This window comes from Hoplias malabaricus, chromosome 12 (assembly GCF_029633855.1).
Source record: "Hoplias malabaricus isolate fHopMal1 chromosome 12, fHopMal1.hap1, whole genome shotgun sequence".
Taxonomy (NCBI): Eukaryota; Metazoa; Chordata; class Actinopteri; order Characiformes; family Erythrinidae; genus Hoplias; species Hoplias malabaricus.
The window spans coordinates 28,647,920-28,705,795 of record NC_089811.1 but is presented as its reverse complement, the minus strand read 5'-3'; the positions used below and the strand labels follow the sequence as shown (position 1 = coordinate 28,705,795).

The 57,876-nt window shown below is 37.9% G+C and overlaps 2 protein-coding genes across 3 annotated transcripts; one reads left to right on the top strand and one right to left on the bottom strand.

The window, feature by feature from the left end:
- Positions 1 to 14,721: 14,721 nt before the first annotated feature.
- Positions 14,722 to 41,103, bottom strand: gdap2 (ganglioside induced differentiation associated protein 2). The gene is made up of 15 exons (XM_066686836.1): positions 41,021 to 41,103; positions 40,103 to 40,384; positions 38,178 to 38,404; positions 36,853 to 36,992; positions 36,564 to 36,717; positions 35,952 to 36,040; positions 35,065 to 35,141; positions 34,461 to 34,620; positions 31,201 to 31,351; positions 28,470 to 28,546; positions 27,539 to 27,615; positions 27,268 to 27,407; positions 23,791 to 23,845; positions 22,438 to 22,581; positions 14,722 to 16,015 (listed from the first exon to the last, which is right to left on the bottom strand). Exons 3-15 carry the CDS (start codon positions 38,375 to 38,377, stop codon positions 15,974 to 15,976), a joined length of 1,506 nt encoding a protein of 501 aa, XP_066542933.1. The 5' UTR covers positions 38,378 to 38,404; positions 40,103 to 40,384; positions 41,021 to 41,103; the 3' UTR covers positions 14,722 to 15,973.
- A 221-nt stretch (positions 41,104 to 41,324) lies between these two features.
- Positions 41,325 to 55,953, top strand: wdr3 (WD repeat domain 3). Of its 2 annotated transcripts, none has more exons than XM_066686557.1 (27): positions 41,325 to 41,431; positions 44,186 to 44,386; positions 44,877 to 45,086; positions 45,224 to 45,342; positions 45,493 to 45,571; positions 46,116 to 46,211; positions 46,300 to 46,404; positions 46,645 to 46,746; positions 46,841 to 46,938; positions 47,026 to 47,127; positions 47,254 to 47,484; positions 47,996 to 48,089; positions 48,271 to 48,372; positions 48,498 to 48,583; positions 49,919 to 50,057; positions 50,237 to 50,293; positions 50,399 to 50,499; positions 50,781 to 50,892; positions 51,166 to 51,300; positions 53,188 to 53,238; positions 53,332 to 53,397; positions 53,492 to 53,584; positions 54,033 to 54,083; positions 54,354 to 54,397; positions 54,619 to 54,747; positions 55,355 to 55,448; positions 55,527 to 55,952. In XM_066686557.1, the coding sequence occupies exons 2-27, from the start codon at positions 44,213 to 44,215 to the stop codon at positions 55,680 to 55,682; spliced, it is 2,826 nt and encodes a 941-aa protein (XP_066542654.1). In that variant the 5' UTR covers positions 41,325 to 41,431; positions 44,186 to 44,212; the 3' UTR covers positions 55,683 to 55,952. The 2 variants fall into 2 exon arrangements, with proteins under 2 accessions (XP_066542654.1, XP_066542655.1); XM_066686558.1 differs by having other exon boundaries at positions 41,430 to 41,497; positions 55,527 to 55,953.
- Positions 55,954 to 57,876: the final 1,923 nt, after the last annotated feature.

The window sequence follows — 57,876 nt, the reverse complement described above, 5'->3', positions numbered from 1 at the left end:
TTTTCTTTTGTGATTAGGGAGCATTTCTCAGGAATGTTACACATGATTTTCATCCTGAATTTGACTGTATAATTATTGAAGTGCCTCCTCTGTCTGCAGTTTACACGGTGGCTTCTATGAAGCTGTTTCATGGAAATATCAAAGTCAGAGGAGCTTGTGGATCGTTTGTAGCTCCTGTGTCATATCTTTCTAAGTATTTAATCCAGAATATATTTAACTGCACTGCTGCTTTTTTCTTTCATCTGCACATGACTTTCTGATCATTCTGGAGAATTCAAACATCCAGCTAGAAGCTCTCCCACATGTTTTATATGTTTATGTGAATGGCAGGTGTGTGGTGATCAGAGCACAGTCAAAACACAGCCAGGCCAGCGAGAGGACAACAATCAACCAACAAAGGCCTATTTCTGGAATATTGCTGAAAGACATGTGCAGAGAGACAATGAAAACCCTACATGGTAGAATGCTAGTGAGAGCCAGAGTCTCCTGAGTCTCCTCCCTCTCCATTCCATTCATTTGAACACCACATGCTTTTTCAGGTTTTGTTTCTCATAGTTCTAACTTTATAGAGGCTCATCGTCATAAATCACAGCAATCAATATCACAACAGCAATAACAAAATTTCGTTTGCATTCCCAAACCACCAGTGAAATAGTGAATAGAATCATCTGTTTGCTCTTTTTTCTCAAAACAAAATCAAACAAATGTCTAAATATTTCTTTGGAAACAATGTTGTTTTCTGTGGTTAATGGATTTTCAGACTCTTTGGTGTGCATTGTCAGGTAATGGAACTGTAATCATTCTGTGAGAACTTTGTGACTGAACATTGAGACATTTATAAGTTTCGGGTTTTCGAAGTAAGTCTGAACTGAAAATTTCACAACAGACCGACTGTTTGCATTATATTTAAATATGCAGAAGTGGAAAAACTGGTATAATTCTCATTTGACTCCCTGCTGCAGGTTTGAGCAGAATGAACTTGCTATATAGGGTTTAAAATAAAGATGAAGAATATATCAATGAAGAATCTCATTTCATCTGAACCCACCTTACATAATGACCAGATGCGCTACAGGACATTTGGGTTTCTGTATGCAAACATGGCAAGAGAAAATCTCTGCCTTTGCCTCAGTAAACACAAGACAAGAACCATGCGACCTGCCACTGGTTGTTTGTTTGAAATTCTCACTTGGTTCTGCTCTTGTCTTGGCACATCACTGTTACACAGGTCTAAACATGCTCACTGGCCTCACCTTTCTCCAAAGAAACAAACTTGCAGCAGAAATGTATTTTCTGGTTTTGTATTTCTTGTTTATGTCACATGTTGATTGCCAAACTGTTGTTGACTTGTTTGACAGAGTTCTCAATTTCATAACTATGCTTCAGTATCTTTTGCCTATTAACAAATGTGAATTTTCTCCATTTCTTTTTCCTCTTTTTGCTTTTCTTTTCAGCAAAACACAAGAGGAGGTGCCTGCCTGATGACCCCTGTAAGAGCTGGCAATGTGAATGATTTAAATACAGATGAAGGAAATGGGCTAGTCCCAGTAAGTAATTTTAGTTGTTAGGGGTAGCTGGTTGCTGATCCAATCATAAAATGCCACAGCGGTTATGCGTGGGATACTATCTCTTTTAAATGTTCAGTGATAGATGATAACTGAATTGTGGTTGCAGGTAGGAAGGTGTGGATTGGCATGTTCTGTGTACAACTACACTGTAGCTCCTTGTTCAGACAGGAGGCAATTCTCCTGCCAGTCGGAGCATTTAAAAGTCATTTTTATTACAAAATTATTTTATTAACTGTATTTCAGGATGTTTGTTACTTCAATAAATTACCACTAATGTAAACAAGTGGTCTCCTACCCTCAAGCGAAAATGACATAATGCAGTTTCTGCAGTGCTGATCCTGGAGCAGCAAAGATTCTGCTCTCCGTGTTAAAGGTCAGTGAAGCAACACAATCATATTTTATAGCTGCAATTTTAAGGTAATAAACCTACCCAGTGTTTTAGATCTGAAGAATCTTTTCGCCAGAACCCTCTGCAGTTATGTATGCGATTCCCTGCAATGAATACACTTTGAGAAAGGTGATCATATATAACCTAGTCAGTGCTAGAAGGCAGGGAATTAACTGTATGTGACTCAGTGGCTTTTAGAGGAAACTGTGGAACTTTAAAATTAAGACTATGGTTTGCACTCTCTTCGGCTGTCTTTAAGAATGCAAACACATTCGATTATGACCCTTTAGGCAAAGAGCCTTAGTAATCAACCTTGTTCCTCTGTTTCCAGTTGTTATCAAAATGTTAGTTATGTTTGTCTCCACCTGTTAGCTAAGGTGCCCAAATCACACAGTACAAGAAAGCCAGGTCGTGTAGTGCCCACTTCCTCTGAGACATGGGAAACCAGCCACCTCTTCTTTTCAAACTGTCTAAATCACAACTCCATTGCACACTTTGTGGAGAACAGGAAATGGCCAGCTTTTGTCTGTGAACTAACAGATCCACACTTTCGCCAGCGGTGTGCAGTGATGTGAGGGAGGTAGAGCAGTCTAGAGTGAGTGTGGCCAACTATGCTCTGACTGAGGCTTCATCACATGGGGCCAAGTTAAGGCAGGATCCCCATTATTTGTTTTTACCTAAGATGATATCCATGATATTGGATTGATTTCATATGGCTCCTTGTGTTGTGGTCTCAATTTACTGAAAATAATGAACAAAATGAAATATGTCTTCAAGCTGACCTGCAGTGGCTTATGAATCGTGTGTGAAAATCACGCATATATTACAGATGGCAGCTGCTGTTCTACAGAGCTCCAGGGGCTCAGTAATTTCTTCTGCTTAATGCAGCCAAACGCTAACAAGCTCCTCAACTCAATTTCATCCAAAGTCCAGGATGTCGACAGTAGGAGAGATAAGGGGAAGAGTCTGAGTCCAGTGTTTTCACAGGTAAGGTAGGTCATATTTCAAGTTTGTTTGTTTGATTGTTTTTTATTTTCCCCTTAGAACCCGTAGTCAGATATCCTGCTGTAAAATGGAGAGCAGTCAGTCAGCAGTGGAGTGCTGTTCTTAAATTACAGGACATTGGAGTTTGAGGTGAGATTTTTGTGGTGTAACAGGCACGGCGAGAAGCCAGCCTAAGCCCTGTACTTTAATAGTCTGAGAAAGCCAGCAGCTTAAGCAAACTGGCCTTCCTTGCCAGGAAATAGACAAGCTGCTCAAACAGTAACTGGCTGCATCTCTGAAGAGGTGCCATTTATAGGAGCTCAAGGTCCTGAGAAACAGGTGATGGGTGGAGGGGGAGGCAGATGTTCCTGTGGCTGAAACAGAGAAGGGGGAGGGGGGAGGGGGATTAGAGGGTTACGGGGGATGTGGATTATAAGAGTGTAGTGTGTTTCCTGTCAGCATTTGTTGTCATTTCTCAGAAGAACTCTTTTTTACCCACTCCCTCACTGTGTTCAGTTCTAAACATGTGCCCATCACACAGAGTGGAGTACAGCTCCTGCTGATTCTTAGTTTGGCAATGCCATTTTTACTGATTCGAGTTCTCCTGAGGATGGGCCAACATTTATAAAGGATGTTATTTATATCTGCCACATTCAAGTTTCTGCATGATTCTTCATCTCTTTTAAAACAACAAGATGTGTGCAGTGCCCCATTTTAGAGGAACATGCTCAGTCAGAACAAACGTCTGAAGTGTATCATGATTACAGGTATGTCGCCTGTTAGCAGCTGTTAGAAGAAATGGCTATGAAAGCAGGGCACTGTTTTTTTGCATATATATATCATAATCAAACCTATGCAAACAAAATTGTGCCCCGCTTCCATAGCCATTTCTTCTAACAGCTGCTAACAGGTGACATACCTGTAATCCTGTTACATTTCATGTGTGTATGCATGTATGGGCACATGTTTATAAAGTAACCTACACAAAATAATATTTACATGTTCAGATTTAATTCTGTTTTTACTGCAATCAAAAATAAAAAAAATCAGCAAAACTGAGGAGACGGGTGGAATGGGTATTTTGGGTAGTACATAAAATGGAATCTTTACAGTGCACCATTGTACATCAAAATACTGTGAATATTTATATCTCAATGATTGAATTAGGAGGGTGGCACGGTGGTGCAGCAGGTAGTATCGCAGTCACACAGCTCCAGGGACCTGTAGGTTGTGGGTTCAAGTCCTGCTCCGGGTGTCTGTCTGTGAGGAGTTTGGTGTGTTCTTTGCATGGGTTTCCTCTGGGTGCTCAGGTTTCCTCCCACGATCCAAAAACACACGTTGGTAGGGAGATTTGCAATTCCAAAGTGCCTGTAGTTTTGAGTGTGTGCCACTCTGTGAAGGAATGGCACTGTGCCCAATGATTCTGGGTAGGCTCCGGACCCACTGCGACCCTGAACTGGATAAGCGGTAGCAGACAATGAATGAATGAATGATTGAATTAGGCAGAAATTGTTCAAGTTTGGTGGATTTTTTTTAAACATCCATTAACCAGTCTTTATGGCTTTCATGTGGGACCTAGAGTATAGGCTCTACTGCATTTTCACATACTGCATCCATTACACACTTCAAATCCAATCAACAGTAAACAGTGTCTGATCGAAATCAACGGCTAAATTTAAGCAGAGGAAATCTGTGCTCTTATTCTGTATAATGTCACTGTGCTGTAGCCTTTAGATTAAATATTTCAAGCACCTCATCCACTTCAAATGACTGGAAACATTAGACTTCTTGGATTGTGTATGATCTGAGGTATAATTTACCTGTCAGTTGAATCTTCCCTCAGTTCATTTCCTTAAACTCTATCTTAGAAATGATACCGTGCTGTTGTGTGGAACATTACTTCCTCTAAGTGCACATTTTTACACAACACAAAACAACAGTGTCTAACACATCTTCAGAGTCACGGAAAGTGAGATTCTTGTAATATTTGAATACAAAGAACAGCTGCAGAAAACGGAACTCTTTCCTGCCCCTCACTGGACGCTCACACTAATAGCAGTGTGAACCCTGACTGCCCTTGCACAGTTCAGACTTAATTTGAGGGCTGTTTAGTGTTGATTCAGAGCTACAATAAGCAGATCAGCAGGAGCAGTGCTATGACTCCTGTATTGATCAAAGGTGGAGAGTGTATGCTGTGGTTACAGGTGCCTAAACAACCGAGGGAGAGCCTCAAGTTTAATAGGAGAGAAGAAAACAGATGTTTTTCTCTACTCTTTTCTTGAACTAATTTATTTAAAAAATATATGATTTTAAATTAATAACATGAACATTATTTACTTCCAGACTCTCAAACAGTTTCTTCCCTCTGCTAGTGAGACTGCTAAACTCCTCTGACTATACACTCGTCCTCATTTATGTACACTGTTGGGAGGGTTACTTTTAAAATGTATTCTGTTACAGAAATAAAACGGATTCTGTTTCATTTCTCAATGAGTAACGTATTAGTAATGCTTCAATATTTTCTTACACTTTAAAACAGTGTGAATGTGGCACTCACACACTGTTACCTAAGCAGAATATTCTACTGTAACCACTAGCTAAATGTATAATATGGAGAGAGATTAGTCTCAAAATACTTTACAAATGCCTAAATGTTAATCCACAAAGTAAACACAAGTAACAAATATGTTTCACTGTTCACAAATGAATACATCCCAATCTGTGTCTCACAGTCTGCAATTTGTACAGGTAACACTTTAAATTACAGCTCGCTAATTACTGGGTAAGTACAAAATAAGTAGCTGTTAAGTAAACCGTAAGATAAAATAAGTACTGAGTAAGTAAAAGGTATGATACTAGGAATGTGGTTATTACTGTGTATCTTACAAACATTTTACAAATAAGGCACGACCTAAGTACAGAGAGAGTACCTGTTAAGTAAGCTGTGAGATATATTAAGTACTGAGTAAATAAAGGGTATGATACTAGAAGTATGTGGTTATTACAGGTATCTTACAAACAAGGCACGTAACTACATTCTGAATCCATTGTACTTCTCAGCATTATTATAGATTATAAAATTGAGTTAAAAGTATGACCATTTAATTCAAGTTTTTTTTTAAACAATGCAGCTACTGTTTAGAATTCACTGTAGTTCTGAATGTAATTATAAATCCTTTAAAATGATTTACAGTGCAATACAAAGGACATGGTTGGCTACTTTCATTACAGGCGCTAGCAGAGTTTCATGGTGCTTTGTACTCATTAGGTTCTTGACGTGATTTACCACAATACTCATCATCACATACTTTGGAGATATTTTCCACTGCCTCTTGTGTGGCTTGTTCGCCTGCTGGCCACATTTGTGGATCAGACTGCATTTGTATTTGGATCGGGTGAAATGCGAAAGGAAAGTCTCAAAATCCAAAAACCCACGAGAGGAAATGAACAAATGCACGTCACGGAAAACACGCGAGTGACTTGATCCACAGATGCAGATTCTACAATTTATAAATACAATTTAAATTTGAGACAGTGACTTTACAAATATATGCAATGTAAGAGGCGGTCATGTAAGAAGCGCCGCACCTGGTTCACGTAGAATCACAGAGCCTTAAAAAAATAACTTTGCACTGAATCGAGTTCCTTCATTTTGATCATTTAAAATCTCTAAATTCTTGATCATTTATGTAGAGTCTAGTTTAAATCAATGCCAGGAATTGAACTTTGGCTGGGCCAGGGCAAAATTTCGTAGGCACAATTATTTTCCTAAAATAATAAACAAAAGCAAATTTTAGGGGTGCGGGGGAACTGGTTTCAGCGTGCCATTCGTGCGTTATGCAGCGTTTCCTGCTTATACCTTGTACGCTTATACGCAGCGTATACCTTGCGCTTTGATCATGTCTAGAGTTGTCAACTTTCTGAAATCGAATTACAGATTTCTGAACAGCAGTGCAGAATCTGTATTTTGCAAATACTGTATTACGGTGTACCTGCGGTACTATTTTAAAATTGTTAATTAATTACATTGAGATCTGAAGTGAAATCGATTCAAATCCAGAGCTTTCGGTCCCAGTGTTTCAGCACAACCGTTATCACTTAGCGCCGCCGCAAAAAATCCCTGTAGGCGGGGCTGAAACTACATTGGCTCCCGCAGTAAATGATCGACAGCTAACTCTGGCTGCGGATTGGCTAAAAAAAGTGACGACAAATAAAAAGAGCATTCTCTGTCTAAGAGCCGTGGAGTATTTGCCATCATCATTCGTCCAACTGACTGGATACGGCCCTGGTTTAAATCGATGTCCAGCAGTGTACACCAGTGCCAGTATCTCACGTTATAGCACTCCATCTCGTGTATTATTGCTTAAATACAAAATGATTGACTGTGACGAAAATCCACAGCAGTGATGCAGAACTTTAAACTGTGTAACTGTAAGGAAATACGGTTACGAATGTTTTGAATTTTAAATTCAAACGCCATTATCCCCAACACTGTTTACATTTATGTTTATGTAAGTCATTGAAGAGGTTAGGCAGTGTCAGCACTCTTCCATTTACGGTGACACTTTAACAATCAAACAGCACAGCTCTAAAAGCGTAAACATCTCATGATGAAGTACTACAATTTTTAAGTAAGTGGGCACATTTCCATGAGTAGTGTTTAGATTTCAATATTCTCATAACTAACATAATCCTTTACTATATTTTGAATTTTGAAAAACATATGGTTGATCTTTTCCTTTATAAATGAAAACATATATTATGCATGAGCTGTAGGCTCATGTTTGCAGTGATGTTTGTGAATTTACTCTTATAAAAGATGCTATACCTGTATTGTCCAGATGCAGAGAGCACGGATTTGCATTATAAACAAATGCAATTAGTTTTAGTCTATATTCAAGTACTTGCTTGTTGATGACTCAAGTGAAAAAATACCTTCCCAAATCAGCAAGTATAAATGCACACAAGAGTCACAGAATAATTTATAGAACTGCGATGGATAGCCAACACCTATCAGCACAGGAATTAAACATCCTTACATCTTACTCTTCAGTATATGAATCTAATATAATATTTATTATTTGTTTTTCGGTCTAAAGCACTTTCAGTGACATTTGTGTATGAAATCTTTTGTACAAATATTTATTGCTATTGCAAAACTAAAATGCTACACTCCAGACTCAGTGGAGTGACCACTCGTGGAGCAGCACACCAACAAAACAGGGAGACATAAATACAAAAATAGCTGTAACTAAATATGAACAGCTAAAAAAAAGTAGATCATTATCCTCAGTAAAGCACATGAACAGGAAAAGTATGATTTGAAAATACTTAGGAAAGAACAAGTGCTTGAATAAATGTAGAACTTACTTTCTATGCCAAGTGAAAGTGTAATTTAGCTGCTAGCTGAAAGAGAGATGTAATGCTAAGATGAACAAAAAAGAGCTATTAGAGTTTTAAAACAGGCATGATTGGAAAAAAAACTACCTCACTAGCTTAATATTCTAGAACAGTAAACTAACTAAACACCCCACCCCTACCCCCCAAGCAATCCTTTACACTCTACAGCCTTTACAACCATCCATTTTTTCCATCCATTATCCTAACCGCTTATCCAATTTAGGGTCGCGGGGTGTCCAGAGCCTACCTGGAATCATCGGGCGCAAGGCGGGAATACACCCTGGAGGGGACGCCAGTCCTTCACAGGGCAACACAGACACACTCACACATACACCTATGGACACTTTCGAGTCGCCAATCCACCTGCAACGTGTGTTTTTTGGACTGTGGGAGGAAACCGGAGCACCCGGAGGAAACCCACGCGGACACGGGGAGAACACACCAACTCCTCACGGACAGTCACCCGGAGCGGGAATCGAACCCACAACCTCCAGGTTCCTGGAGCTGTGTGACTGCGACACTACCTGCTGCGCCACCGTGCCGCCTTTACAACCAGTCTCTCTAAAATGACCAAGACTATGGACTAGTCCAGAACACATGGAGCATAGACAAATACACAGTGTACAGTTATGAAATGGTTCTGATTGAAGGCTCTGTCATCACTGTTGATATTAAAAAATGGAACACCAGTATGTAAATGTTTGAGCATGGAGGAGTGGTTTTAGTGCCGCTTGGAAAAAGAAATGTCTCCAAAACCAGAATGTCATGAAATTGATATGATTGCAAAATATAAGCACAGCAGTGGACTGACCTGATTAATTCACACAGCTCCAGGGGCCTGGAGGTTGTGGGTTTAAGCCCTGCTCCGGGTGACTGTCTGTGTATTCTCCCCGTGTCCAAATGGGTTTCCTCTGGGTGCTCCGGTGTCACCCTGTGAAGGACTTGTGACCCCTCTGTGGTGTGTTCCCGCCTTGCGCCCGATGATTCCAGGTAGGCTCTGGACCCCCCGCGACCCTAAATTGGATAAGCGGTTACAGATAATGAATGAATGAATGAATGAATAGTCAACGGACAAAAACTCATTCAACAAGCTGTTGTTTCCAAAAAAAAAACATTTGACAAAACAGCAGTAAACTTTAACATTTAAATGACAGGACACTTTTTCCCACTGACTTTTTTCCCACAGTTTGCCAGATCATAATATTTTTCAGTTAGAAGCGTGCCTTGTGATACAGAGGGTGTGTTGCAGAGCTCTGTCATAACTTCTAACAGCCCTACGGGAACCCTCCCAGCATAAACAAATAAGAGAACACGTTAAGTTGGTGTTCACAAGTTAAATTCCATATGGATGTGGGAGAACTTTAATCTTTCTGATGCCCCGATGCAAACCTGTAAGCTTGTATTTTTATTAATATTTATGCCTGTTTAAAATACATAAATGGGGATCAGCAGCAGCACAGCTGAGGTTTACATCCTGAGCCAAATTTGCAGCATGATCAAAAACAAACAAACAAAAAAAATCAGTCACCTTCAACACTTAAATGCTGTTAAAATGAAAAGTAATATAAACTTGTGCTATCCAGTCTTCCTTAGGACATTTTAAAGGTGTCTACTTTCGTCATGGGCACCTTGTGCCATTTATAGAAAGGACAGGGTGGTTATGTGAGGTCAGTGATGAATGTTTTCCACTGTAGGGAAATCAGTAATGTCCACTCTGTCTCTCCCCCTGTGCTAATGCCTGCTGTTTTGTTCATGGCTTTGATCCCTTGCTGCTTCCTCTGATTCACAGAAAGGCTGAACCGATTTTATCCAGCGGTTTTGAGATCGCTGTGGGTTCTCACCTCAACTAATATCTCTATTTATCTCTCTATCTCTATCTGTGTCTCTCTCTCACACACAGTGTGCAATTTGACAGAATTTTTTTAAATCTTTTAATTCACCAGCAGTCAAGGTTTTTTGACCTGCCCTTATTTTACCTTGCGTTTGAATCTATATTTCTGTGATTTTATGCAGTGGAACTGAGAGTACTTATGAAGTGTTATGCCTTTGGATACAGTAAGATGTAACAGGGACAGGGCTGACTCTGATTGTAATCAGGTTTGAGGTGCTGGCCATGCCTCATATATGTTGCATTTGAAAATAAAAATAATTAGGTCAATTAAGGTTTTGAGTTAATTAGCTGATTACAGCGTGGCACCAGGTGTCTTCAATATTGAACCTTTTCACAATATTCTAATTTTCTGAGATACTGAATTTGGGGTTTTCATTAGTTGTCAGTTATAATCATCAAATTAAAGAAATAGGGCGGGACGGTGGTGCAGCAGGTAGTGTCACACAGCTCCAGGGACCTAAAGGTTGTGGGTTCGATTCCCGCTCCGGGTGACTGTCTGTGAGGAGTTGGTGTGTTCTCCCCGTGTCCGCGTGGGTTTCCTCAGAGTGCTCCGGTTCCCTCCCACAGTCCAAAAACACACGTGGATGTAGGTGGATTGGCAACTCAAAAGTGTCTGTAGGTGCGAGTGTGTGAGTGAATGTGTGTGTGTCTGTGTTGCCCTGTGAAGGACTGGTGCCCCCTCCAGGGTGTATTCCCGCCTTGCGCCCAATGATTCCAGGTAGGCTCTGGACCCACTGCGACCCTGAATTGGATAAGCGGTTACAGATAATGAATGAAATTAAAGAAATAAACACTTGGAATATATTGGTCTGTGCATAATAAATGAGTATAATATACAAGTTTCACTTTTTGAACTGAATTACTGAAATAAATCTTTTAATAAAAGTAAAACGTTTTTGCTTTTTTTTTATGTTTTCACTGAACATTTTGACTGTTTTTTGTAAATATGAATATCTTTTCAATTTGATGCCTGCAACACTCTCAAAAACCAGATGGGACAGGTGCAAAATAAGAATGAAAAATTCACAGAACTTGCAGGTCGAGCTTGTTAATATAAAAGAGTATAAAAAGGCACATAGCACTCTGGAAATTCTCTCATGTCATTAGGCACAAACAGTTCAAGACTGCAAGTTTGAGATTGTTCACCATCTACTGAATGGGCAAGGCTGGATACCACTGTTGAATATGCATGACTTTCATGGCCTCAGATGGCTCTAAATATGGAACAGCCATGCTACTGTGGGCTTGGAAGCCTTTGGAAAAGTTTTGTGGCTTAGCACTATGCTGCCACATTTAAAAAATGCTACGTGAAACAATATTAAGCAAGGAGTGAGTCATTAATATATGATTCTATGTAGAAATTGCTGAGGAGTTCTCTGGAATGACAACTGTTGAAAACAGATGTTGAGTTCTCTGTGCCACACACAGAAAGGACCACTGTTATCAGTGGAAAGTGCATGGATAGGTGATGTAACACAGTGGTAAAGATACCCCTGTCCAAAGCTTTGGAACATGTTGCTGGCATCAAAAAAACTAAATAAAGTAACAGTTTCGACATTTAATGTTGCCTTTGCATTATTTTCAATTAAATATAATGTTTAGTGATCTGCAAATCATTCCATTTTGTTCTTAATTACATTTTGAACCGTGAAACAACTTTTACAGAAATGGGCTTCTATAATGCAGGCATCAAATAATACATTTGTTTATACACAAAATAAATTGGTCAAAGAAAACACTGGAAGCATTCGTTGGAAATTTGTCATAAAAAAAACAAACAAAAAAAAAAAACAGGTTTTCAGAGAGAAAAATATGTTGATTCTCCACTCTGAATGCCAGCCTGGTACAACATTTAATACATTACCTGGTTACTTCCAAGTACATGTTTGTTTCATCGTTTTAAAAAAGAAAGTGTATCAACATGGAGTTAGTCACCTATTTACTGCAGTACCAGCCACTAAGTTACCGCAACACTGCATTGAGAATTTGATAGCAATCAGGCACAAGAGCATTAGATTATTTTATCCTTAATCATAAATGTCAGTTCAAGAGTTGGAGTGAACTCTATCATTCCAGAGAACACAGTTCTACTACTCCACATTCCATTACTAAGGAAATGTTTTCCCACTCTCAGCTGTTTCTGCTTTAATCCAACACACTTACCCTAGTGTATTACTTCTCGTAACAGTTTTCCTCTCAGAAATGTAATTGAACACAATAGAGATGGGTCAAACCCAAATGTTGTGTTCCTTTGCCATATAAGATTATTCATTCATACATTTATTCATTCATTGTCTGTAACTGTTTATCCACACACACACACACACACCTATGGACACTTTTGAGTCACTAATCTACCTACCAACATGTGTTTTTGGACTATGGGAGGAAACCCACGTGGTCATGGGGAGAACACACCAACTCCTCAAAGACAGTCACCCGGAGCGGGAATCGAACCCACAACCTCCAGGTCCCTGTAGCTGTGTAACTGCGACACTATCTGCTGCACCACAATGCCACCCCATATAAGATTTTTTTTAAAAAAGATCAGGCCCTGTCCTAATCCCTGCTTTATGTCCTAAGCATTTTATTTAATTGCTCTTTTGTGTAATGTAAGGGTTAACAACAGGGACATAGGCATTCAAAGCATCAGAGACCTGGAGGGGAAAAGAAAAAAAACACACAGGTTTGCACTGAGCTCTCATTTCTTTTTTCAATACAATTAACATTGTTAAAAAAATAGATATATTGTTAAAATAGATATAGATTGATACATTTCTTCCCAAATTCAGGGTTTTCTCATCCATCAATCAAACTTAAAGAAGAAGATTAATGCTACCAGTGTATTCCAGAGTTTACTTTCCTCAGTTGTCTGAACAGTCCTAGTTTGGTTAGGTGTGAAACATCACAGCTTCACAGCGGGACCTGGGCAGTGGCTTTAATCAGTGTTGTCTGATGCTCACTTATGAACAATACTGTTGGGGGAAAATTAAAAGGAACAGAGACACTGCAGCCCCCCCAAAATTATGAGAAACTGAATGACTCTGAAGCACTTCAACATATAACATTTACACACTTTCAGTGTAGCAGTTTTCCACTCTCAATGAAATGGTACAGGAAATTTATCAATAAAAACATTTATTCTCTGCAATTCTGAGTATTATTGTAATTGATTAGCTGTTGCAGCTCTGCTCCAACACACATACACACAGATTTGTTGTGATGCAGCCTGTACGTCTGGCCTCTTACAAAATACACACACAAACATGGCTGGACAGGCAGATGGCCCTAACAGCAGGGGTATCCATTACATTCAGGAGAAGGCTGATCACTTCTTCAAATATTCTTATTTGAAATAAGAATTATTAGGTCAATTAAAGCACCCACTTTTAAACCCAAATCACAATTATTTATTTCCATTCATAACATTCATATACTTTTCTATTGCTTCTTGACATACACCTTTGAAATTAAAATGGCATGTTTTCTTTAGTGTTACTATGAAAGCTTTAAGTCATGACACTGGTTGCCAGAGCATATTGTATATTTATATACTATAGCTTTCTAGGCTCTCAAATTATATTACAACCCCAATTCAAATGAAGTTGGGACATTGTGTAAAACATAAATAAAAACAGAATATGATGATCTGAAAAAAGACAAGTTTGTCACAGACAGTTCGTCGCTCCATCTAGAAGTGCAAGTTAAAACTTTACCATGCAAAGTGAAAGCCATACATCAACAACACTTAGAAATGCAGCGGGCTTCTCTGGGCCCAAGCTCATCTGAGATTTGTGAGTGACACAAAGTGTAAAAGTGTCCTGTCGTCTGACGAGGACACATTTCAAATAGTTTTTGGAAATCAGGGACGTTGTGTCATCCGGTCCAAAGAGGAAAAGGACTGTCCGGATTGTTATGAGCGCAAAGTTCAAAAGCCAGCATTTCTGATGTGTTAGTGCACATAACATGGGTAACTTGCACATCTGTGAAGGCACCATTAATGCTGAAAGGTACATACAGCTTTTGGAGCAAAATATTTTTCAGGAATGTCCCCTCATTTCAGCAAGACAATGCAAAGCCACATTCTGCATGCCTTACAACAGTGTGGCTTCGTAGTAAAATATTGCGGCCTGCCTGCCTAAACTGGCCTGCCTGCACTCCGGACCCATCTCCCATTGAAAATGTGTGGCGCATTATGAAGTACAAAATATGACAACGAAGAACCTGGACTCTTGACCAACTGAAGCAAGAATGGGAAAGAATTCCACAAAGCTTCAACAATTTGTGTCGTCAGTTTCCAGTTGAGTGTTGTTAAAAGGAAAAGTGATGTAATACAGTGGTAAACATGCTCCTGTCCCAATTTTTTTGGAACGTGTTGCAGGCCTCAATTTCAAAATATAGGTTGAAAAGGATTTGCAAATCATTGTATTCTTTTTTTAATTTATGTTTTACAAAATGTCCCAACTTCATTGGAATTAGGTTGTAAATATCAAGGTTAATAAGGACTTCCAACGTGGTATTTTTTTATTCACAGTTTTTAATAAAGTATCCATTTCCATCTCATACAGATACAGCTCTCTTCTTCAAAACCGCACGGAATTCAGCTCAAAACAATGGCACCTGAAAACATGAGGAAATCCCGGAACAAACAGTCTGCATATTTATTATGCTCTATACATCACATACACAAACTCTCAGAAGTACCTTTTGGCCAACTGTGTAAATCCCAGTAAACAGGGGTTATAGAAGAGCAGGCTCATAGTAGAGTTGAATTTCGCATTTAAGACACCTGAAGAAATCTAAAATAAAGCAAAACAAACCAACAACAAAGATGTTTGTCAGAATACCCTAGAAAAGCTTAAAAAACCTGGGGAAAAAAAACAAAACAAAACACCCTAATCATCAAAAATGCTTTACTGAAATAAAGAAAAAAAAAACAAGTCAATGAAACCTCACAGTGCAATAAAATTTTAAAATATGGATTAAAACAGTGTATGAAATATATGACGATCATTTTATAATTTAGACTAAGCTGCTACAGTATGTATTGTGTAAAATATAAACATTCACTTACAGACATTAAATGATAGCAAATCTTAAGAATTAATATTATACTATATTTAAATTTGTGAGGCCATAAGGAAAATTAAGGCCAGTTGCAGCAATTTGTACACACTTACAAATGGGAAAGGCAGTGGAAGTATGTAAAGAAGTCTTCAACTCAAAGATAAAAACAGCTTACACAGTCATTTCAGCTAAGTGATATTTCAGAGGCTCCTTAGGTGAAAGAAAGTGAAGAAAAATAAAAGTAAAGAACTGTACAGACTTCACTGACCAAGCTGTTGTGCAACACTTACAGAAATTAACTGATAGTTGAGTGCATTTTTCAAAATGTAGTTCATTCTGCCTCTGTTGTTCAAATAACACAATAGGGGTGCTGAAGTCAAGCCTGCGATACATCCAACAGACCTATGAGCAGTGTTTAATTGTGGGAGCAGCACACGAGAAATGTCAGGAGGCTGAGGGCCCAGCTGAAGGAAGAGGAGAGTTTTCTGTGGTGGTCTCAGAGCCAAGAACACAGCAGTCTCTCACACAGTCCTGGACCTGGGAAAACAGGCTTTCCCTGCTCATGTGCACATACTGAATCCATTTAGCTCGAAATCAGGTCCATCAATGGTGAGCTTCCCAAGTACTGGGCATTTGCTGGTTCACTCAGAACCTTCAGCAGCAGCAGAGCTTACTTCATAAGCCTGAAGAGTGGGAGGTGTAGTAAGGGCCGTTCAGCTGAAAAAGAGCACAAGAGAAGATTATGTTCCAGCAGGTCTAACCATGTTAGGTGTCCACTGCTCATGATATTAAGAATGCAGTCAAGTAGCAACTGCATGGTAAGAAAATAAAGCACTGTACAGGTAAAGTATTGTTCACTAAAATGTGTCAATGCTGTAAATTTTACAAAAAGGTACACTATGGAATCAAAGCAACATAAACATCTACAATTAATACAGAGGGAAAAAAAGTACACAATTTTAATGAATCACTGACAAACCATTTTTCCAAAATTTTTTAATGCTAAAAAGAAATAAACAATTAAACCCCCTTAAACTGGCTTCTTACATTCACCTGTTTCAATGTAAATTCACTTGAATCTCCTTTTATTTTTAGATTTTAGAATCACTGTATGATTTCACAATTTTAACCATCAACAGAGAATTTAGTAAATATCAGATCATTGCACAGACAGGTAAGTAACATGCTGTGTAAGCAATACTGACATTTTATGGTCTACTGGATGCATGTATAAGGGCGTTGTGAACACAGCAGTAACAAGTGAATACAGTAGTATTCTAACTTGTTGTGTAGTAAGATTCAGGTGCACCACACGAGACATCTTGCTACACACCAAGCCCAAACACACATACAAATACACAAAAACAAGAAACAACACAACCTATATCCCTAAAATAAACCATTAAACAGTCTAAGGGGAAAACTGCTGTACATGCTGGGATACATACCCCCAACACTGTGTCCATGGCCCTGACCTGTGTTCAACATCCAACAGAACAGAAGTAGGGTTTCCTCATTCACTTAAGACTGGTTTTACAAGGGCTGGTAGTATGAGCAGCACTAGAGAGCATGGAAATTCACAGCTAGTTATACTCACCCTTGCACATGTCCATATGGGCTGCAGGACTGCATTAGATCTACACAACTCAACCTGCACCGAGTTAACTCTGCATTCAAGAATCAAGTTTGATGTGAGCAGTGACCTCAGGCCTGCTCTGCTTCCCCGACTGATGTAATTTACCATGGCTATGATAACAGTGTTGAGTAGGGTCCAGCAAAATAGTCTAAAACTAAAACAAAAGCAGATTATTCTGCTTTGTCCGTGACTAAATAATTGAGTTTAAGCTCTCTTTTTAAACAATCATAATGCTGGAAAAAAAAAACAAAAAACAAAGGTAGACTGACTACAAAACGTTCCTTTCAGTGCTTTGTGGAGTGCTAGGACAATTTTGGACGATTGTAGCTATACATTTTATGGGCATACGGTCTATTCATAGAAGAGAAAGCCACTATTTCCTCTCTTTATCAGCACCAAGCAATCAAACCCACAGGAAATGCTTCAGCAAGGTAATCATGAAGTGCAGCCACAGAGACCAGATGAACATACATGCATTCATACAGCAAGAGCTACTACAAAAGCAGGGTTGCCCAGACATATCGCCTTGGGGAATAAATATGTAATGTTGAGAGAGCCATGGCCTGAAATATAAAAATAAAACTGCAATTTGAAACGGTTTTACATATATCAATATCATTTTTAACCAAAATACCTCACAATCCCATTAAAAACAGCATTTACTAAGGTGCCTTTGCAAAGGAAGAACAAACCAGGCATTCAAACTGATGACAAGACATCTGCAGATTGAATTATACAAAAAGTAGTAAACTACAATAACGCCCAAGCCATGAAGAGAAAATCAGAGTTAAAAACTAATTTTGTGGAAACCAGGAAACCCAAAGGAAAGCCATGCAGGAATGGAGAGCAGTTTCTTATAGACAATGACCAGAGCAAGGATCGAACCCAGGACTCAGAGACACTGGAGCTGTGTACTGTGCACTACCTGTTGCGCAGCTGTAACACCCCAAACACCAATCTGGGATATGTTAATATTCCTGAACCTTTGCTTATCTAAAACAATAAAGAAAGATTCCAGAGTTTTCACTGAACATTTTGACTGTATTTTGTAAATATGAATATCTTTTCAACTTGATGCCTGCAACACTCTCAAAAACCAGACAGGTGCAAAAAAAAGAATGAAAAATTCACAGAACTTGCAGGTCGAGCTTGTTAATATAAAAGAGTATAAAAAGGCACATAGCACTCTGGAAATTCTCTCATGTCATTAGGCACAAACAGTTCAAGACTGCAAGTTTGAGATTGTTCACCATCTACTGAATGGGCAAGGCTGGATACCACTGTTGAATATGCATGACTTTCATGGCCTCAGATGGCTCTAAATATGGAACAGCCATGCTACTGTGGGCTTGGAAACATTTGGAAAAGTTCTGTTTAGCTATATGCTGCCACATTTTAAAAAATGCTACGTGAAACAATATTAAGCAAGGAGTGAGTCATTAATATATGATTCTATGTAGAAATTGCTGAGGAGTTCTCTGGAATGACAACTGTTGAAAACAGATGTTGAGTTGTCTGCGCCACACACAGAAAGGACCATTCAAGCTGTTATCAGTGGAAAGTGCAAAAGTCAGCATCTCTCATGGTAGGGGTGGCGTATCACTGCTCAGTGAATGGGTGACATGCACGTGTGTGAGACTACCAATGATGTGGAGGGGTATCTAGGATTTATAAAAGAGACACATATAGTGCAATCAAGACTGGTCTTTTCCAGCAAGTCAATGGTTATTTAAGAAACAAAACAGCCAATTCACATTCTGCATGGACTACAACAACAACATGGCTCATTAGAAAAAGACTGCGAGTGCTAAACTAGTCCAGACCTGTAACCCCCTGAAAAATGATTGGTGCATTATGAAACAAATTAAACACTATAAATAGAGACCTGGAGCATTTCAGCAGCTGAAATACAATATCAAACAGTTCCCAAATGCTTAGAGTGTGTTAAAAGGATAGGTGATGTAACACAGTGGTAAAGATACCCCTGTCCAAAGCTTTGGAACATGTTGCTGGCATCAAAAAAACTAAATAAAGTAACAGTTTCAACATTTAATGTTGCCTTTGTATTATTTTCAATTAAATATAATGTTTAGTGATCTGCAAATCGTTCCATTTTGTTCTTAATTACATTTTGAACAGTGAAACAACTTTTACAGAAATGGGCTTCTATAATGCAGGCATCAAATTGGTCAAAGAAAACACTGGAAGCATTCGTTAGAAAAAACAAAAACAAAAACGGGTTTTCAGAGAGAAAAATATGTTGATTCTCCACTCTGAATGCCAGCCTGGTACAACATTTAAGATATTACTTGGTTACTTCCAAATACATGTTTCTTTAAAAATAAAAGTGTATCCATGTGTATCAACATGGAGTTAGTGGCTGGTACTGCAGTAAATATGTGACTAAGTTACCGCAACACTGCATTGAGAATTTGATAGCAATCAGGCACAAGAGCATTAGATTATTTTATCCTTAATCATAAATGTCAGTTCAAGAGTTGGAGTGAACTCTATCATTCCAGAGAACACAGTTCTACTACTCCACATTCCATTACTAAGGAAATGTTTTCCCACTCTCAGCTGTTTCTGCTTTAATCCAACTCACTTACCCTAGTGTATTACTTCTCGTAACAGTTTTCCTCTCAGAAATGTAATTGAACACAATAGAGATGGGTCAAACCCAAATGTGTTCCTTTGCCATATAAGGCTAGTATTTTTTTTAAAAGATCAGACCCTGGCAAATTACCTGGCCAAAAGACATGAAATGTGTACATACAACAACAATACAACAAAAGATGAGGGAAAGTTGGAGACAGTACCAAAGACAACCATTTTTACTCAAAGGGTCAAAGAATATAAATAAAACAAGATGTTTACGGCACATGTTCTTTTTCAGTACAATGAAAAACCCATATAATCTAAATTTAGAAAAAAATATAATAAAACATATTCCCATGGGATGTTACAAAATAAACTACAAATTTTATGAGAGTAATTGCATGAACTGTGTAGGTGGTGTGAAATATTAGATATTTGTAATTTTTTCTGGTTACACCATTTGACAATTTAAAAGGCAAAATACAAAATGTACACTTTCACAAACCTCAGACATGTTTTGTTTTAAAGTTTTAAAAATATTTTTGAATTGATCATCTTGCAAAACTTTATGTCACTGACCCACAAATAAACATAATTTAAAAATTCTCAAATCCATCGACCAAACTTCTACTCAAACTTAAAGGAAAAGATTAATGCTACCAGTGTATTCCAGAATTTACTTTCCTCAGTTGTCTGAACAGTCCTAGTTTGGTTAGGTGTGAAACATCACAGCTTCACAGCGGGACCTGGGCAGTGGCCTTAATCAAAGTGTTGTCTGATGCTCACTTATGAACAATACTGTTGGGGGAAAATTAAAAGGAACAGAGACACTGCAGCCCCCCAAAATTATGAGAAACTGAATGACTCTGAAGCACTTCAACATATAACATTTACACACTTTCAGTGTAGCAGTTTTCCACTCTCAATGAAATGGTACAGGAAATTTATCAATAAACACATTTATTCTCTGCAATTCTGAGTATTATTGTAATTGATTAGCTGTTGCAGCTCTGCTCCAACACACGTACACACAGATTTGTTGTGATGCAGCCTGTGATGCGTCTGGCCTCTTACACAATAAACACACAAACATGGCTGGACAGGCAGATGGCTCTAACAGCAGGGGTATCCATTACATTCAGGAGAAGCCTGATCACTTCTACACAGCTGCCCTGATATTATGTTTTGTATCCCCCTCCCCTTCTTTCCCTCTGCCTACCCTCTCAGTCAGACTAATGGGGATTCGCAACTGCAGCTGCACTCATGCCCGGAATCAGCCTCAAGCCCTGGTCAGATAAGTGAAAAAGAAATAGAAGAATGTATACCCCCTCCCAGACCCAATCTACCAAATCCATGCCTTATGGCCAAAAGCAACTGCAACTGATGTCACAGAACATATCCATTTTTGTTACAGTAGAGGATATGAGTAATAAAGTAAATATATAATGCCTGCACCGCCAACTCTCACTTCTTGGAAAGTTTTATTATGCATATTTGATTAGAGCCACAGAGAAAAATTACAGTGTACAGGAAAACTTTGCCTCTCCCACTTGAGGCCAAGTACAATAGTTTTCTTGGAAAATTCTGCATGTGGTAATCGTATCATTGTTTCAACACCTTATTCCTCAGACACATCTATAGTCATTTTCCTTCACTAAGACTACTTCAAATGGCTGTCAGAGTGGATTCATGCTGGTATTTAATGAAGAGTTAAATCATTGATTTTTATTTCATGTCACTGGTTGGGAATCATGCACCACAATGCTGTTTTTGGACTGATTCTATTTGAAAACAGCAATCCGATATGCTACATCCAAAGTATAAAAATAACTAGAGGACACACTGGTCATGTAAATCTCATATTACATATATTAACCTAATAATGCTACTAGCTATGTAACCTAATAATGCTACTAGCTATTTAAGTATACTGCAAACTAATTTATCACTTAGATATTTCCAATTGTTAAATTCAGCATCCAACTAAAGAAAATACCTTGCAACATACACTCGCAGTGCATGCTGTCACATGCCTACCTTAGCCAAAACAAAACAACAACAACACTTGAATAAGCTTCAGTAGTTATACTTTTAGTATGTGACCAGTAGCTTATGAGCAACACTCACCAAAATTCTTTGTAGAAATGAGAATCACCCCATTTAGAGCCAGAAAATAGGATAAGAACACATTGCTTAGTAGTACCACCAAAAATAACAAACTGCACACAAACCATTTTTAGCTTTTAAGTGAATCCCATTAAGAAACACTAAAGGAAATGAACCTCAAAAAAATCTCTTAACAGTTATGTTTTCTGCAGGTATTTGCAGAAAATTACCCCAAACAATTATCTTAAGTGTTGCCTTAAAATGATGCTAAAAACGTCCCTTATGTTGTAGCAGTGATGAAATGTATGTTGCCAGTTCACAGAACACAGATATGGACAATGTGAAAACTACATTATGTCATTAAGTCATATTAAATATACTGTAAACAATGTGTGTTACACAGTCATGCATCACATATTAATTAGCAATCAGGTAAAACCTTTACACTATTCATTTACTCCTACTGTTATTTGTTGTCCATTTTTACTTTTAGAAAGTTATAACTTTGGCCCCTATAATGTCTATGACAATAACTGATTTGCTTGAGTACAAATCTAAGACCATAGCTCACCAAAGGACAGAATACATGTTTTGTCTTACTGAGACAATATTGAGAACACTTTTATATAAAGAGAAAGTGTGTAAGCACCTTGAAATTGTTAATTAATTCAAATATTGAATAATGAAGCACAGGACCAACCTTGGATTTAGGTGTTATGTTAAAGTAATATAGAGATTGTGAGCAGAGGGTCTGTACACTGGCATTAGTCAGTGAAGTGAGAACTGTGTGGATACTCACTCTCGCATCATACTCCAAAACAAAGGGAGGAATGTCAATTTGTTCTGGCAGGATGCAGGTAAAGAGCTGCTGGAGGTTTTCTATGTAATGAACCTTCTCCTTCATTCCAGATACACTAAACATAGTAAAGAACCATGAGGACACCTGAAACAGTGAAGCACAAAAGTGATGAATATATAGTATTATTGGTGAGAATAACATAGATCCTGGTCTGTTCTAAAAAAAAATCTGATGACTTTCATGGTACATTGAAGCTGTTGCTTAAATTACACCAATACAATTGCATCACAAACACCTTCTAAGATTTCCTAATTCCATCACATTCATTTTGACTTGATTAATGAAGATAAAGAAATATTAAAGATGCTTCAGCAGCACTAACCACAAGCTTCCTCTAAACAAGGTTAGGGTTGAACTCTTAGAGCAACAATTTGTAAAACTCATCCAAACTGCCTGATCATATTTTACACCAGTGAACAATATGATGGTCTGAGACACATTGTGGAATAATTTGCCATGGACACAAAAAATGTGTTCTCCCTCAGTGTTTCAGAGTTTTGCAAAATTGAACAAAAAGATGTCCCATGGAGGATACAACTCTCACACAACAGGATAACCACCATTTACTGCTATCACCAGAAAACTTCCTGATGTCTGGCTGATTTTAAACTGTTATCATCACACTTTATTCTGTGTCCTGTGGTATGTATAAATACAATATTTACTTCTCCAATCTACTCAGTGCAGTTGTGGATGCTCCAAACATAAATTAAATATATTAAAAATAAATATTACACATGCCTGGTGTTAACAATTTGACACCGTAATAAAGGGGGAACGACAGTTAACAAACGAGAGCCAAGCTGAACGGAGGGTGAAAGCAGTGCTCCTGGAGTTTTTAAACAGTTCAGTGTCACTGCTGGAATGTTAAAAAGTCCAGCAACCAAAAACTTCCAGCTTACTGAGCCCAATGGGCAGCACCCTGTGCCACTGACAAAGGAAGATGAACTCAAACATATATAGCAACATATGAGCTACTGTCTCTGACTTTACAACAACATGATGGACTAACAAGGTAGGTGTGTCAGGTGAGACAAACAAACAGCACTAGTGCAGTAGTGTCAAAGCTGAGCAGGATCCACCACTCTCTCTCTTTTTGTGTGTGTGTGAGTGAGAGTGACTTCATAGAAATAAAACTGTAAATTTTAAAATACAAGTCTATAAATATCTGTAAATTTAAATCTAGAAGGCTAAGCTCAAATGTTTGCCGGTGTAGGCACAAAAGCTATCACAGGCCTGACATTTCAAAACAGAAGTGCACTTTTAAAAAGATGTGAGGTCTGTGACATTAACCTTGGAGCGAAATGAGGGATGGACAAAGTAGAAAGCCTTCAGGTTCTTCTTAAACCTAAAAACAAATGAAAAATAATGCAAGTCATTTTTTAGAAATATTAGCATATCAAATAAGTTCACTCTACTTTTTTTCCCACTTCCTTTTATTATTTAGCATGAAAATTAACATAATAAAGAGGAAACTGTGAAAGCATAGAACAAAACGATGTATACTTTAAAAAATAAGCAAATGTTGGTTAAATAAGTACAAATGTTTCCAGGGTGCTCCCTCTACTCAGTCCAAGCCCACAGCACTGTCCAAAGCACATACACTCATATTAATCACCAGTAATTTAGTCCAAATCTGCAGGAGTGTGTTAGTGGCACATTTTTCACCCCCCCCCCCCCTCCTCAGACAAACACCACCCCATCCAAGCTCTCACTGGACTGTACAAGATTCAGTGTTAAAAACCAAGAACTGCAAACAATTCAACAGCAGGTCCTCTGACTAGAAACAGAACACACTGCTGCCCATTATTTGTTCAGACTTTACATTCATACCACTTTTGGTGTAGAGCCAGGATCTCAGCTCTGGTCCGGGATGTACAATACAACACATATTTTACTATTTCCAATGTTTTTTACTGACCAATTGGTTGTATTTTATAAATATACACAACATTTGAATTTGACATCTGCAACATGATTTGGGACAGAGTCATGTTTACACGACTTACATTATTTATTTTTACATTTATTTACTTTTAATTACACTTTGCAATTATTTGAATAGAGAATACAAATTGCTGCAGTGTGCAAATTGATTTTTTTGCCAATTCTTCTTTGATATAAAACTTCAGCTGCTTAACAATCCATGACTTTCTTCTTCATAAAACACCATTGGAAACAGATTTCACCTTCAGGCAGACTGGTTAATCACACAAACAGAACAAGGCCTGGCATTTCTTGCTGAAGTAACCATGAACATCCCAGATAAAGATGTCACACATGATGCAGTGGAGTCTAAGGGCTCCAAGATCACACTTATCCAATAGTGGTCTGGCCCTATATGGACTGAGATTTCTACAGATTTTCTGAATATTTTCACAATGCTATGTAAAGTACATGGTGAAAAACCTTCCTTTTTGTTGAACCTGTATTAAAACATCCTTTTTGAACTTTCCAACATATACTCAACAATGCTCATGATTTTTTCAGGCTTGTCAGGAATAACATCACTCAGCTCATGAGCTGATTCAATTCTCCATGTTCATGATTCAATATTCTCACAATATTCTTGGAGAAAAACCATGAAGAAAATGACACTGGAATCATATAAGTTTTGGCAGATATTTAGATGTGACCAATAATTTAAACTTTTAATTTGACTCATTATACAGCTTAGGCAGAAATTAATGGTATAATTTTATTGCACTTATAAGTCAAATAATGACAAGAAATAACTTCTTGGAACTTCCAACAGTTCAATTTATGTTTATAAATATAGTGTATGATTGTAGAGTTCTACAGGCAGAAAATATCAGACTGTCTATGAAAATCTAGTGGTGCTTCAGTTGAATGACAACATAAAATTGTATCTTGCTACGATCAAGTACCATTTCTTCAGATATCGCGATATATTACTAGCAACAATGTTTAAAATTGTTAAAACAAATCAGTGTGGGTTCATTGTAACCTTTGCTCGGAACATAAATATAAAATATATTACATTAAATCATAAATAACAAATTAAAACTGCCGTTCTTGTCACCAGTCTCATTTATTCACATCATAATGATTTTTATAGGGGTGTACTCTTTCACTCTAAGTCCTACAAACAGAAGGCAACAGGTTTCAAGAACATTACAAAGATGAATAATTCTGTTATTCTACAAACTGGATAAATCTGTAAAGAGAAAAAAAAAAAAAAAAAATTTACTGGACCAAGAGCTGAAGGCAGAGCTAGGGTGAGAATCTCTGTGCAAGAGACCAAAATCCATCTCTCCTCCACTCTTTCACTACACTGATCACACACATGCTGCTTTCTGTCAAAACTGCCAAGAAATAGAAAAGTAAAACAAGAAACAAACAAAAATATACAGATAAAACAAAACATTTGTTGTTTAAAAAGGAATCCACAAAAGAAAGGGTAATGAGGAAAGTGAGAACATTTTATTTTAGAGAAGAACATTTTTTAAAGAAGGAGCTGTATATTTCACTCTAATCAAGTAAAACTGGTTGACCAGAGGAGGATGGGTCACCCCTTGTGAGCCTTGGTTCCTCCCAAGGTTTCTTCCTCAGCTGGGGGAGTTTTTCCTTGCCACTGTCGCCCCTGGCTCGCTCACTTGAGGGTTTTACATTTGTTTTTTCATTTCATGTCAAATCTTTGTCTTACTGGAATTCTGTGAAGCTGCTTTGTGACAACATCAGTTGTGAAAAGCGCTATATAAATAAATTTGATTTGATTTGAACTATAACCAGCTGGATAACTTTTCCAGTCTCTAGGAAGTGTGATTGTCTTTATGTTAGACATGGTTAATACTTTTTTATGTTTGGGGCATTTCCAAAAGGAGATCCTACTTTATACAAATCATATGCTTGATCTCATCTACTCCTCCCACAACTTCAAATAATTCAGAAATTTCAGCAGAAATGCAGAACCTTCTTTTATATGCCCAAGGAAGCACTGAGCTTGGTGGTTCACATGCAGGCTACAATTCCAACAAACAAGCTATAATGAAAGATGAGTTATGATGAAATTCCACAGTACTGAGTCTATGTTCAGGCAGACTAACATTTGTAATCACTCCCGTAGCCCAAGTCTTCATTCACAGAGGGGAAAATAAAACACGTTTCAGTTGTCACAGCATATGATTTATAAGGTGTCCAGTAAAATCACCCACAATGCTTTGACTCTTTGGGCCAACATTTTCTTCCAACCTCCCAATACTGCCCAAAACAACTTTTTAACCTCACTCTTATGGGAATAAAACACTTCCTCTTAGCTGCATTCAAAGAGCCACGAGGACAGCAGAGCAGAACTAGTAAGAGACTGAAAACGTGGCATAGCCCTGAGTCAGCTACAAAGCATCAACTGAGCTCCCCTCAACTAGCAACAGACAGGTCTGCAAGGTCAGGTTCCCTGGTGTAAATCTCATGACAAACAGTAAGCTTTAAAAGCAAAAATGTAGTCCCTCCTCATCTCACAATCATAACATGTGTAATTTTTTGGCTATATTTGAGGCTACACACAACATCTTGAAAGATAAACCTGAAAAAATTAAAACCAAATGAGGCTGCATGTATTTTGAAATTCTAAAGGGCTTATCTGTGTTTGAACAATTCTGATTTATGCCAAGAGAGAGTGCATTTGTCCAGCAGTCGCATGGGAAGATCTCCCAAGGTTAATGACTTTTTTTTTTTTTTAATGGAGTTTTTGCATATTAGGTCTACATTAAAATACAATAAAGTACATACTGCATCATAAATAGTACTTACTTTACATCCACAATGTCATACAACTTTTTGAGGAAATCTGTATCGAGATGGTTATGTTCTCCGGTGAGAGTATGAAAATACACCATCACGTACTCCTTCACTGTAATGTGATCCATCACATGGATAAAATATAACAAGGCCTAAGGAGAGACACGCAAAGACAAACAGAAATATAATAGTGTAAATGCAGAACACTGAACAAATGGTATTCATTAGGAGGCTTATGCATATTTAATACTTTGATTGCAATAAAAGTTTGTCATATTTTTACCTTCTCCATGTCAATGAGAGTTACAGGAATGTTCCTGCCTACAACTACCATTACTGTTCTGCCACACATATCAACACCTGTGGGTAAAAAGAGCATCATGGGTAACTGGAATTAAATTTGGCTCTTAAGCTGTCTCGGCTGACATCATCTCACTGCAGAGCCAGTTTTAATTAGTTCAACAATTTCCATAATCAGTTTCAGCTACCTTCGCTTCTTGAACTCAGTACTGTAGTCAGGTTATATTTTCTGGAATAAATGAAGCCAGATGATTAATCTAGTTTGCGCTATTATGATGAACAGAGTATGCAGAGTAGTCAGAAACAGTCTGCCCCCTTTTGGCCAAAAAAATGGCACTGTTAATTACAGAAGCCATTAAACTGAGTACAGATGAGCAAGCTATTTATTGCCTGTTTTACTTGCAGTATGCAAAATTAAGATAATTGGCAGTTGATAAATCAGGGATGGCAGCAGTTCAACATCAGAAAGACAGGGGTTTGGGCAGGCTGGGTATTTAGACAAGGATGCAGGGCTGTCAGTTTTAAAGCCAGTAGGGTATGTTCACCACATACAAAAATGACACTACCTGACCAAAGTAACAAAGCGAGGATGATCTAAAACATCACCACAGCAGCTGTTTCTTTGGTGGCTATTTTTGATTGTGAAATTGCAAAACAAGAGAAACAGATTACAGAACCTCCTAATGTTGTACTCAATGAGCTGGAACTAAGGTTTCCTGCCCAGTGAGCAAACACATGCAGCGAGAAGATCCAACATGCACATGTGCACAGGACACACTAGACAGAAAGAAAGGAAGAGGAGCTCATGTGTGCTGGAAAAAATTGAATAGAGAAGTCATGGATGTGCACACTGGCTCCACATTTCTGGACAGTGATCATACATATACACATCAACACAGCCAAGAAAAGCTCACCGGTTTGGTATAAAGCTTTCAGCGCTGCAATGTCAGAGAGGTCTTCTGCTCGAGCTTTGCATAGCCAGCGATTATAACTGTAAGACAAGAGGCAGAGAGTGCTGATAAACAGACTCAAGCTGGTTAATTCAACAGACTGAACTAGACAAGACTAATAATTAAATGGAGTGTAAATCCATTAAATAAAGTAAATGGATGTACATAATACATCCAGGAAAGGACCATGCTGTGTTTAAAATTAAATAAATATATCCATTAAAAAAAATGTATTTCATAAAAGGCAACAGTACGAATCCCTCAGAAGAAGTCAACTGTCAAACAAAAATGTAGAAAATGCAAAAAAAAAATAAATAAATAAAAAAATAAAAAAATGCAGAATGCATGCCAGATTCAAATTTCTGAGGTGTAACGCTAGATTTTACAAATACACTTCCAGAAAAGTTGGCACATTTTATAAAATGCAATAAAAGTTTGTTAATCCTCTTGAACATGTCACAAAACTGACACAAAAACAAAGAATATTAAAATTACACTTGTTTATATTCCACAACACATAGCTAAATATAAATGAAATATTAAGATATATATTTTGTCCCATGCAAAACTGCAATGAATTAAGATCTTTCACCAAAACTATGGTTCATAATATTGTGAAAACCCAAAGAAATCTAGGACTAGGCCAAAAACTGCTCTTAAAATAATTGCAACCTTCAAGCCCGCAGACGGCAACGTATGAATAAAACGATCCTTCTACTCTGGGTCATAGGGCGATGTGTATTCTGAAAAATATTTTCACTTAACATGCAACAATGAGCTGCTACATCAAGAAAGCCACACCAATTCTAGACGGATGTCATACAGAGCTCTCAGATTTCAGTGGAACGTGCTTTGTGGTTAGAGGAATCCAGCAGATTTTAGATTATTTTTCAGTAAATGTTGCAAAAGGCCACATCTGTTATGTTAAAGGGTGGATCAGTCCCCATGGTGTAGGTAACTTTCATTTCTGAGAAGATACCTGTGACAATGACCATGCCAACTTGGAAAGTATGTTTTCCTCATTTCTCAAATGATAAAAAAAAGAGTAATTAATAGAAAAGGTGATTTAACCCTAACCCCAAAATCTGAGGTAAAGGTGCATCTCAATAAATTAGAATATTATTTAAAAAGTTAATTTATTTCAGTAATTCAACTAAAAAAGTGAAACTCATATGTTATATAGATTCATTACAAACAGAGTGATCTAGTTCAAGTGTTTATTTCTTTTAATGTTGATGATTATGGTTTACAGCCAAAGAAAACCCAAAATCATTATCTCAGAAAATTAGAATAATCAACACAAGACACCTGCAACGGTTTCCTAAGTGTTTAAAATTGTCCCTTAGTCTGGTTCAGTAGGCTACACAATCATGGGGAAGGCTGCTGGCTTGGCAGATGTCCAGAAGGCAGTCATTGTTACCCTCCTGCTGCTGGAAAGTTGAGTGGAAGGAAAGTGTTGTAGAAAAAGGTGCACAAGCAACAGGGATAACCACAGCTTTGAAAGGATTGTAAAGAAAAGGCCATTCAAAAACTTGGGGGAGATTCACAAGGAGTGGACTACTGCTCGAGTCCGTGCTTCAAGAGCCACCACACACAAATGTATCCAGGACATAGGCCACAACTGTCACGTTCCTTGTGTCTAGCTACTTATGACCCATAGACAAGAAGCATTTTACCTGGGCCAAGGAGAAAAAGGATAGGACTGTTACTCAGTGTCCAAAGTCTTGTTTTCAGATTAAAGTAAATTTTGCATTTCATTTGGAAATCAAAGTCCCAGAGTCTGGAGAAAGAGTGGAGAGGAACACCATCAAAACTGCCTGAGTCTAGTGTGACGTTTCCACAACCAGTGATGATATGGGTAGCCATGTCATCTGCTGGTGTTGGTCCACTGTGTTTGATCAAGTCCAAAGTCAGTGCAGCTGTCTACCAGGAAATCTTAGAGCACTTCACGCCTTCCTCTGCTGACAAGCTTTATAGAGATGTGGATTTCATGTTCCAGCAGGACTTGGCACCTGTCCACATTGCCAAAAGTACTAATACCTGGTTTAATAACCACAGAATCACTGTGCTTGATTGGCCAGGAACCTCGCCCGACCTAAACCCCATCGAGAATCTAGGGACTATTGTCAAGAGGAAAATGAGAGACACCAGACCCAACAATGTAGACAATCTGAAGGCCGCTGTTAAAGCAACCTGGGCTTCCATAGCACCTCAGCACTTCTACAGGCTGACTGCCTCCATGTCACACCACACTAATGCAGTAATTTATGCAAAAGGAGCCCAGACCAAGTATTGAGTGAATATACTGTGCATATGTTTTTCAGTATTAAAAATACTGAATACATACATTTCTGTATTCAAAATCTTTTTTTTAAATTGGCGTTATATAATATTCTAATTTTCTGACATAATGACATTTGGGTTTTCTTTGGCTGGAAGCCATAATCATCAACATCAAAAGAAACAAACACTTGAAATAGATCACCATTTGCAATTAATCTATATAATGAGTTTCACTTTTTGAATTGAATTACTGAAATAAATTAACTTTTTGATGATATACTAATTTATTGAGATGCACCTGTACATAGCAAAGATTTTAGCTTCAGGAGGTATCCATCCTAGATTTTAACTTCTGAGGTATGAATTACTAGCTTCAGTATGCTGCAGTTTAATAAGGAATGCAGGTTCTTACTTCCTCTGGTGTTGTTTCTGCTGAGCTGCCTCAGAGAGCTGGCCCTGAAGAATCAGTTTTCGCTGCTTATCCACATCACCCTCCATGCGAGCAAATGCATGATTACCGACTAGTTCCAGACCACACTCCAGAGAGTCATCCTCAGAATCATCTGAAACGCACACATTAACACAATCTGAATTAGAATACCCTACAGCATTCCAACAGCACTGAGATCTTGATTTCCAGTTAATGTGAGTTCAATTTAATACCTTCTGGCCTCCTGAGGCTGTGTAAATTCTTACATTTTTTGTTTTTTGATATAGTAATGTTACATTGTTTAAAAAATATATAAAAGGGACAAAATACTTTTAGAAAAACAGTTGGGATATGAATAGTTTTACTACATATTATACAATTATCCAAGGCCTAAATGATTTGATTTCTGATTGCGAGTCACTATTATATAGTACTGGTCATTTGTTCATTCATACGCAGCGGACTCACAAAACCGTCCACTCTTACTCCTGCAAATAGTTCAGATTCATAAGCACTAGTTATGCAGGATTTGCAGAAACAAAGTTATTCACTCTACTGTTCCAAATGCTTATACCCTTAGTACTAAGGTAATCTTCCTTTTACAAAAAAGTGCCTGTTGCCTTAAACTAGGCAGTTCCTCTGGTTGTTATTTTCAGCCTTGAACATAATTTCTAAATTCAGTTTTTTTGTCCAACCACAAATTTGTAATCTAGTGCAGATCTATTACTGGTTGGCAGAAAATGAAGCTCTGTTTCAGATCAAGAACAACAAATGGAATGATCATTCATAGGTGTACATAATTAGTTGGTGCTTTCCTTACTGAAGTTTTTTCTTGAAGGCCTTATTCACTCTAATATTAGCCCGTGTATTTTGTCAGGGTGCTACTGTTATGATCGGAGGCAACGTGTGATCGTGACTGCTGACACTGTTTTAGTGACAGGAAAAAAAGGAGGATCATTATAAAAACAAAAGCTGTCTGGAAACAGCAAGCTCATCAAAATACGGAGATAAAGCTTTGTATTTTACATACAGAGGAACGCTGAAAGGTAATACATTCTACCTGGGGTGTGGTTTAATGTGGGATAGAACCTGTCATAAATTATAGACCTGTGCCAGCAGGTGGGCACTCGTGTCAAATTCACCCATCCACATTTACTTTGTAATGGGCGACACATTGAAGTAAGCAATTAAAAGCAACAGATGAATACTACAATTTATTTATATATAAAAAAAACATGCATTACACTAAACATTTTTATTTAATATATAAATTATAAGATTTAAAAATAAATAAATATATATTGTATTTAGATATTTTTATAGACCAAGAAATTGGTCTGAAAAGAATTTTTCATATTATTGGCTGTGAGCAGACCAATTTCTTTGTAAAAATATCTAAATAAAAAATATATTTATCACATCCACTAATGTGTAACTGTTCTTCAGATGTTAGTGCCTTAAAAGCACTAGGCTGTTAAGAAACTGATCCAGCCCCATCAGAACTCCTAGAGTGCAGTATGTGTGATGTGGAGCCAGGCAGCCTGGGAAATGATACTATAATATTATTTGAATCTCAAGCCAACATGCCAAAATGTGCTGCTTTTTTGTAACACTCTAACCATATCTGAGTGTACTAATGGAGAACGTCTGAGCGCTCCGCTTTCCTGATTTCCTCTCCTCTGCTTCATATTACTCTGAATGAAGGTGTGGAGGAAAGGTCAGAAACAAGTTACGGCTGAACAACAGGCACACACTATTCCTCTGTGAAAAGATGATGCTAAAAAGGTAACTAGGGCAATTGCGCTGAATTAGAGCAAGGAAGAACACAGTTTCGGTTGAAAGGAAAAGGCACAACTGTAAACTGACAACATCAGGACTGAGTTATATGCAGATGTCTCTGAATGGTTATTTCTGGCCAAAAGGCTTCTACTATATTAATAAAGAAAGTGAATTTTGGTTTTTATAATATCTGCACTTCAGAGGCACAAGAGCCTTGATTCTCTTTGACTGTGAATGGTAACAGCGAACAGCTCCACACAGAGACCTTGGGCTGCCCTTCCACATCCTGCACTAAAGCACTGAGTTGCAGGCAGGGATGCAGTGCATGTTTATTTATATTGGGACTGGCTGATGCACAGTTTGTTTGAGTTGGATTGATAGCTCAATGGAAGGGTGATCACCTCGACACAGCTGGAACACAGGCCACAGGATCTGGGACTGAAATAATGGCTGGCAAACAAATGTGTGTCTAAACCCTCACTAACAAATAAGCAATACCCATGTGAGCTTACTGTCAGCAAGCAAACAACACACAAGCAAAAATACACATATTGCAATGCATTTTGATTGCTTTTATAAGTCTGCTGTCACTGCACCTGTTGCGGTTTTGAGAGTCTGAGCCTTGTATGCCAGCTAAAGAGGGCTCCCGAGAACATCACTCAGCACTCAGAGCAAAAGATGGATGACCACTGGCTCCTTTAAGGACTATACTTGCCCAAATCTGCTCCACAAAAAAACGCTGGCCTATCTTAGTGCGTTATATGGGAACATTAGGAATTTCTGTTCTGCTGAGAGATCAATTACGAAGTATTTTTCACGGAACCAAAAACATTATCCCATGAAACCTACTCTTGCCTTGGAGAAAGACTACACTATTTTTCAAATCTACTAGTGCAAAGTTTTAAAAAAATGGATGATTAATGATATACCATGTCTTACTGCAGTATCTCCAAAATCCTTAAAGACCACCTCCAGTCACTGATTAAACAGAATAGAGGTTTTTGCCATTAAATTGGTTTTCACTTTGTGATGTAACCACTGTGCCTTGAACAGTATGCCTACCTCTAAGAACATGCAATTAGTTCTTGCCCTAACCCCCTAATCCGCTTGCCTGAAGCTCAAAAGCCCTGTCCCATACCTTGACAGGAATGGTTACTTAGGTCTTTGGAACATTGAAGTTTCAAAGTGGAAAAAAAAAAAGTGCTGACTGGTTATTTTACGTGTGATACATCTTCTAGCATATAAACACCATGTAAACATGAAACTTATCACTAGAGGGTGTCTTTAAAAACTAACAATAATCAAGTAGTGCCATATAAACATGATCATATATATAATGGCTGTGTGAAACACTTTACACTGTCAAGTCTGACTTTCATTAAACTGACTGATCATGTTGTATATATGCAATAGGAAAAGGCTGAGAGAAGCCAGGTTTGTGTGATTTGATGCACTAAGCTCACCCTCCAGGCTGCCAGGTTTCTCAGTGATGCGGATCTGTCTCTCAGGCACCACCGGCTCACCCTCAGCATTCCCGATGTCTGCTGGAAGCAAAGGCAAGCTGGCTCTTTCCTCTGCCTTTGAGCGGGGGTAATAATGAGGCAGTAACTTCCTGTACACTGCCTAAATATCACACAGCATTTAAAAAGATACAAACAGACACAAACAAGGGCCCAATCTCATCAATTACACACATACACACACAAAATTACAAATCAGTGGTCTAAAGCTTACAACTCATTCAAGCAATCAAAATAAATCACAACTTGCTTTCAAGTGTGATCAAGACATGACAATAGACGGGAACATATCAATTCAGATCTTTAGATGACTGAGTGTACTCTGAAAAATTACTCAGTTAGCAATCAGCCTAAGTCCTTAAGCAATGTCTTTAATGTACGTGCCTAAAGCAGCTTTGCAAATAGCTCACAGTCCAAACAAAATCAGTCTGGTTTATTTTACAAAAAAACAAAACAAGTTTGAAATTAAATCAGCCCAATCTGAGAGTTAATACTTAATGAAGGCACAAGGCATGAGCTTGGAAAGCAGATTTAAAGTGGAACAAACCTCTTCTGTCTCTGACACTGCAAACACCACAGCCTCTATGCTTTCCCCATGGTTCTCAAGAAACCGTCTGACTGTCCCTGGCAATCGAAGTAAAGGATCATGAGTTATATCTTAAGTTATGAAGCTCTAATATCTCAGCATAAGTAGCTTTTTTTTTAACCAACATTGCTTTTTTTAATCATATTTGCTGTTGGTTGAATTTTGCTTATATTATCATGCTTGTGGAAAAATATAGCTGTGCTTGATTATACACACAATTGTGTACCGCTGTAAACATTCTTGTGAATTAAGACACATAACATTCAACTGCAGGGGTACACAAATCTGAATCTTACAGACTCACTTACCAAATTTCCTCAGAGCAGTAGACCCAATGAGGTTGAATTACTGAGACAAATTCATATTTTTCAGCCAATTTGTCTTTAATCAAGTGGTTTTTATTGTCAACTTGCCCAGAGCAATTTTATCTGTCTGTTTTTGGATCTAATACTCTACCTTTTGGGAATTTGCTAAGCAACCTTTTACAGGCACAAGTCAACAGCCTAACTACCTGCTGAGTCATATAAATATTTGTACAATCTTTGTGATTAGAAGAAATCGCACAATATTCAGACAATGCAATGAGAATATTTTTTGCAATGAAAAATATTTGTTTTTGGTTTGTAATTAATTGCATTCCTTCTGAACCCAAACTGGAGTCTGTCGAATATTACCAGTGGACATTATTTGAGAGTACAGCCAATATTTGTAGCTAAGAGGTAAAATGAATAATCACTTGAGGTTACCACATGCAATTATGTACTAATTTTTATATGATTCATATTGGTAGGATGTATTATGTTGCATATGGGCTGTTTTGATAGAACTGCTTTGTAGACAATACTTACTGAAGGCTATGTGTGCAGCATCTTCAAGGGGATATCCTCTTTTTGCAGTACTGATCACACAAAAACCAACAGAGACCATGGCATGCTCCCTGGGAAAAAGGCATGTTAACACAGAAAGCATTAGACTCCTATTTACACATGCATTCGCAGCATTGAATTAATTACAAAGAGTGAAATTATGCTAACAAGCTGAAAGTGTTCATTATAGATCAATAAACAGGAACGACTTTGTGTAAACAGGTCATAATATAATCAACAGCTCCAGCTGTCGCAAAGTCACACCCAAATTGCTCAGTTCGGTTATACAACCCTTGGTTTGGGATTAATAGACATGCTACAGAATGTGACTGAAGTCTAGGGCTGGAGCTAGTCTTTAAACTTATCAAATTCAGCACTGCTCAGATATTGCAAGCTGATTCTTTACACCCTACTTCAATGCAACTCTGGGTTTTGACATGCAAGCAATGCTAAATTAACAGATTATATTTATATACTGGAATGTTTATCATATCGCTTCCTGAGAGAGAGAGGTCTTTGTAATGGAATTGTGGAAGAGAAGGCAGCTGTGTGCTAATCTGCCATTAGGTATAAAAATGTAAAATGAAGGCTTACTTGGCGAGTTGCATGACGTTTCTATAACAGCTGTATAAGGAGCTCTCAGCAGCTGTGCGATACTTGGCTTTGTATTTTGGTCCAACAGTATGAATGATAAAGCGTGCGGCCAAATTAAACCCTTCAGTCATTTTTGCTTCCCCTGTCCGGCAGCCTGGAGCCATACAAACATTCTCCAGTGAGACCAGGATATCACTTCAAAATATTTAAAAACAACTGAACAAATAACCGCAGAAGGCAGAGCAGTTCTCTCACCTCTACATATCATGGGTCATGCGGCGCCTCCTACCTTTCAGTTTAAGTAGTTCTTCCCGGAGCTCTGGGCCAGCGTGTCTGTGAATGCTCTCTGAGACAGGGTTTTTGTCTGTTAGCGTCTCATTGCTTGTGTTCACAATAGCAGTGCAGTTCAAGAGTGCCACATCCCCTGTGCTGGAATGATAAGCACCGTGTCATAACAGGGACACCCAAGGAAAACAGTGAGCTGTGTTTATTTTCTAATTATAAAGCTTCACTGTGCCAGAACAGCATTTAGAAAAATCACCATAATATCCAAAGTAAAAAGAACCAGTTGTCTGAGAAAAATAAATGAATTCAGATGAATGTAGTGGGATTTGTTCCATGTGCCTTTTTGGTGTTTAAAGAGGAACTAAAAATGTTTGACTCAGGTCATCATATCACGAAAGGCCTGTTTTTCACCAACACTAGATCACAAATACTGATCAAAATAATTAAAAAAAACACTTCTGAACACTTCTGTCTTATGGGAAAGGGTTTATCATTACAACACGGATTATATTATTCTTTCAGTGCTGCATTATGTGAATTGGTACACAGTAGTGCAAAGTATTTTACTGGCCCCAATGCAGTAATCAGAACTTGTCGTTTTGTATTAAGCACACAGGGTACACATTGAGTAACGTCTTACAATAGTCAATGTGAATTTCCCTTTTTTCTTAAACAAAAAACAGAAGCTGTGAAATCAAAGTTGTGTAAAACTGTCCATAGACAGTTATTTTACAGAAGGAGCAGCCAGGGGCACCTCACTCTATCATGTGGCTGTTCAACAAAGAGGATTTATGTTCACATGGAAAGAGGCAGAGAAGGGAGGGGTGCTGAGTGTGTGAAGCTGGCACAGGAACTCTGAAACTGCAGAAATCATGTTATCAAGGTTATGCTAGACGAAATAAAACATTGAGGAACTATGTTATAGTATTGACTGATAGAGTTTAAAGTGGTCAAATATGCAACAATAATTAATTATTTGTCTTTGAATTAATAATTTTACTTAACAGTGCTTTACAGACAAATAAGTGTCTGTTGACAACAGCAGACTGCCGAATACAACAGATAGTTACACTTCTTAAACTCAGAGACATCTAACACTCACAATAGTACAGGTATAGCTGGTTTCTGTTCTTTACCTGTTAATATTTATTTGTTTATTTTAATCTTATTGCATTTTCCTCTTGCAAAATAATTAGTAATAATAATAATAATATCAAACTGTTTTTATTCTCAAAATGGTTCCAGTGCAAAAAATAACTACTGATTTAAATAGTCAGACATCTATTCTGCCTCCTTATTTATCAATGGGGTTCTGGTGCTGTGACTCACAAGAGAATAATTTTGCGGTTGATATCTTCTCTGAATGGGAAAGGAGAGAGGAGAGAATTGATCTTGTCAGTCAGGTTGTCCACTTCGTCTCTCTCAGGGTTTTCTTCTCTTTGCTCTCCATCCACAACTTCTTCAGACTGGTCCCAGGTGTGAAGATTCTGGACTTCTACAAACTGAGAACGAGCTCCCAAGGGATCCATGCTGCTGGTCTTCAAGACAGCAGTGAACTGAGCAGAACACACACAATATACAGAACCTTCTGTTAGTTTTATATCAGAGGCCTGAAGATGTATATAACATTAAAACATATACAGAGTGCCAGTTAGGAGAACTGTCATAAAACAGCTACAGTGGATTTCTTCTAGGGTTCATGGACAAGGCCAAAAAAGTCTGCGATTTAAAAAAATTTTTTTTTTACCAAAAATGTTTTCTGATGGCATATCATAGCAGTTGTAGACAACTTGGGATATTTAAATGGTGACAAATACCAAAGAGAGCTGCTGCATTAACCAAAACAGTGAGCATTTATCAGTCCAGCAAAGAATAAAGCATTTATGAAAGGGTGTGTGCCAGGTCCATGATTTCAAATATGAATTTGGAAGTCAAAGCAGTAATGATGGTTAAAGTGAGTCTAAATGAAAGTAATTGTCCAAAAGAAAAAGAAAAATCTCAAAAATAGTAATTTAGAAGAAGGATAAAACTGTCAATGGAGGTTAATATTTAAAATAAAATAAAAAAATTAATGTAATTTTAGAGCATTTCTATTGGACCATTCATCACTCATTTTCACACAATGTGAAGGACAGCTGCTGTGGAGATCATGATTTCTTTGGACAGCGACGATATACTCTTATATAAAAAGGTATGGAGAAAAAAACTCAGCAGTATCAGCAGTAGAAGTACAAAGTGTGAAAAAACCTTTACGTTGTGGTTAATTGTGGTTTAGATTATTATATGGTTCTATGAAGAAAAACTGAATTTGAAATTGTCAATTGATTTGGTGACACATATCATCAGGCAGCTCCTTGAACAGGCTCAGTACTTGCTGATTCAGTATCGTTTTTAGAAGATTAAATAAAGCTTTACTATTGATTTCAAAACTTTGTGCTCTATTTATTGAGAATTTTCTTCAAAAACAAATAAACGTCTGTGAAACCTATCAAGAGAAAGAAAAACTCAACATTTTACTCCAGTACAAAGTGACAAAAATACATATTATTATTATTCTCATTGACAGATTTTCCTGTTTATTATGTCTATATATGCTTCTTTTATTCCCTCTTAGTCTGGAATAAAACAATAAACGTCAAGAGTCAGAGATCACTCACATAGAAATACTGATGTGGTCTTCAGAAAACACAATGGCAAAGTCCACAAAAGTTATAAATAAGCTAATGTTAATGAAAATCAAGAAAGACAACTACTTTAAAGTAGAACACCTTTTAATCCGGCTAAAAAACACTAAATGCGCCCAGAATCACTCACATTAAATTCTGATATCAAGTAACCTAAACATCATGAGCAAACATGTAAAAAAATCAATGTTTTGTGTACTTTTTCAGCAGATGGCCAACACAGAAATACTCAAAGTAGTCCAGCTAACATTTAACGATAGCTTTCCAGCTCAAGTCTCAGTTTGGATAATCAGAAAGAAACACTGGGAATACTTCATAAATGGCTCCCTACTCCCTACTGAGTGCACACGATCGGTAATAAGATATCGGCATCTACACCACTATGTTGCAATGTATGTCAAATACAAAGCTATTTAAACTCAGCCACATGTTGCTGGACGCTGTGTCTAGCTTGTAGAGCATTCTTTTTTTGTGGAGAAGCCACAGCTTCATTATCTACACTCTGCACTATATAGGGCGCAAGGAGCTGTTTGAGACACAGCGGTAGATTTTTTTTACTGTCACACTCACCCCGAGAAGCTGCAGCTTAGCGAATATTAACACGGAGAAACAGTCCAAACGCTTCCTTCAGAACTGTAGAGAATAATTCAGCATCTCCCGCTGTCCACTGAGCCTTTCATAGCACGTCTGCAGTCACTGAGAGTGTGTTTAGTGTCCTCAGGTTAAAGTCTCTCACTTCACTTCATCTACAGATGGATCAGCTGACTCCCCAGGCAAAACGAACACTTCCGGGAGCTGCTCCTAGGAACCATCCCCAAATTCTGAACCCGAGTTGCAGCCGAAAACTGGGGTCTTATTAAAATTAAAGCAAATTAAAACAATTTAATAAAATAATTAAAACTTAAAATGCACAACATCATGACAATAGCAGACCAATTCAACACACGAAATCACATTGATACTCAAGTAAAACAAATGCATGAAAAGGATACTTAGAAGAGATAAAATAAAATAAGCTGTCGTTTTGTTTATTAAGCTCACTCAAAGATGTCCACTGAGTCATCTCCTTCTATATGTTTTGGTGTTCAACAGTTTGGGAGCATACACGATGAAGGCTGCTTTGAATTTAATAAAACATTCATATATAATTAGTTCTTAGGTGGAAGAACCTGATTTTTTTCATCCTAAATATGTAATAAATTGATCAGAATCTAAAATTAATGTAATTTCTTCTACGCTCTCTTAGTCTTTTAGAAATGGCAAGCCTTTTTGGCTTATTGCTTACTAAAACTAATTCTGCCTTTTCTTCATTTATTTTTTGGGAAATTGTAGCTAATTCATTTATTAATCCCAGAAAGACTGGTAATGAGTGGATGAATATTATGTTTCCCAGCATGTATACTGAAAAATAATACACGACAGCTTCCTTTTTGCAACAAAATCATTTATCTTTGAACATATTCTGATAAACCAGGAGATGACTTCTACCTCTTGTGAACTTGCTCTACTTTGCAGTCCTTTCTTCTCTTTCGGGTGTTCAGGACCTATACATGTAGTGCACTGTTCAGGGCCTGGACCGTGTGGAGGCTGACCGCAGTCGCATCGTCTTAGGGATACGGTCAGACCAAATTAATCGAAAGCACACTAAAGCATGTAAAAATACACCAAAATGTGAATAAAATAGAGGAATTAGTGTAAGTAAATATAAAGTATACTTTATATCTAAACTGACAGAGAATGCCCGGTTAACACAATTCATAAACATTCACATCGTTCAGGTCGCTCGATTACTCTGGTCTGCATTGAATACCGCATGGGTTCTCGGTGTGAATGATGGGAGTCCTCGACGGTTCCCAGCTCCAAACTTATTAAACAAAACCATCGGATTATTAGTGGACGGTATGTAAGAGAACTTGCATCGCAGTTTTATCTGAAAGTAGTTAACGACTGCGGGTGTTTCGGATTGTATGTATTATTTCATCTGCGTCTCACGAAACACACGTGGGTTCAGCTTAGCATTTTTAGCCTGGACTTACAGCTTAATAACACTGTAATATATTTGTTTACTGCTGAAATATTTCCCTGATACTTCTTGTAAATCTAAGAGAACCTTTGTGTGAAAAAGTAGTCTCAGTTATCTTTCCGAGATGAAGTAAAAGTAACAAGGAGACGCCAGGATTGCAGTGGGATAGAATGAGTAATTCTCATAATATGGATTCAAAGAAACTAAGCATTAAGAGTTAATAGTTACGTGTCCACATCTCATTTGCAAGAGGGTTATTTCTTTATTGACACTGGCTTAAATATGTAATAAGGCTGTTTTAGGTCAATTAACATCAGTGCCAGTGGTATCAGGGCATCCTAATGATCCCATAATATTTTAAGTAATAATGTATTTTCAGTCGGAATTTGATCAACATGTTTAAACACCTGCATAAAGCCCTTCTGTTAAAAAACATATTAAAATAAATTGGGGGAAAATGTTCTTTCCATGCTCTTCAGAATTTTGGAAATGCAAATTCCAATTAAATGTGCATTAGGCTATTTTAATTAAATTAAATCTAGTATACTTTTACTTTAAAACTTAAATTATAATATAGCAGCAAAAGTTAGTGTCCTGGGTTTGTGGATTTAACCCCAGCCTCAAAAAAATGTTATTGAGGAGTTTATTATATTATAACCACCTCCTTGTTTCTACACACACTGTCCACATGGAAGCACTTTGTAGTTCTACAGTTAGACTATAGTCCATCTGTTTCTCTGTATAATGTGTATTCACCTTTCACTCTGTTCTTCAGTGGTGAGGACCACCACAGAGCATGTATGATTGGGTGTTGGATCATTCTCAGCTCTGCAGTAACACTGACATGGTGGTGGTGGTGGTGTCAATGTGTTGCGCTGGTATGTGTGGATCAGACACAGCAGTGCTGCTAGAATTTTTAAACACTGTCCACTCTATTAGACACTCCTAAATCATTGGTCCATCTTTTAAATATAAAGTCATTTGTAGCTGAATAGTTAGTTTTGGCTGTCATCTAGATAGATTAGATTAGATAGATTCAGTTTTATTGTCATTGCTCTGTACAAGACAACGAAAGGCAGTTAGCAGCTACCAGAAGTGCAAACAGTAGCATAATGCAAAATAGAACATAGTTAAAAATGGCAGTATTGTACAGGAGTAAAATATTAATAAGAAGTATATGATATGATATAATATGATAATATTGATAACATAAATATTGTCAAAGACATCCAGTGTGTATGATGAGGCAGTGGTGTAGCCAATGTGGAACGGAGTCCAGTGTATTGTATGTTATGTATGTCAGTGTAATGAAGGTTCAATAATGTGATTGATGAGGGGAAGAAGCTGTTTCTTAGCTGACCGGTTCTGACACAGATGCTCCTGTATCTCTCCAAGGGCAGGAGGTTATTCATTGTGTGGCTTGGGTGAGAGGAGTCCCTGATGATGTTGCATGCTCTTTGCTAGCATCAATGGCAGGTAGTTTTGTTCATCAGTGATGTGCTGAGCGATCTTCACCATCTTTTGTAGGGCCTTCCTGTCAGCCACAGTAGAGCTTCCATTCCACACAGTCTCACAGTTGGTTGTGGGGAAAGGTTGTTAAAGGAACAACACTCTGCCAGGTGTTGGATCTCCTCCCTGTAGCCTGATTCATCATTGTTACTTATGTGGCCGATGGCTAACTTGATTAAGAAGTTGGATCTATGCAGGGGCACACAGTCATGGGTGAACAGGGAGAATAGCAGGGGGCTCAGTACACACACTTGTGGAACACCAGTGTTCATAGTGAGGCTTGAGGACATCTGACTGCCCAGGCTCACTGACTGTGGTCTGATTGTAAGAAAGTCCAAGACCCAGTTACACCTGGGAGTGCAGATTTCCAGGTCATGAAGCTTGGACACCAGTATGGTATCCAACAATAATAATAGTTATTATTGTCTAGATAGGTGAGAGCAGAATGGGCAGGTGAGCATAGAATTGATTGAGCTCATCTAGTAGAGTGGTGATGCTGGATGAGGGGGTCAGAGGGAGTGGTTAGTAGTAGTCTGTGAGGATCTGGATGCCCTTCCACATGCGTCGGGGTCAGAGTTGTGAAAGTGCTTTTCAACAGACTGTTTGTAGGTGAATCTGGCTTTCCTAATCCCTTTTTTTCAGGTTTGACCTGGCTATGCTGTAGGCCTCATCATCAAATGATCTGAAAGCAGCTTCACATGCTTTCAGCAGTAGGCAAACTTCAGCATTCATCCTGGGCTTCTGATTAGGAAATGTGTTAATATACCTCATAGGTACATCTATCTTCTGAATGTGGATTAAAGAAAACAATCATTTAACTTAATATATTTGTTGATGTAATATCATTGGAAAAAAAATAACACTAATCAGCCTATCACTCAACATCCGAGACTGTCTCAGTGTACATACAGACATACGTCAACATAATCAGAATCTAGTAGGGCACAAATGTTTTGACCTGTCTTGTTTGATATTGATAGTGATTTTGATCAGTCAAGGGCTCTGGTTAAGGGAATGAACTGTTCACTATCTCACAAATCATACCCCACCACTGTCAAAATTCTGTAACCCACATGACCAAACTTTTTCTTTAAAGTGATATTCTCCATTTATGTCCGAAGGTTAAGGAAGTCTTCTTGCAGCTGGCGATGGGTTTGACCAAGCAGTACCTGCGCTACACTGTCACTGCAGTTTTCGGTGTGATCGGCACTCAGAAGTCGAACGTGGTATTTGTGACTCAGAGGGGAGGAGAGAGGGGCCGGTTTGTGGCAGTGGGAGCATGTGAACACGTGTTTATTTGGGATGTGCGAAAAGGAGAGAAGGTAAAATTTAAAACCAATAATGTCCTTCTAGGTTTTGCATGACCTGCAGATGATATATATGTTAGTGTTAATGATTGCTTAGTTTTGATCTGCTATGGGATGGGAAAGAGCCAAAAAGTGGGTCATTTGGGTTCTATAAAGTTTGAAAGTTAGAAACAGCAACTTTTATTCACGTGAATTGTGTTTTATGGTCTCTTTTGTAATCCTATATTATTTGAAAGTGTAAAAACACTCCTGAACTCAAACAAATATAACTATACTCCTCATCAGCATCTTGTTTGCTGTGTTTCATGGAAGGTACTGTTAGTCAAGGCCAAAGCTTGTTATCTGGGTGGTACTTGTATATATAGTTAATAAAAAATTATTTTGATACATTTTCTTAGTTCTCTATTTATACTATGATGTACCCTATGATTACGTCTATGCTCTGTGGTGTTGATGATCCTTTTATTATTTAATATAATGTTTTAAGCAGTTTTTTTCCCCCTAGGTTCTAATCCTTCAAGGTAATAAACATGAGGTCACTCACCTCTGCCCATCTCCTGATGGTGTCCACATAGCTGTGGGGTATGAGGATGGCAGTGTGCGTATCTTCAGTCTGTTAAATGGTGAAAGCAACATCTCCTTTAATGGACACAAATCAGCTGTCACAAGTATCCAGTATGATGCACTGGGAGCACGGCTTGTCACTGGGTCAAGGGTAAGAGCAGAGCCTATGATTGTTGTCTTCTTTTGTGATACACTGTAAAAAATGTGTGAGATGTCATTGTTCTTGCTAACAAGAAACAATAGAATTTCATACTACTACCATATAAAGGGTTTCCTCTCTTTCTGAAGGACACAGATGTGATTGTGTGGGATGTGATAAACGAATGTGGATTGTACAGACTCAAGGGGCACAAAGATGCAATCACAAAAACTTTGTTCTTAAAGAACAAAAACCTGCTTGTCACAAGGTCAGTAACGACACAAATACAACAAGCACAGGAACACTATGCTGTGTAGCTGGTGTAAAATTATTGTTGGGTATAAAAATAAATTTTACTTTGATAAAATGAGACTGACTTTTGATAAAGTGACTGACTTTCGATGTTTTTTCCCTCCAGCTCGAAAGACAGTTTTGTGAAATGGTGGGACTTGGACACTCAGCACTGTTTTAAGACCATGGTGGGCCACCGCAGTGAGGTGAGAGGAATCATTATTATTTTGTAGCTGTTGAACACACAATTGCCATTTTGAGATTGCATCTGTTCTTCAAAATGTCAGCATAATTTGATGTAGTTTGGAATTCTAGGTTCCAAACTAAGTAACTTAGGAGTTCTAAGTAAGTAAACAAAATGTTTCTTGGGCAAATATATTCGCTCATCAAAATCTGCATGTACTTCATGCAGCATATTCATAATGTAATTTCTTTTTGCTAAGTACCATTTAGAGACATTAAATCAGATATCTGTTTTTCCCCTCACCATAAATGTAACTGATGGTGAAGATCACACCAGACCAGTCTGACTTTACATGCAGAAATGTTGGATAACAGTAGGCAGGAGTCGACTTCAGTATTCCATTTTATATTATAAAATACCTCCAGTCTCCCACATTTTTACTTGGAAGTTAAAAGACAAGTTGTTCTACAATGTTAATCAAATGCAGTGACATATTTTCTTAGGCCGCTTGAATGACATTTTGCTCTACATTAGAAGTCCAAGGTTAATTCAGTTTCATTGTTTAGGTATGGGGAATGGTTCTTTTGAATGAGGAGAACAGACTACTGACTGGATCAGCTGACAGTGAGCTCAGAGCTTGGGACATTGACTACATAAAGGAGGTAAGGAAATATCCCCCCGACTGTATTTACATGGTGCAGAGATGTGTGGTATGTAGAGTTTCATTATTTGTATTCTGTCTTTCTGCAGGGTAAAGAAGTAGGTGAGCCACGGGAGAAAAAAGGGAAAAGTCTTCTTGATGATGATGATGATGATGATGATGATGATGAAGGTCTTAATGAAAACCCAGAAGAGGTACTGCTATTTTGATTAAACACAGCCTTTCTTCTTCACTAGCTTCTCCTAGATCTGTAAAATCAAAGGCACTGATGTGTCCATATACTGTTTTTGCCTAACACAGGATTGTACTGTATTTTTATGTGATGTGTGATCACTGTATTTTTTTTTCTTTTTGTGATGTGTGATCTTTTCATGAGGATGTTCATCAAAGCATGTCATTAATTTGATCCCACTGCATCTATTGTCTTTCACCAGAGAATCCTCAGCTGTAAGAAAGCTGGCTCAGTTCTGAGAGAAGCCAGAGACAGGGTTGTGTCCCTCACTGCTGATCACAAAGCTAAAGTTGTAGCATGTCATGTATGTTTATTTATTTATTTATTTAAACTATCTGAAATATTTATTGTTAAATATCTAAAGTGATATTGATATATCTGTTGGTTTTAACCTCAAGGGCCTAGATGCTACTCTGGAGATCTTTGCTGTGCTTCCGGAGGAGGAAATTAAGAAGAAAATGGAGAAAAAGCTGAAGAAAGCCAGGAAGAAGGCTAAGTGAGAAAACACTATTTAGTTAATTAAAATCAAACTTACAAACTTCAAAAAGTCTTTTTTCTCACTATTGTGGTGCCTTTGGTTCAGGGCTCAGGAGGGAAGTGCTGATGTGGCAGATCCAGTAGTGGAAAGAATGTTGACAGACGAGATCCAAAAGCTGACTAATATAAGAGCATCTTCCAAGATCAGGTTGGAATCCTGATATAGGATCAAATGTCCTATACTGATATATTGTAATAGTACAATTGGATAATAACCTAACTGCTGTGCCTTGATATCTTTATAGAGTAGAATGTAAATCTGTGTTTTACTCAGGTCTGTGGACTGCCTCCTTGCTCATAACGGTGAGCTAAAGATCGCTCTGTTGCTGCAGAATAACACAGTAGAGATGTACACTGTGAAGACCAGTGAGAAAAATCCTGCAGGCACTAAGACCAGTCGACTCACACTGGGGGGACACCGCACTGATGCCAGAACCCTAGCCTTCAGTTCAGACAACATTGCTATACTCTCTGCCTCTGCAGAGACTGTGAAAGTATGGAACAGGTCAGTCTGAAGGTGTTTTACCAACTGGTCAGTGTGGTACACCATGGTACAGTTCCTAATACAAGTCTAAACATTTTATGCTGAGCAAGTACCTGAGTCTTAATCTGTTGACAGGTAACTTTTTGTGCAGCAGTAACCACAGCTTCCCAGACACTGTTCAGAGAGGTGTACTCTTTTCCTTCACCTCCTTAAAAATCATGGTATTCTTCAAAGATGCAGATTATTCCTGGTCCACTGCTTGAAGAAAGTGTCTTCTAAAAACTAGTAGTTGGTTTATGAGTAGATTTTGAGTCCATCTTCAACCCCGCTAGCTCATCTATAATTATACCTGCCATAGCAGTACCCCACCTCCACCTTTTCATAAGCATAACTATTATGAAGACTCACTTGCTTAATCATTGAACAGTGTAAAGTTGCTTGAAACACAGGGCTGTTCTAACTTTGGTGAGAAGGCAGTTCTGTTCCCAAAAACTTGGTTATTGTGTTCTTAACAGGACATTTTCTTTCCTAGATCCACTTTGCAGGTGATTCGCACCATGGCATGCGACTACGCCCTCTGCTCACTGTTTGTGCCTGGAGATAGACAGATTATAATAGGAACTAAGGTAAACAAATACATTTTGAGGTTGTAATATTTTTCACATATTGCAAAAATAAGAAGTGGTAATAAGATCATGCTGTTGACTAATATTTCAAAAATTAAAATGATATGAAATAAGTTTGTTTATATATTTTTTTCTGTTGATATTTGTTTGAGTGTCTAATGGTCTGCTGGTTTTCTTACAGAGTGGAAAAATTCAGATTTTTGACCTGGCATCAGGAAGTCTGCTGGAGACTATTCAAGCTCATGATGGAGCTCTGTGGTCCATCAGCCTCTCACCTGATCAGGTTCTAAAGGACATTGCCCTCACTTTTTATTATTATTTTGTCTAATTCATATGGTGCCTATGAAATCTGAACATTTGTTCTTTTTTGGCCTGCCTCTGTGCTTGCTTTTTCATTATCACGGGTAGAGGGGTATAGTGTCTGGAGGAGCCGACAAGACAGTGAAATTCTGGGACTTCGAGCTTATAAAGGACAGTGAATCTGGCGCAAACAAGTAAGACAGATTGATTATTGACCACATCTCTCTATTAGTTAATGTTCCAAACATTCTACCCATATTGTTTTATTGCATAACAGCACACTTTTTTTTTTACCATTCCTGCCTCATTCTTTACTTTAAGGCTACGTTCATGTTATAAGCCTTATTCTTCAATTGCAAAAATATTCTCATGTACAAAAGGGGGGCATGGTAGAAAATGTTTGGGAACCACTGGTATAATATATGGACGTTAGTGCTATCATTGCTGACCATAATATTGCCAGTTGTGTTTTCTTGCATGTTTATTTACATTATAATGAGCATCATTGATATTTTAGGCAGTCATGCTATACTCTTCTCTAGTTCTCATACATGCCATTATGTCATTTTGTAAAAAAAATGTGATTTTATTTTATGTATGGTGGATTTATTAGGATATTTAAATTCTTATATTCTAATTCCAGTGCTAGAATATTATTAAAAGTTTATATATTATCATTAATATATTAGTGGCATAAAATGGCATTTAAATGACAATAATATGATTTATCACAATAATTTCTGGGACAATATATTGACCACAAAATAGGAATAATGTGATAGGCCTATGCTAAATTCAGTGTATATTCATAGGTTTATCCTGAAATAACCCATTTGCAGCCTTCCTAAAAAATAAAGTGTATAAATCCAAGGTGCTTTAATGATTCTTCTTTGTTTATGAGTGTAGGACTGAATGTCAAGCAGAAAAATCAAACATGAATTTAGGTTAGACCTTTATCCTTAAAGTTACAAGGCCATAATTCGGATATTTGATCTAGAACAAAGCATGAAAATGGTTCTGACGGCATCAGGGGAGTATTTCAAAAGGAGGAGCTCCTGAGTTCTGAGATTATTTAAACTGCAGATTGAAGAATTCCCAGTCTGAATGTTCCGCTTTTTTCTATTTTTCTTTTTTCTATTTTCACTTTGTGCTGAAGTTTTTCGGTTAAACTAGAAAATTCTGCTTTATTAAATTGCACAAATCTGCTTCAATTTAAAACAAAAAATATTTGTGCCTCTTCACATTGATGATCTGCATGTAGCTTATTCGTTACAGAGCCATAATTTAAAAATGCTGTATTAAAATAAATGTATGTCATAAAATTTGAAAGCTTTGGTGAGGTTTTGTGGACAACTCAGGTGTTAACAAGGTTACAGGTTCAGGTGGCAGGATATGCTTTTGGCAGATTAAAGTACTTGCATTTACTTGCTTTGAAACCAAGCTCAAGGCGTATTTGCTCTATTGGGGGCATTTGCCCATTTCTATACTTTACCTGTTGTAGAGGAATTGGTCATGTGTTATTGTTGTAGGAGACTGACAGTGAAACACACTCGTACGCTGCAGCTGGATGAGGATGTGTTGTGTGTGCGCTACAGTCCTGATCAGAGACTGCTGGCTGTGTCTCTGCTTGACTGCACCGTGAAGATATTCTACACAGACACACTGAAGGTAAACTGATCACTATATGCTGTAGAAACAACACAAAGCAAACAAACAGTACTGATGCTTCTGTGTCTGTAGTGGAGATGTTATTTCATGAATTTGATTAATTATTAACACAGAAGTCTGTGCATCTACATTTTTAAAGGCTGACAAAAACCCTAAAAATGTTATCATTTTCCTTTTAGTTTTTCCTGTCGCTGTATGGACACAAATTGCCTGTGCTTTGCCTGGACATTTCACATGTGAGTTCTCTGACTTAATTTAATTTCAGTTTGAAGTCATTCCCTGCATGTTTTTCAAAATACACTAAGGATTTCTTTCATCATAATCCAAATATTGTGCTTCAGGACAGTGCACTGATAGCCACTGGATCAGCAGACAGAAATGTGAAAGTGTGGGGTTTGGACTTTGGTGACTGCCATCGTTCAATGTTTGCTCATGATGACAGGTAGCTGCTGCTCATACATTTATTAAATTATTCTCTTCCATGAATCTTCTAATATACACAAAGTCCAAAAGACCAAGGTTACCTCATATAGGAAAGTACATCTCTTGATCAGAGTCTGTGTATGACATAATTGTGTTAATTTCCTTCCTGAATTCTGCCTTTAGACAGTTGTTAACCCATGTCCAGTATCAGTTTGTATTTTTAACCTTGTGACTGTTCACCAGTTACGACGTCATTCCAGATGGTCAGGATTTATCCATCTCCCTTTTTCTCTCTTCCAGTGTCATGTTCCTCCAGTTTGTACCAAAAACCCATTTGTTCTTCACAGCAGGGAAGGACAGGAAGATCAAACAGTGGGATGCTGACAAGTTTGAGCACATCCAGACCCTGGAGGTGACATCTTCTAACTGAGTGGACCATTGTCCATATGCAAATTTTCATTAGCTGTGTTAGTTGTGGATGTCATGTGGTGAAAATAGTTATAAACTTTTAGGGGTAAACCTGGGGTAAGAGCAGAACACATTCCATAGGCAGCAAAGATTGTGTGCCTTATGCAAGCAGGGGTCGGATTTTTCATGAAAGACCGTCAGTACAAATATGGAAGAAAACTTCATTGTTTAGAGGCCTCACATTCAGATCTTTGATCTGGGATTTTTATTTCCTCAGGGACACAAATCTGAAGTATGGTGCCTGGCCATCAGCCCGAATGGAGACCACATTGTCTCCTCTTCTCATGATAAGTCCCTCAGGCTTTGGGAGAGAACCAGAGAGCCTATCATTCTGGAGGAGGAGAAAGAGATGGTGAGCTGCTGGTGCATAAGAGAACCTCCTTACCAAAATTCACATTTTGTAAATCATGTTTGCAGGCACTGTATTTTGCACACACCAATGTTTTAAAGTACAACGTTGTACAGCATGTGGTCAGATACCACAGAATTATTCCCCTGTACTTAATTAAAGGACCAAATAAGCCCTTTGGACTACAAACAAAAAAGTACAGTGGAACCTCTACCTACGAACTTGATCCGTTCCGTGACCCGGTTCGTAAGTGGAAAAGTTCGTTCCTCGAGTCAATTTTCCCCATTTAAAATAATGGAAAACAATTAATGTGTTCCAGCCCACCCCCAAAGTCACACTTTTTGCACTGATACATGTTTACAAAACCCTCAAATTAGTAAAAAAAATGTACATGTAGTGTTACTAAAAATAAAAAAAGAAATACAGTGGTAACAGTAATAAAAAAAGAAAAAAGTTTTAAGTGGTTACATATCACTTCCTTGAAGATGTGACGGCTGGCTGGAGGAGTAACACAGGCACTGGCTGTATGACAGGAGGTGGGGGTGGGTTGAATAACAGAGAGTCAGCGGGTTAATGTGGGGAAATGAAGCGTAGATACGGCTTAACTTAGCACGAATTTCGAAGTCTGCTATTTACACTAATGCTAAAACTACAATTTGCTAATCTTAAAAGCTCACTCAAGTCTGGGCGCTGGGAGACTCGACTATTGGGGTCAGTGGCCATTTCCAGCCGCCGGCTCGGCGGAGGCTCGGGTTCATTTCTAGAGTCATGGTTCGTTGGTGGAAGCAAAAAATATTCAAATGCCCGGTTCGTATCTTGGAAAGTTTGTTAGTATAGGCGTTCGTTAGTAGAGTTTCCACTGTATGGTTGAATGGCGAAATATGTTCGCATAATTCTTTGTGTTAAATTGATGTGGGTAATATATCAAAAATATATCATGATACTTGAAGAGATTTTTCTGAGGTTTGCAAACTTTGGATTGGGAAAAACATAACCAGCAAATCAGTGTGTGACATAAAATAAAAAAGTAAGAAAAAAATGAAAAAAGCAAATATTAAATAAATCTGTAAAATATTTAAGTACACTGAATTATTACTTGCAGGTTGTTGTTGTTGATGATGATGATACCAATATATGGGGTGTCCACAGATCCTAAAGTCTTAGCAGGATAAAGTCTTAAAATCTTAAATTCATTTATCTAAACAACAGCAAAAATAATTTTTTATCCGTCTCCCAGATGTCTTAAAAATAACGTACAGTAAATAAATTGGTTTGTATTTTATATATGCATTTTACAGTATCCTGATTGTGTATGCTATTTTCAGCTATGTTTTATTTTTTTAGCCAGTGGAGATGTTACTGTAGGCATGGGGAAGTGTAAATTGAATGAAAACTGGTTAGATAATCCCAATTGTGCCTGTGGTTAACCATAGTTCAAGGCAATCTGTAACAAGCCTGTATTTTTCAAATGTTGGTCCATCAGAAAATACATGAATCACATACATTAAAATTCAGAAACACAGCTTTGTCAACTGCATGGGAAACTGGTCTAAATTCTGTCTATATATGGTATAAAAATGTATTTAAAATTCTTAAATGTAATTTCCCTCATACCTGCAGATACCCTAAATGTAGTTTTGAAAATGTGTCGTGTTGTTATTTATCAGAATTACAGTAGTATATTGGTCTTATTGCCCCCCCTCATAGACATATTAAATTTACTGTCCGTGGTAATCATATGAGTGACAGAAATGTGAAAGCTAGAGACTGAAAATAATGTGAGTATTCTTAAAAACTAAGGATGGTGTTACCAAAATAAGTTGGGGGGAAAAAAACGACAGTAAATTTTACATTTTTAAATTACATAATTTAATGTCTAACTTTTTTCAGGAAAGAGAAGCAGAATTTGAAGAGTCTTTGGCCAAAGGAGATGAACCTGTGGTAAGCAGTGAACTTAATCTTCACAGACAGTTTGTGTGGATCTAAGTATTATCAAATAAATTCATGCCGATTTTATTTCTCCATTGTGCCTAGGTTCCTGGAGAAGCCAAGGGAGAAGCAGAGCCTGCAGGGAAGAAGACTGTAGAGACAATCAAAGCTGTGAGTTTACCAACACAGAGAAAAAAGACTGTGGTTTTGGATGATAACTTTGGATGAGAGCAATTCTAACTCTTTCTTCTGTTCTTTGTTCCAGGCGGAGCGTATAATGGAGGCCCTGGAGCTCTACAGAGAGGAGAGCAAGAAGTTAGAGGAGCACAGATCGGCCTGTGAGGCAGCAGGAAAGGAAGTGAGCAACATTACGTCGTACTCACATCCCAAAAAACACACACACAACCCTCTAGTTTGACACTGATCATGTGCTCTGCATTTACATTATGGGCCTGTTTACACTTTGCATTAAGACATGTGTTCAGTGATCAGTTCCTGTTTGAATTTCACTTGACCACATGGAAATCCAGGGATTAACACCCCCAGGACACTTTAAGGTCAGATGATGATCCAATTACTCACATCACACTTGGAGGTGGTCAGGGACATATCTTGACCACATTTAACGCAAGTGAAAACAGAATGCATACAATGATTTTTGACAGTGATGTGTTTTTTATGTGTGAATGTAACATTTAATTTCATCTTCTTTATGAAACTGAAACATTCTGAGATGCATCTTGTTTATGCAATATTTAAACTGATGCTTGCTTAGACATTTAATTATTCTTATCTTTCTTGTGCAGTTACCGCCTCCTAAGATGAACCCCATCCTTATGGCCTATGGTAGTATATCGGTAAGCAGAAAACAGTGCTTATAAAACCCCTCAGGGCTTTATAACCTCAGTTTAAGGTTGATTTTTTTGAAAATTCCTTTCACAAAACTCAAAAACAATTTTGACCACAATTCCCAATATAAAGTAATAATATTCAGAAACAAAGGGGGTGTTTATTTTATACATCTGTATGTTAAACACCTTGGAACCCAAGAATACTGGTATAAAATTAATGTATTTTTGTACATGTCAATAGTAACACCTATGTTGTTTTTTCCTGGTGGTCCACAGCCCTCCCGCTATGTGTTAGAGGTCATCAAGAAGGTCCGGTCCAGGTTAGTGGACATACTCTGATGGGTTTAAAGCTACTGTTCCATAATTTATTAACATCAGCAAACTGGTGTCTTAAGAACAAATTTAGAATGAAATTCAAGTGTGTTTCATAAATATAGACTTTAATTTATTTTTTCACAATGGTCCAGTTGTTGCAGAAACGTCTTTTAGAAGTCTTTAACCTCTGTTAATATGTATGTCCTCTGTTTGCCTGTACTCTCAGTGAGTTGGAGGTTTCTCTGCTGGTGCTGCCATTCCCTTATATCCCTGACCTGCTCTCACTCTTCAACACCTACATACAGCAGGGTCTGGAGGTAGAGCTTGTGTGCCGTTGCCTCTTCTTCTTACTCAGGTACTTAAAATCTCTCAGCACTTTTTAATGAATCTCATTTACCCATAGTGGTTACCAAAAATGTAAACGGGCCAAATGTTTCTGGACACCAGCTTGCTTCTAAAAATCCAACTTGCTTCTAAAATTAGGAGTACTAAATCCCCTGAACATTACTAAGGTACTGATGTTGGATAATTACTTCTGAGTCATAAATACCACCCCAACTCATTGCAAAGATTTTAATTGTGCTCTTTTTACTCCAGATAATGCATGTCCATTTTTCCACAGCCCAGTGCTGGGTTGTTTTAAAACTTTCTATCTGACACTTGGCATTGAGTTTTAAAGGCCTTGTGCCTTTTGCAGGGCATTTTCATTTTATTTCACCAGTTTCTTTGGAGATTATGCAATTTGTCCGTACACAGTTGAAGGCCCTTGTCCACAATGAGTTCACAATAAAAAGTAACTGACGTTATTAAGGGTGTCTACAAACTCTGGGGCATGCAGTATCCAAGCCTTTGAACAGGGTTTCAAATTTGTATTAAATTATGTATTTATGTATAAATGTATTAATTAACAGTGAAGAAAAGTGAAGACCAGACTCTATTGTTTGTTTGTTGCTCTTTTAAAGAATCCACTTTGGCCAGATCACCAGTAACCAGATGCTGCTGTCTGTCATTGATGAGCTGAGAACCAATACTATCTCCAAAGTGAGAGAAATCAGGGTAAGAAAGGTTCACCTGGAGATGCCAGTTGTTTCCATTAGATTTGTGAGTTTTTCTCAGTCTGCTTGTCTTCCTCAGGATGTGCTGGGTTTCAACAGCGCTGGGCTTCAGTTTCTGCAGCGGGAGATAGAGAGTAAAGAAGATGTGATGTTCTTTGCTGATGCCACAGATCGCTTTGAGGAGAAGAAGAGAAAGAGGAGAAAGAGAGAGAGAGCTATTCTCACTATTACATAAGCCAAAAACCAAGCTAAAAATCTAGTTGTCTCATATTAGTTTCTCAACAACTCACTGATGATGAGAGCTGTTTCACATTTGTTTTATAGAATTTGATGTAACGTTAGCAGTTGTATTCTTTGAATAATGACTTTCTAATTATAACCTGCTGTCTGCGTGTGATTATTTTAAATGCTCGCTACTGAAACATGCTTATCAAAATGCACAGAAGATACATCCGTTGATTCCGCAAATATTAGGCCCCAGTCATAGAGTCAGATTTTAAATACATCAGATGAATAAAGAGCATTGTAAACTGAATTTATTGAAAGTTGAGATGGATTCTTTTCCCTCAAGTACATGAAAGCAGGTACGTGGTGATGCGCTTTTCTACAGCATTTCCTGTACTGCAGCTCACAGGGGAGTCTGTTCTGCAGTGCAGTGCTGGGGTAACTGGGGGGGTTTCAAGGCGAAGGTTGTGTCAGAGCTATCAACAGAGCAAAGGACAATCCACAGATATTTTTTACAGGGTCCTAATGGAGCCAAGTAGGCAGGTGGGGGTGGGGGATTCTGCTTCTGCAGAATCTCTCCTACAGGCCTACAGGGAAATGACTATACTTTCAGGAAGGTTTTATGGACTTTTGTATCATTCATAGGAATTGAGGGGATAAAGTAAAAGCTCTCAACCAACTCTATCTACAACACTGAGCAGAAGTTAGACCACCCTTTTTTACAATTAGATTTTTTTTTTGGATATTTCATCACCATGTTTTTCAAATCTAACCAGACTTACTGACTTATGGAGTTATTTCTGAATAAATTAGGACACATTGCAGCCTAAGGGTAAGAGAACAGGCTTGAAATGGAGTGTTGCAGATCCACGACCAGCAGGACAGTTGTGGGAGTGAAGGGACAGTGCTTCCCCTGGGGATGTCTGACTTCCCCCAGTTTGTGTGTGTGAAAGAGAGGGAGTCATGGATAGGTTACATGTGGCAGACATTTTGATCGTATGTTGTACAATGACATTAATTGCATAAAATGAAAAAAACAGAAGTTGATTAGACTTTACTGGATTTGTAATTTTGACTAAATTGACTGTTACAAGGCTGAGTGTTTCACACAAGTTGTGTGAAGAACAGGTGGCTGCAGTCCCATTCAAGGGTTGTTTCACCCCAATTAAACCACCTCATTTTCCACTAAGGTGTTAAAGTCAAGCTCATCACTGAGAGAAGAAGAACACGTTGTAACATCTGGTTCTAACACCTTGATTCCAATTTTATTTCCTGCCAGAATTTTCAGTGAAAAAATGAAAAGAAGCTTTGAATGTTTTTATATGGCCATAAAATATTGACTGTTTTTGTGAACTGGGGTTTGGTCTTTATGCCATAAATATCACACCTACCAAGATTATATATTCCTCAGCAGAGGGGTGAAATTAAACACCTTTGCACATGCTCTGGACACTAAACAGCTTCCACTGGTCAGCAGTTTCACAGAAGAAGTGGTATTACAAATCTTGAGGGCTGATCTGAAAGCAAACGCTTCACATCAGTGGACTTTTCAAGTGAAAACAAGTTAACATCCTCCACAGCACTAAGACAACCATTAAATGTTCACGTAAATTTAACATGTACCTTAAGTTTCCCACAGGCCAAATTTTATGGTTTATTTATCCCCAGTATGTTAAACATGTATTACTCTATATTTCATGTAGAAAATGAACAAACATGTCTGGGGTTACCCAAACATATACACATGAAATCTTATACAAAAGAAAACCACATGTTTTAAGATTTCCCTCTGACATTATAACTGCTTAGTGGAGTAATATCTGTAATTTTCTACTTGGTATTTTTCTTTACCAATTTTTCAAACCAATAACAGAACAGTCATAAAATCTAAAGCTCAGCAAGTGTGGGTGAAATGTTTCTGACATCACCTCACTTGCATCACTCTACAGTCATCTCTCCATCTTTAAATCAAAAACACTTTATTATAGTCACGTTTCCTTTTATTACTACTTGTATAATTCCGGATGGTCGTAGAAATGATTGCGTCCCTGTACCACAGTTAGATGTCTAATGTACTTTAAAGTGAACCTGGGAGAAAGAAAGCAGTGTTCTTAACGTACAATATGTGCATGAATGGACGGGTTTGTTGTGGGTCTTTTAGAATCAGGCTAACGCGAGGTGCTGCTTGACTTACAGCTTGTCAT

Bases quoted from the DNA above. Each gene is read 5' to 3' on its own strand.
- wdr3 (XM_066686558.1), top strand. From the start codon at position 44,213: ATGGGTTTGACCAAGCAGTACCTGCGCTACACTGTCACTGCAGTTTTC. The intron at 48,584-49,918 runs GTAAGACAGATT...TTATTGTTGTAG, and splicing joins AGTGAATCTGGCGCAAACAA to GAGACTGACAGTGAAACACA. The intron at 54,398-54,618 runs GTTAGTGGACAT...CTGTACTCTCAG, and splicing joins ATCAAGAAGGTCCGGTCCAG to TGAGTTGGAGGTTTCTCTGC.
- gdap2 (XM_066686836.1), bottom strand. From the start codon at position 38,377: ATGGATCCCTTGGGAGCTCGTTCTCAGTTTGTAGAAGTCCAGAATCTT. The intron at 34,621-35,064 runs GTTTGTTCCACT...TGTGATATTTAG, and splicing joins CAGTGTCAGAGACAGAAGAG to GCAGTGTACAGGAAGTTACT. The intron at 28,547-31,200 runs GTAAGAACCTGC...CTTGTCTTACAG, and splicing joins CAGAAACAACACCAGAGGAA to TTATAATCGCTGGCTATGCA.